Source organism: Gymnodraco acuticeps, unplaced genomic scaffold (assembly GCF_902827175.1).
Source record: "Gymnodraco acuticeps unplaced genomic scaffold, fGymAcu1.1, whole genome shotgun sequence".
In the NCBI taxonomy this organism is placed as follows: Eukaryota; Metazoa; Chordata; class Actinopteri; order Perciformes; family Bathydraconidae; genus Gymnodraco; species Gymnodraco acuticeps.
Window position 1 is genome coordinate 276,305 of NW_022990678.1, and position 72,089 is coordinate 348,393.

The 72,089-nt window shown below is 41.0% G+C and overlaps 2 protein-coding genes and 1 long non-coding RNA gene across 4 annotated transcripts; 1 reads left to right on the top strand and 2 right to left on the bottom strand.

Moving 5' to 3' along the window:
* Positions 1-2,112: 2,112 nt before the first annotated feature.
* LOC117555269 lies at positions 2,113-15,829 on the bottom strand. Its single transcript, XM_034230118.1, has 8 exons — positions 15,361-15,829; positions 9,068-9,710; positions 6,345-6,767; positions 6,140-6,192; positions 3,992-4,124; positions 2,630-2,739; positions 2,383-2,499; positions 2,113-2,311 (listed from the first exon to the last, which is right to left on the bottom strand). Exons 2-8 carry the CDS (start codon positions 9,305-9,307, stop codon positions 2,113-2,115), a joined length of 1,275 nt encoding a protein of 424 aa, XP_034086009.1. The 5' UTR covers positions 9,308-9,710; positions 15,361-15,829.
* Positions 15,830-19,912: 4,083 nt separating this feature from the next.
* Positions 19,913-44,195, bottom strand: gle1 (GLE1 RNA export mediator). Of its 2 annotated transcripts, none has more exons than XM_034230138.1 (15): positions 44,103-44,195; positions 41,607-41,834; positions 39,782-39,940; positions 37,553-37,701; positions 36,836-36,896; positions 35,068-35,325; positions 30,290-30,512; positions 29,557-29,669; positions 27,323-27,535; positions 26,478-26,668; positions 25,615-25,744; positions 25,423-25,527; positions 22,860-22,942; positions 21,548-21,611; positions 19,913-20,682 (listed from the first exon to the last, which is right to left on the bottom strand). In XM_034230138.1, exons 1-15 carry the CDS (start codon positions 44,109-44,111, stop codon positions 20,614-20,616), a joined length of 2,055 nt encoding a protein of 684 aa, XP_034086029.1. In that variant the 5' UTR covers positions 44,112-44,195; the 3' UTR covers positions 19,913-20,613. The 2 variants fall into 2 exon arrangements, with proteins under 2 accessions (XP_034086029.1, XP_034086028.1); XM_034230137.1 differs by lacking the exon at positions 44,103-44,195 and adding an exon at positions 42,691-42,881.
* A 1,042-nt stretch (positions 44,196-45,237) lies between these two features.
* LOC117555286 lies at positions 45,238-46,070 on the top strand. The gene is made up of 3 exons (XR_004570382.1): positions 45,238-45,316; positions 45,628-45,809; positions 45,934-46,070. It is a non-coding gene; the product is annotated as an uncharacterized LOC117555286 (long non-coding RNA).
* The last annotated feature ends 26,019 nt before the right edge of the window (positions 46,071-72,089 follow it).

Sequence of the window (72,089 nt, forward strand, 5' to 3'; positions counted from 1 at the left end):
AAGGTGATCGGGACATCCCTAGTTGAGTATCATCCGCATAACAATGAAAGTTTACAGAATGATTCCTTATAATATTGCCTAACGGAAGCATATATAATGTGAACAAAATAGGTCCGAGCACTGAGCCCTGTGGCACTCCATGGCTAACTTTGGTTTGCGTGGAAGATTCATCGTTGACACGTACAAACTGAGAGCGTTCAGATAGATAGGACCTAAACCAGCCTAAAGCAGTTCCCTTTATGCCGACTAAGTACTCTAATCTTTGCAATAGGATATCATGGTCGATAGTATCAAATGCAGCACTGAGATCGAGCAAAACAAGAATAGAGACAAGTCCCTTGTCTGAGGCTATTAGAATGTAATTTGTGACTTTAACCAGAGCTGTCTCTGTGCTATGATGTGTTCTAAAGCCAGACTGAAAATCTTCAAATAAATCATTGTTTTTTAAGTAATCACACAGCTGTTTTGCGACTGCTTTCTCAAGATTTTTTGAGAGGAACGGAAGATTAGAAATAGGTCTATAGTTGGCTAAAACCTCTGGATCGAGGTTGTGCTTTTTAAGAAGCGGTTTTATCACTGCTACTTTGAATGATTGTGGAACATAGCCTGATAAAGACATATTCATAATATTGTGCTAATTAATGGAAAAACTTCCTTCAACAGCTTAGTTGGAATTGGGTCTAACATGCACGTTGATGGTTTAAAAGAGAGAATCATTGAATTTAATTGTTCAAGGTTAATGGCTGAAAAGCATTCTAGTTTAATATCTTTCTTGATTCTTTGTACAGTATGAAAAATAGAGTCTTTGTGTCGCGAGTGAGCCCTCTATGTAATGGCCCACTTGCTGGCACCCAGTTATTTTGATCCCCCAATTAACCCAAACACACGAGGAGCAGGCAGATATCAGGTAACACAATTATCTTTATTATAAATTAAGTTAATAGTAAGGGACCATATCAGCCAAGCTTCTCACATGGAAATGTATCACAAGGCCAAGTAATGCAGTGCCTATAGACCACCCCATCATTCAGGCTGTTACCCCACCCCCTGCTGGCCGGAGGGACTATCAATGGTACAACTAACAGTAAAATATCACAAAGCATGCAAATAACGCAATAACGTCTATTTAAAGAAAGCACTACACACATCACACAATGAACATGCTCTCCCACTCACTGGCCGCTAAGGAGTAAAATGGAACAGTCACTGGCACTGGAGGGCAAATGACAACGAGTGGCACTATTTGCACCCCATACTCTCCTTGTTCATTTAACCAGTGACAGCCTGCCAAGACATGGCCCGAATTAAAATAGTTATGGGTCCGCTCTCGGTCAGGAACACCTCAGACCGAGAGGAGTTAAAAGTTATTTCTCTCACCCTTCCTTTAGCGCAGCGTGTTTCAATACGGAGCGACCCCGGAATCTGGTCGGAAGACAGCAGTTGGAGACTTGGCGTGCGTCTCCCAATAGTTCGGAGCGCGTCCGACTCAGATGCGCACTGGCCCTGATAGGAACAAGCGCACGGTGCGAAAGACAGGAACTTGAGGACGTTGCAATGATCAGGAACTTGAGTGTGTTGCAATAACAGGAACTTGAGTGCGTTGCAATAGACAGGAACTTGGGAGCGTTGCAATTCTGCCTTCAACCGACCCATCGATCAGCGGCTGGCAGCCGTACAGCAAATCGCAGTGCAGCAGAACTTCCACAGTGGACCTTCGCCTCACGGTCGCTTCCTCGTCGATCCGTCCAGAGCCTTGCTTCCCGTTCCCTCTTCACCTCGTAGCTTCACCTTCTCCGTTCTCCCGGTAAATGTCCCGGCTCCTCGCTTTAACCAACCACCGGCCAATCCACGTAGCTTACTGGAAGGCTGGGGAGGCAGCAGCCAATCACGCTGCCCTCATCCAGCTGATTCACACCAGCTGCGACAACACACATACTCCGCCCACCTGACAGGCTAACCCTTTTATGAATGGAAACACACATTTGTCCACACTTCTGCTTAAAATAGATATACACACAGTAAATATAATGCATCATCATTTGACATACAAAAATCCCATTCCTACTGGCGACATTTCCCCCCCCCGATGCTGGTGGTCGTCCCGACTACCCCTTAGACCTGGTACCTTTGTGGAGGCACCCCAAAATGTTTACGCTGCGACCTTCTCACAGGGCCTTGTCCTTCCCCTGGCACAAGCCCACCCTCCAATTGAGGCTCAAGGTCCAACTGAGCTGGGACCTGCTCTAGTTCCCCAAACTGCTCTGGCTCAGGCACTAGGCCTGGTATGACTGGGGTAGGCTGAGAGTCCCACCTAGCTACAGGGGCAAAAGGCAACAAGAATACAGGCTGTTTAGGCTGGGAATCAATTTCCTGAGGACACACCTGAGACTCGGTCCATAATCCTGCTGGGCAGGGACGCAGGTTGTTGCGGTGCATCGTCCGTATCGGTCCTTCCTTCCCCTCGGGCCGGATACTATACACTGGATGGCCAGGCCGTACCTGTGAGACAACAACATAGGGAGAAGGCACCCAATGTGGTTCCAACTTGCCTCTGGCTCTCCGTCTAAAGTTTCTGATCAGCACCCTCCCTCCGGGCAACAAGGGGATAGCATGGGCCTTTTTATCATACCGTGCCTGGTCCCAGTTCTGCCTTTGCTTGGTATGAGCTCGTACCCGGATATACGCTTCAAGCAGTGTCTGATGGTGTGTTCTCACCCAGCCATTAATTGTTCCCTTTTTCTGTGGGGGGACAACATTACATTACATTACATTACATTGCATTTAGCTGACGCTTTTATCCAAAGCGACTTACAATAAGTACATTCGACCAGGAAGACACAACCTTGAAGAAAACAGAATCATATAAGTACATCGGGTTTCATAGAGCCAAACATTTCAAGTGCTACTCAACTGGCTTTAGATAAGCCAGTCCTTTATTAGTATATAAGTGCTTTGTTAATAATTCTATCGCTCGAAGTGGAGTCGAAAGAGATTAGTTTTCAGTTTGCGCCGGAAGATGTGCAAGCTATCTGCTGTCCTGATGACAATGGGGAGCTCATTCCACCATCTTGGAGCCAGGATAGCAAACCCACGTGTTTTTGCTGATGGGAACTTGGGTCCCCCTCGCAGCGAGGGTGCAGCGAGTCGTTTGGCTGATGCGGAGCGTAGTGCACGCGCTGGGGTGTACGGTTTAACCATGTCCTGGATGTACGAAGGGCCAGATCCATTCGCAGCATGGTAAGCAAGTACCAGTGTCTTGAAGTGGATTCTAGCAGTTACCGGAAGCCAGTGAAGGGAGCGGAGGAGCGGAGTGGTGTGGGAAAATTTAGGAAGGTTGAAGACCAGACGAGCCGCTGCATTCTGGGTGAGCTGCAGAGGTCGGATGGCACATGCAGGTAGACCAGCCAGGAGAGAGTTGCAGTAGTCTAGGCGTGCGATGACAAGAGCCTGGACCAGAACCTGCGTCGCTTTCTGTGTCAGCTGGGGACGTATCTTCCTGATGTTGTAAAGCATGTATCTGCAGCAACGGGTTGTAGTAGCGATGTTTGCAGTGAAGGACAGGTTGTTATCTAGGGTCACACCCAGATTCCTTGCAGTCTGGGTCGGGGAAACAACAGAGGTGCCGATGTTGATTGTTAGGTCAAGAGTGGGACAATCTTTTCCCGGAAGGAAAAGCAGCTCAGTCTTATCAAGGTTGAGCTTGAGGTGATGAGATGATAACACCTACACACAGATCAACAGGCAGTCTGGCGTGACGGCCAAACAGTACAAAGTAGGGAGTCAGTTTAGTGCTACAATGTACAGTGTTGTTGTAAGCTTGAACTAAAGCTGGCAGCTTTTCCCTCCACCGTACCTGCTCTTCTGCACCCAGTGTGCCCAATAATGACAGCAAAGTTCTGTTGAAACGCTCACAGGCCCCATTTCCCTGGGGATGGTATGGGGTAGTGCGGCTCTTTGTACAGCCATACAGTTCACAGAGCTGCCGCATTACCTCAGACTCAAAGGCACCTCCTCGGTCCGTCAAGAACCTTTCTGGGCACCCGGAAGGCTGGATGAGGGCGGTCCACAAATGTCTCGCCGTCGTCTGAGCTGTCTGGTCCTTGGTGGGCACTGCCACAGCATACCTGGAAAACAGATCTGTCATAACCAGGATATACTGGTGGGTGTCGGTTGGCCGTCCCAATGATAAATAGTCCAGGGCTACAACCTCCCATGGGTAACTGGATACAATGGGCTGAAGAGGGGCCCTCACCTTGGGACCAGCCTTCCCTGTCACACATTGTGGGCATACTACTGTCCAGGACTTTATGTCCTTAGCCATCCCCAGCCAGTAGAATCTGCGCTGCAGGATACTCAAGACCTTTTCGCTGTTGGCATGTCCAAATAAATATCGTTCCAGCGCAGGCTAACCGAGGCTAACCGAGGCTAACCAATGAGCACAGGCATGTGTGTATGAGAATGGCCCTGACACCATTTCAGCCCAGATTTAAACTCCTGGCAGGACAAGCTCCAGCTCAATTCTCGCACTGAATAAAAAAAAGTGAGTGAGGGACTGCAATATAAGAGGGAAAGAAAGAGAAACTTTAAAACTGTTCAATTGTTATGATGTGTAAAGACTGATATTGTTCTATAATCGTCTGAAACTGTTAAGTCATGAAGAGAAACTCATGCTGCTGCTACACTTTATTTTATTTATCTAAAATTAAGCACTTTTGAGATGCACACATTTTCAAAAGCTAATTTATTTATTTTCTCTATTTCATTTTTTTTATGTGTGCTACAATGAGGGAAATACATTACGGGCCAAAAGTTTTATTTACAAGTATTAAAAGTAAGCAGAGGACACCAAACCAACTGAGACCTGTCTGTCCGCTGCATCTACGCACTGTACAACATGCACCTACAGCTCCTAAAGCATATAATCAGCCGTTGTGTATTTTATTATGTGAAGCACTAAATGGTTTTAGAAAAATATCGAGTCTTTGTTTGTAGATATCTACTAAACTACAACAAATACAGAGAGTAATGTAGGCCTGTTATACTGAGTGATATATATTTTACACACTGCTCTGCTTTCTGCACGGACCTCACAGCTGTTCTCTCTGTAAACATCGCGTTGCGATGAGAGCAGTTAATAAAATAATATCCAGGGGATGCATGCAGAGCTGTCATTGGCTGAGATAAGTCCGGCCATGCGTCACGACTCTTTGAAACATCTCTGTTCCCGGAAATGCATCCACGAAGGAGCCGTGGAGGACCCATCAGTGTATCCTCGGTTATAGCTCCTCCAGAGAGCCTCCTCGACGCTCGATCCTCGGTGTGCATTTAGAGAAATGAGATGTCCTTCAAAATGGCGCGCTGAAATTCATTTCCGGGTCACTACCGGAGGACCGAGGAGGGGAAATTTGAGTATTGAGAAGCCTCTTCTGGCTCTTTTTCTCCCTCCCTGAGGCAAGCGTTTGCTCCTGCTGCTGTAATTCAATGCAAATCCTTCCTAGAGGCAAGCACTGTAATTCTCTCCGGTTGGCCACCAGCAGATGACAAACACCCACCTCTCCGCCTCTTCCAAGGGACGAGGGGACCGTGCGGCAGAGTCAGGGGCGGACTGGGAGGAAAAAGTGGCCCGGGGATTAATTGACAGAAAGGCCCACTTAATGCGCGGCATGAATCGGCCGGCCGGCGACGAAAGTATGTTACTTAACAAAAAACCCTATGCATTTAATAATATTTTGGACCATTATTCATATAGTAATCACATTACCTGAGCCCTTGAGTTGCCTAGAGCAAAAATAGTTACAGCATATATTTATTCATTTTCATGTTAACAGATCATTGATGCAATAACATTTGGACCCAATTTGCCTGACTTGACGCATGGAATCAAACATGGGCGTAGGAAGCATCCTCAATGTGGGTGAGACAATGTAACAGGGGGTGTGGGCAGGTGGTGGACCTCACCTCCTCTAGGGGGGTCCGGGGGCATGCTCCCCCGGGAAGATTTTTTTTGTTGTTAAATGTTGAAGTTAAATGCATCTGTGAGCCTCTCCGCTCACACAGTGTTCAAATAGGGACGGAAAGAGCAGGTTGGTTTATCACAGGCGTTTATTAGCTCCAAACAAAGTATGCACGGGTCTCCAACGTTGCCCGTGTGGGAACCTTCACAGGTCCTTTGGCGACCTTCCAGGATCCCGCCTATTGCAAAACAGCCCAGAACCAGGTTACGACATGCTTTTATTCCGGCACTGATTACCTGATTCCGATCAGCTGTCTGGCCGACGGCCGAGCCACTCCCTTCACTCCAGCAGCCGGCGCCCTAACCACACCCCGCTGCCACATACCCCCACCCCCACCCCCACCCCCACCGCCCGACTCAGGCCGGGATCCCGCCGGCCGCAAGCTGACTCTTCCCCCCCCTCCGCTGAGCGAGAGAGGAAATCAGCCACGACCATCTGGTTACCCGGCCTGTGGATCACCTTGAAGTTGAAAGGCTGTAACGGCAGATACCACTGAGTGATCCGAGCGTTGGCATCCTTCATGCGGTGGAGCCACTGGAGCGGGGCATGGTCCGACCAGAGGATGAAAGGGCGCCCCAGGAGGTAGTACCTCAGGGCGCCGACCGCCCACTGTATGGCGAGGCACTCCTTTTCCACCGTACTGTAGTTTACCTCCCTCTGGGCGAGCTTAGGGCTAATGTACAGTACGGGGCGGTCAACCCCCTCTACTTGCTGGGACAAAACGGCCCCCACCCCACTGTTCGAGGCGTCGGTCTGCAACACAAAAGGGAGAGAGAAGTCAGGAGAATACAGAAGCGGCAGAGGGCTTTTTTAACCCTCTCAAACGCCAGCTGACACCGCTCCGTCCACTGGACTGGATCTGAAGCACCCTTTCGGGTCAGGTCGGTCAGGGGACTGGTCAGCTCCGAAAAGGACGGGATGAACCGCCTGTAGTAGCCGGCCAGCCCCATGAACCTCCTGACCTCTTTTTTCGTCTTGGGCGCCAGACAGGCTGAAATGGAGTTTGTTTTCTCTACCTGTGGCCGCACCTGCCCGCCGCCCAAGTGGTACCCCAGATACCGTACCTCCCTCCATCCAACCGCACACTTCTTCGGGTTGGCTGTGAGCCCCGCCTGCCTCAGGGACTCGAGCACTGCCCCCACCTGCTGCATATGTTGCTCCCATATCTCACTGTGAATGATGACATCATCCAAGTAAGCAGCAGCATATGCAGAGTGGGGACGCAGCACCAGGTCCATGAGCCGCTGGAAGGTGGCTGGAGCTCCGAACAACCCGAAAGGAAGTGTGATGAATTGGTATAAACCATACGGAGTGGAGAAGGCCGTTTTTTCCTTAGACACTGGAGAAAGGGGAATCTGCCAATAGCCCTTGGTTAAATCCAGCGTCGTGTAAAAGCGAGCAGTGCCTAGCCGATCCAGGAGTTCGTCGACCCGGGGCATTGGATAAGCATCAAATTTGGACACCTCGTTCACCCTGCGATAGTCCACACAGAACCGGATTGACCCGTCGGACTTACGTACCAGCACGACGGGGCAACACCAGTCACTGGTGGACTCTTCTATCACTCCCATCTCTAGCATAGCCTGAAGCTCCGCCTGAACAATTTTCCTCTTGTGTTCAGGCAGCCGATAGGGCCGTGAACGAATGGCCACGCCCGGGGGCGTTTCTATGCGGTGGTGTATGAGAGAGGTGCGCCCTGGCAGCGGAGAGAACACGTCGGCAAACTGCCTTTGCAACGAAGCAACGTCTGCTCTCTGGCCCGGTGAGATATTGTCGCCACAACAGACCGGGGCTAATTTGTTGCTTTTAATGACCTCTGGTCCCAACTCATCTCTCTCAATCACCGTGGTGGCCAGAGAAACAGACGCCACTTCCCTCCATGCTTTCAGGAGGTTAAGGTGGTAAATCTGTGTTGCTCCCCCCCTGTCAGAACGCACCACCTCATAATCTACGTCCCCCACTCGTCGTGTGACCACGAAGGGTCCTTGCCACTAGGCGAGTAGTTTAGAGCAAGAGGATGGGAGTAATACAAGCACTTTATCTCCCGGTGAAAATTGTCTCAGTTTCGACCCTCTGTTGTACAGGCCTGCTGACGTTCCTGAGCCTGGAGCAAATTCTCCCGTGATATCTGCCCCAGTGAGTGGAGTTTTGCTAGCAGGTCCATAACGTACTGTATTTCGTTTTTACTGGTGCTTGGACCCTCCTCCCAGTTTTCCTTAACTAGGTCCAAAACACTCCGGGGCTTCCTACCAAATAACAGCTCAAAGGGAGAAAATCCTGTGGAGGACTGGGGCACCTCCCGCACTGCAAACAACAGAGGATCTACTGTAGCCATTTATCCCAATTACGACTATCTTCGTGAACGAACTTACGAACCATGTTCTTTAGTGTTTTGTTAAACCGTTCCACCAGGCCGTCGGTCTGCGGATGGTAAACACTAGTCCGTATTGAATGGACGCCCAGTAGTTCATACAGCTCGCGTAGTGTGCGTGACATAAACTGTGTGCCCTGGTCAGTCAGGATCTCTTTCGGGATCCCGACTCGGGAGATAATGTGAAACAGTGCCTACGCTCTTTGCAGAGATATTACGCAGCGGCACTGCTTCGGGATATCGCGTTGCATAATCCACTAGGACTAGTACAAAGCGATATCCCCGTGCACTCCGGTCTAATGGCCCGATGAGGTCCATACCAACTCTCTCAAAAGGCACCTCAATCAATGGTAACAGGCGCTCTGGGGATGGCCGGCGGGTTAACCAGCTGACATTCACGGCAAGATGCACACCACCGCTTCACATCTGCGCGAATGCTCGGCCAATAAAATCGGGCCATTATCCGGTGTAGTGATTTGTCGTACCCTAGGTGACCTGGCATGGGGTTATAATGAGCCGCCTGGTAAACCATTTCCCGACGGCTTTTTGGCACCAACAACTGGGTATTTATCTCTCCTGTCTGTGTGTCACGGCTTACACGATACAGCCTGTCCCTAACCACCGTAAAGTGTGGGTGAGTGAGTGCTGTGTTTGGGTGTAGCTGGGAGCCATCAATACTCACCACCTGGCCGAAGGCGTGCTGAAGGGTCTCGTCCCTCGACTGTTCGAGGGGGAAATCCTCCATGGGAAACACCAGCGGGTCCAGAGGGACCTCCGCTGCCCCCTCCGTGTCCGTCTCCTCCTCGACGTCGTCAGCCGCCTCCGACTCTCCACTAAACACAGCACACAACTCACATTTCCCTGCCATGTGTGAACGCACCCCCATAGCCCCCGCTAGCTTAGCAAACCCCGGCCAATTCATTCCCAAAATCAGGGGGTGCGTAAGGCGAGTGCTAACTCCAGCCCTGACCCAGCTTTTTCCCCTTATAAGACATTTCCAGCGTCACCTCCGGGTACTGGTGAATATCCCCATGCACACACCTCACCTTCACCCACGATGCTTCAATCAATGCCCCAGGCCGAACCAAGCGCTGATGGATCATCGTCTGATTACAGCCCGTGTCCATCAGAGCCTGGTGTGTACCCCCCGTCCCTTCCAAATCGGGGGAGGCAACTGGCGGTCCCGCAACCCGAACCAGCTGTCCGACCTCCATGAGAGGACACTCCCGTCGGAAGTGGCCGGGCTGCCCGCACCGCCAGCAATCCTGCCCTGACCTCTGAGGAGCCCCCCGTGGTGCCGGACGACCAGAAGCGTGGGCCGGACCCTGGGGAGAGATAAAAACAGGAGGGTAAGGTAGGGCTTGGGGGGAAAGTGTCGGGGCTGCGGGGTTGGGGCCGTGTGGTGGTGGGGAGGGAAGGGCAGCTGCTCCAGGAAACCTCCTCCTCGGGGCTGGGACGGGTCGGCCTGCTGAAACGGCTGGTGGTCGGGGCTCCTCTTTCATGCTCCGCCGGGGAAGCGAGAGGTGGTCCTCCGCGAGGACGACGGCTGCTTCCAGGTTGGCGGGGCGATTGCACTGGACCCAATTCACCGTAGAAGATGGCAGGCCGGGGATTAACTGCTCCAGCGCCACCTGCCCGACGACTTCCTCAGCGGAGCGCACCCCCGGCTGGAGCCAGCCGCTGCATCCAGGAGCCACTGCGCGTAGGAGAAGGGCCGGTCAGCGTCCTCGAAGGGGAGGGCCCGGAACCGGCGGCGATGTCCCTCTGGTGTGCTGCCAAGCCAGTCCAGGATGGCCTTCCTCAGATGCCGGTACACATGCCGAGAGGCTGCTGGCAGGCTGTGGGCGGCTAGCTGCGCACCCCCAGATAGCAGAGGCAATAGCCGCGCTGCCCACTCCTCCTCCGGCCACCTGCACGCCGCCGATTTTAATCGATTAAGTCGATTAGTTGTTGCACCCCTATCTGATAGATAGAACATAGGTAGCCTATCAAAACGGCCCGGCCCAGCCCAGCCCAGTGGGGTGTAGGACACACCCCTCCAGGGAATGGCCGGAACCCTTACAAATGTGGGCCGGTAGGATTTAGGTAAGCAAAAAAAAAAAAAAAGGGAGTGGCTGGAACACTTACAAATGTGGGCCGGTAGGATTTAGGCAAAGAAAAAAAAAAAACATTTAAAAAATGTTTTACATCCGGCCCACGCACAGCACCGGCCCACCGGGAAAACTCCCGGTATTCCCAATGGCCGGTCAACATTTAAATCTTCCGGACAAAATTTGAAAAGTGCCGGTCAAAGGTCTTCTTTGTTATTTATTGAGCTTCAAAACAAATGAATAACGACTCTATATAATAATATAAGAATAAAACACGGAGGACGGAGCCTCTCTTTTCCTCCCCCTCTTCTGAGAGCCCAGCAGCTGATCAGAGCACGCTCCCCTCTCCTGCAGGGGGGCGTGGTCAGCTGCAGCTCATTTGCATTAAAAGCTATGTCACAGAATCAGCCCTTGCAAAAACAGGGCTGGAAAAGAGCAAATAGAGCGAAATGAGGCATGGCTAAAATGCATGATCTGTTTGGAACGGAGGGGTAGGGTGGAGGGGGCGGTTTGGGAATGGGCCAATGTAACAAACTGTCGTCTGGTGCGCACCAGAGAAGCGGACTATTAGGTGTGAATACAAGACTAAAGTGAACAATCTAAACACTCAGAGAGTCCTTTAGCTCACCTGAGTCTCTCAGTCTGAGAGGAGAGGACCCTCCTCCAGCTTGTTGTGGAACAAACAGCTCCTTATGTCCGTTAGTGCAGCTAGCTAACCAGATGCTAACAACACGGTCCCTGCTGGCACCGGTCCCTCTCTCTCCCTCTCTCTCGATCACACTAAGGCCCATTCCCAAACCGCCCCCTACCCCTCCGTTTGCGCATTCACGCGGAGAGTCCGCCATATTGAGGGCTGTTCCAAACCAACGAGTGTGGAGCGGTGTGGAGGGGGAGTGGGCTATCGAGCGGTGCTGACTTGAGACCGGTCTCTACCTGACCGGTCTCAACACTGTGTGTGTCCGTCAGACTCAATGAAAGATGTTTGGAGTTTTATTTGAGTTATTAATTAAAAAATGTTGTCAAAGAGATGCTGATTTGAAACCGTTGTTACATACAGTTACGGCATTTCCTGTTTCTGCTGTAGAGAGGGGAGGCTGTCCCAAAGCTTGCTGCTGTATTTACTCCCTCCATCTGACAGGAGGGACCCTCGTTGAGCTGCGAGTGTGGCTACAGACGGAGTTCACTCCGTCACGGAGGGGTAGGGTCGAGGGAGTGGTTTGGGATTGGGCCTAAATGCGCTATTGCCACACACACACACAGGGGCGGATTGGCCATCGGGAATACCGGGAGTTTCCCCGGTGGGCCGGTGCTGTGCATGGGCCGGAGGGCCGGTGCTGTGCATGGGCCGGAGGGCCAAAACAATAAATACATTTTTTTTTAAATATTTAAAAAAAAAAATAAAAATGTTTGCCTAAATCCTACCGGCCCATATTTGTGAGTATACCGGCCACTCCCTTTTTTTTTTTGCTTAACTAAATCCTACCGGCCCACATTTGTAAGTGCCCACATTTGTAAGCGTTCCGGGCCGGCCACTCCCCATCAGGCCCGTAGCAGCTGTCACTGCGCAGTGAAAGATCAGGAGTGAGTTACTGATGGATAAACAAGCTCCAAAGCGTAAAGGAGGTGCACAAAAACTTAGGGATAAAAAAATGAAAGCACTTGAGGAAGGTTCAGCAAAATAAAAATAAATTACAGACTTTTCGTTTGGTCCTGCAGCTGGTTGTAGTTGTAGTACAACCACCACCGGAGAAGCTGATGTAACGTTAGCCGACACAGCGGCCATTCCCAGTGGCAGTGAGTCCAGCAATGAAACTGACACAGTACAGCGGCATCTAGAGCCCAGTACCAGCAGTGATATGATGGTAAGTTAATGTTATGATTGATGCTGAAAGTGAAAATCCTCATTTGGCTAATGCTAGCTTGCTTTTTAATGTAGCAGATGAGGTAATATTAGCTAGCTAGCCTATTTCTAGCTAGCTAGGCTATTGCCTACAGTACATTGTGTGTTCACAGGGACAGCTAATGCATTAGCTAGCTAGCCTATTGCCTACAGTACATTGTGTGTTCACAGGGACAGGGTAAAATTAACAACATTCACTGACCAAATTCTGGTGAAATATGCAAGCTGCTGGTAGATTTGCTTCACTCATTGACAACGGTAATCTATTTGAACATTATAGCCACTTGACTTGGGCTGGTGAATCAATGAGACTACGATGATTGCTTATACTGTCTTTTGTTTGATTAGCTTAGACGTTAGGTTACCTTATTAATACTACAAATAATAAAGGGTCCATTATTTGTCAACCTGCAACTAAAGTTACTGTCTGGTGGAAATTAGCCTGTTACTGTCTTTAAGACTTTACTTGGTTTACATACATAATAATAACATGGTGGTAACATAATAACGTAACATACTAATCAATACTAATCATTTATGTAGGCTGAAGATGATCCTGCTGCTGACACTGACAGAGTTAGTCAAGGCCAGGATGTCAGTGCCACCCCAGTTGATTATTTCACCAGGCCGATGTCAGGCACATTAGACCTATTCTTCCGTTTTCACCCCCAGCAGAAGGCAGACAAGGCTGTAGTGCAGAGGGCTTTTTTTTGCAAAGACGGCACAAACAGGAAATAGCTATCATACAGTGAAGCCAGAGAAGTACTCTTCTGCTCCCTTTGTATGGCTTTTGCTAATCCTAGAGATAGCAACTCCTTCATCACTGGCATGACCAACTTCACACACATACATCAGAGAGTCGAGGAGCATGATCAGAGCCATGCTCACAGAGGTTGCGCTGAGGCATATTTCCTCAGATTCTCAAAAAACACAATTCAGGACCTTCTCATGGGACCTCAGATGTCACGTCACAGAGAGGAAGTCCGCAGGAAGCGTCAAGTGTTGGAGCGCATCATAGATGTGTTGAAGCTCATTGGTCAAAGTGGTTTGAGCTACAGGGGCACGCAGGCGGAGGCATTATATACACAAGATGATGACACCATTGATCATGGTAACTTTTTAGAGATGATTGTTTTGCTGGGAAAATATGATGTGTGTCTCAAGGAACACCTCACTCTCTGTACAGAGAGGGGTTCAGGTGGAGTGGCTGCACCCGTAGGATAGAAAAGGGGAAAGTGACGTCTGACTCAGAGGTCGCACGGCTGTGGAGAAGAACGTTCATTCAGAACCCACATTCTGTTACTGAGTTTAGGCTAGTTAGCTAGCAGGTTTATTGTTCTGGGTGCAGTCACTTTTGCCTCCACTTGCTGTTCAAATAAATGTTGAAAGAAAAAGTTAATCTGTTTACAGTTCTGTTTCATATTGGTGTTGAGAGATGTATCCATAGCTTTAGTCCCTAATTTTGCTCTCCAAATGCACCAGATTGATGCATTTAACTTCAACATTTTAAAACAAATCTTCCCGGGAGAGCTTGCGCCCGGACCCCCCTAGAGGAGGTGAGGTCCACCACCTGCCCACACCCCCTGTCAAATTGTCTCACCCACATTGAGGATGCTTCCTACCCCCATGTTTTATTCCATGCGTCAAGTCAGGCAAATTGGGTCCAAATGTTATTGCATCAATGATCTGTTAACATTAAAATCACTAAATATATGCTGTAACTATTTTGCTTAGGCAACTCAAGGGCTCAGGTAATGTGATGACTATATGAATAATGGTCCAAAATAACATAAAATGCATAGGGTTTTTTGTTAAGTAACATACTTTCGTCGCCGGCCGGCCGATACATGCCGCGCATTAAGTGGGCCTGTCTGTCAATTAATCCCCGGGCCACTTTTTCCCCCCAGTCCGCCCCTGCACACACAGAGCCGAGCTTGAATGACACAAGCACAACATTTTTTTTATAAAAATGTATAAATTAATAATGTTGTGTACAAACATTTCAAATGTAAATATAAAATGAAAAATAAGTTTATTTTTTAAATGATTTCTCACAAAAACCTTTCTAAATTATAGTAAACTATTAAAAAATGTTTAGTCAGTTTTTCTGCCTAAAATAGTTGAAATTGAACATGAACTATATCAAACACCACATGCATGGCAATTAACCCATTTTTGCCCGCTATTTAAATTGACTTTGGTTAGTTAAAGGGGAAAGGAAACACCAATTACAGCTATAATATTCCGGGAGTTTATTCATTTTACAATGGATATTGATCGTAATATTTATTGTATATGATATTACTCGCCAAAAGAAAATTAATTATCCGCCGGCCGGTGGGGAATTCCGGGACCAGGCCGCCGCCATTAGGGGAGTCCCAAATGGTGACGTCACTGGGTGGGTCTTCGCTCCGGGTATCCATACCGGAAGTCAACACAACGTAGCAGATATGGCAGCGATGGAGGAATTTTGCAATGAGATCGACGTTTTGATCGATGAATTTGACTATTCGTCGGGAGATGACATTGATGTGGAGGCATCTACAGTTACCAGGCATCCCATGGTCTATGCTTATGAACCGATTCGGTCGAATACTAAAGTGGCATACGATCCGGAATCCGCCGAAAGTACCGACGGTTCTGAACTCGCCGAGTGGGATACCACCAGTTCCAGTACCGACTCGGTCTCAGTGGTCAGTTGACATATATTTTGTATTATTTTCCAACACCTCATACATCTTGGCAATACCATCCATTGAACACCTAGTCCAGCAATACTAGCCTTTTTAGGGCTGTTTTCGACAGATGAGCGTGTGTATGTATGCCAGTTTAATTAGTTGAGCTATAGAACACCCCCAATTCTCCATTGTACGTCATAATAATAGCTACCATTTAGTTTGGACGCGATTGCATTAATTAATAAGGTCACACTGTGTCAGTAAATACATGTGTGAGCTAGTAATCTGGTAGTGCTGCAATATTTACCACTCTCTCGGCAGCTGAAGCAACTCGTTTGGTGGCTCGAACGTCACGTTTGTTGACACTGTCATTGTCTTGCGCGGCCGACGTGCTGGGACGGTCGGTGTTCCCGACTGCATACGTTGAGAAATCGAATATTGTGGGAACAGATCCTGGCTTCAAATCCGATGTTTTGTATTAAACCAAGCATCCAGACTCATCAAACCTCATTTTGTGGACATAATCGTCATTTTTAAAGTGTTCGCTGCACACACGTGCGTACTGATTCAGCGGCGGATCGGACCATTTCATGGAAATAACCCATGCTTTGAGCAGCTTCTCATCCGTTAGTGGCAGCCTATGGAAATGTACTTCTTCCTTCTTCGTATAAAATCCATTTGTGCAGCCTGGGGCAATACAATAAACTCCTGACGACGACCGTTTTCTTTTAATGTAAACTACTGGTGCATTGCCCGCCATGTTGTTTGTTATTGAGCTTTGGCCCAGGAAGCCGTACCCACTCAGTGACGTCACTGGGAAAGTCCCGGCGCAATGGAAGCGCCCATGGTCATTAGGCACGTATTTCAAAAAATAAATTCGCGTATCTCGATCGTTTACATTGGAAATAGACTAGATAAATACATTTCCTAATGGGAATATTGTCGCATGGAAAGCAGTTTGAAAAGTGTTTCCATTTCCCTTTAATAAAAATATTGATATTATATATATATATATATATATATATATATATATAGCATATAATTGATGCAGTCTTTCTGAACACTTTTAATACTGCAAATGAAGAATATTTAAAATGTTCTGCACAGAGTGCCCTAACTTACAGCAGTTGAAAAGATTTGTGAAAGGATACATTCTTCATGGGCTTCAATGGCTCTCTAGTAAAGGGTGTTTTATGGTTGCTTGTATTATCCTCAGATAGTGGTTTGTTTAAATAACTAGTGACATTTTAATAAATATTGCAAAAAAGGCATATACAGTGGGGCAAAAAAGTATTTAGTCAGCCACCAATTGTGCAAGTTCTCCCACTTAAAAAGATGAGGCCTGTAATTTTCATCCTAGGTATACTTCAACTATGAGAGACAAAATGAGAAAAAAAAAGAAATCCAGAAAATCACATTGTCTGATTTTTAAAGAATTTATTTGCAAATTATGGTGGAAAATAAGTATTTGGTCAATAACAAAAGTTAATCTCAATACTTTGTTATATACCCTTTGTTGGCAAGGACAGAGGTCAAACGTTTTCTGTAAGTCTTCACAAGGTTTTCACACACTGTTGCTGGTATTTTGGCCCATTCCTCCATGCAGATCTCCTCTAGAGCAGTGATGTTTTGGGGCTGTCGCTGGGCAACACGGATTTTCAACTCCCTCCAAAGATTTTCTATGGGGTTGAGATCTGGAGACTGGCTAGGCCACTCCAGGACCTTGAAATGCTTCTTACGAAGCCACTCCTTTGTTGCCCGGGCGGTGTGTTTGGGATCATTGTTATGCTGAAAGACCCAGCCACGTTTCATCTTCAATGCCCTTGCTGATGGAAGGAGGTTGTCACTCAAAATCTCACGATACATGGCCCCATTCATTCTTTCCTTTACATGGATCAGTCGTCCTGGTCCCTTTGCAGAAAAACAGCCCCAAAGCATGATGTTTCCACCCCCATGTTTCACAGTAGGTATGGTGTCCTTTGGATGCAACTCAGCATTCTTTCTCCTCCAAACACGTCTAGTTTAGTTTTTACCAACAAGTTCTATTTTGGTTTCATCTGACCATATGACATTCTCCCAATCCTCTTCTGGATCATCTAAATACTCTCTAGCAAACTTCAGACGGGCCTGGACATGTACTGGCTTAAGCAGGGGGACACGTCTGGCACTGCAGGATTTGAGTCCCTGGCGGCGTAGTGTGTTACTGATGGTAGCCTTTGTTACTTTGGTCCCAGATCTCTGCAGGTCATTAACTAGGTCCCCCCGTGTGGTTCTGGGATTTTTGCTCACCGTTCTTGTGATCATTTTGACCCCACAGGGTGAGATCTTGCGTGGAGCCCCAGATCGAGGGAGATTATCAGTGGTCTTGTATGTCTTCCATTTTCTAATAATTGCTCCCACAGTTGATTTCTTCACACGAAGCTGCTTACCTATTGCAGATTCAGTCTTCCCAGCCTGGTGCAGGTCTACAATTTTGTTTCTGGTGTCCTTTGACAGCTCTTTGGTCTTGGCCATAGTGGAGTTTGGAGTGTGACTGTTTGAGGTTGTGGACAGGTGTCTTTTATACTGATAACGAGTTCAAACAGGTGCCATTAATACAGTTAACGAGTGGAGGACAGAGGAGGCTCTTAAAGAAGAAGTTACAGGTCTGTGAGAGCCAGAAATCTTGTTTGTTTGTAGGTGACCAAATACTTATTTTACCAAGGAATTTACCAATGAATTCATTAAAAAAATCCTACAATGTGATTTCCTGGATTCTTTCCCCCCATTCTGTCTCTCATAGTTGAAGTGTACCTAGGATGAAAATTACAGGCCTCATCTTTTTAAGTGGGAGAACTTGCACAATTGGTGGCTGACTAAATACTTTTTTGCCCCACTGTATAACCTGGCCGGCTTAGCCAGTGTGTTCTTCAAGCACCACAAGATTCATAGTTTATAAAGTACAATTCTGGGCCATTTATTGTGTCATTTCTCCAAACACATACAGTACAAATGCCTGTTTATGAAGCCTTAAAATGGTGCAGGAAAAGGACTTTACATTGTATTATACTTAAAGACAGGACTATTCAGTTAAGAGAAGAGAAAAAGGAAAGAAAACTGTTATAATGGGTGATGTAACATTAATGACAGACATAAATGAGGTCCTTGGCACTCAGACTCTAGAGGGGTCATTTTGTGATCATGGGGCATCACCCTTACAGCATCAGGACAATATCATATGGAGTCAGACACTGGAAGTGTGCTGGAGGCGTTGACTGGGACTGATGGAAGGATGAGGCTGATGAGACTGAAGAATCTGTGAGGAACGAACTAGCGGCAGAGGAATAATTATATATTAAAAGACAGCAGCATCATAAGAGGGCAACCATGTGACAGAGTGTCAGTGTGCTGAAGGATAGACCAGCTATCCAGGCCAGACTCTAAAGACTTTCCAAGGTGTAAAATGCTGCTGCCGGAGTACTGACTTGAAGTATTGCTGATATCAAGTCTACCATCCTCTTAAAATACTCTGTCCAACAATATAATGGCGCATTTCCACTGCAACGGGGTAGCCCCGTTTAAGCGTCCCTAAGCGTCCTCGCTGGCCGTCCGAGGCCGTGGCGCATTTCCATTACAGTTTAGGACCTGGGGTAGCAACGCAGTGTAGGCGGGGCGATCGGCTTTGTTTTTGTTCACATTTCGAGTTGTTCCGTCGAGCTCCCGCTGGATGTTATCATCCCCAATGAGATGAAGGAACGTCGTCACCTCCTCGGTCGACCACGGTGTGCTTTTCTCATTAGACGTAGCCATTTTTGTAGCTCCTCCGTTTACAAAATGCTGTTTATAAAAATGCTGCAAGCTTGCTTCTAAATATATATGCGACGCTAGGGATGAATTTGCGCGCGATCTTGTGACGATTGTGTCTCACCAATCAGCAGTCGAGAGTGTTGACGTCACTAGTTCAGCCCTGGCCCGATAGAACCACGATTTTATGGGGCCGGAAAAAGTACCCGCTAGCCGGTACTAGGCTATATGGAAAGGCCACCAAAAACTGGCCTGGCCGCTTGAGGACGGTTAAGGACGCTTAAACGGGGCTACCCGCTGCAGTGGAAATGCGCCATAAGTCTCATGAAGAAAGTTTTTTTTTTTAACGCTTATTCAAAATAGCAGAGAAACATGCATTCTTGTTCTCAGGAGGGGACATTGACAGAGGATTATTGGAAAAGTACACAGTAAGTACTTCATAGTACTTGTGGGGGTAGTTTCACTAGTACTGAGTCCAACAGGATCAATCTCACGAAGCACTAATAGCAACAAAAAAGAATTCCCTCATCAAACTTAGCAGAAGTGGCTTGATTTTGTTCTCAGCAGGGGACTTTGACAGAGGATTTCTCCAAAAATACAGAGTAAAAGTACTTCAATGTATTGTTAGTAGTAGGCTTACTAATACAAAGTCAAACAGTATCAATTTCATTAAGAAGTAATGGTAAAATTATTTTTTTATCATTCACCAAAGATAGCAGAAAAACATGCATTATGGAGGGGACTATGACAGAGGATTACTCACAAAGTACACAGTAGAAGTACTTCATTTTATTTCTGGTAGAAGTCAAACTAGAACCGAGTCCAACAGTGTCAGTTTCCTTAAGAACTTGTGGTAACAAATATTTGTATCACTCGTCAAATATAGCAGGAATAATGAAGAGCAGCTGATTTGAAAAAACAAACTCGAGAGTTGACCGCAGTGCAGAATCGCTGTATAGTTTAAATCTCCTAACAATGTTGTCCATTTTAGACAGAGGCTTATTACAGCCAACTTGGGGCCCCAAGCGACATTGTGAGATTATTTTGACCAAAATATGGACAGGATAACAACAAGCTTCAGTGAACTGCTGATGCGGTTTTATTTCAGACATTTGGTTTACAGTAACAATCAATCTGGTAAATCACTTTTGTCATAATCTGAATATTATTCCATCATTTTCAGATTTCTGTATTAAAATGAACACCAAATAATTTGGTTATGCGCCTCAGCAGTTTTGCAGTATAATCTTTGTTCCACATAGTGGATTCATAAAAAACATAAATAGCAGAAAAAACATTCAAAACTGTTTTGATTTGAACAGCAACTATTAAAATTAAAACAAGCAGTAGCGACTACATTTTGTGAGTACAACTGATATAAACCTCTTCAAATAATTGACTTCTGTCTTGTTGCATACACACAAATGCTTGAGTATATTCTAAAGGTGTAAGGAGAAGGAAAACAACATTTAAACACATTGGTGTTAAAGTGCTTCCTTTTTAGCCCTTAGCTTTTCAAAGCTGTTGAATTAGTGTAGTTGAGCCACCACTGAGCCACAGTGGAACACCTGAAACAAGTTCATAAATCCACAAAAGCTGTGTTACTCTCACTAATGTGAACAACAATCTTCCTCCAGCAGCAACTTTGCTTTTCCACCCAATTACTCACTAAGTCGGCTTTAAGTTCCAAACCTCAAACCACATTTCCCTCTCTGCTTCATTCAGTCCTAAATAACGTCATGCAGAAACATCCAAAATGGTGGCTCCTCCTTCTCCATCAGGAGCTCCAAAAAGCTGAGTTCAGCTGGCCTTTTGGAGGCCGGATCTGTCGGCTCTGCAGTGACGTCTGCATGAGGAAGGAGAAAATATTAGTTCTCAAAAGAAACAAACCCAAGATTAGGATCACACAAACTAATCAACATTCTTATTAAATGTTTATTACACAACCTTATTGAAAACTAAATTCCAATTGGTCAATGTGGACATTTAGCGGTCTGCTTTTTTTCCAATAGCAGACTGCTGCTAAGGACGCTCTGATCAAGGGACTACGTGCAGTCATATCAATCCGCCGAAAGATGTCGGGTCAATTCAACTTTAACCATGGCCAAAATAACCCTTGTTTTTGACAGACTTCGGACTTCACTTTTAAATCATTATTGGGGTCAAATCTATGATTTATTTAATAAGCAGCATTGAAATAAGCAGGATAATGTGCAATGACTGGCTCCATGCAGATTATCTCTTACATATTTGATTGCAAATATTTTTTAATTGTTCAGTGCAAATATTTAAGTATTATTTATTATATAGTATTATTTAATTATATTCGACTATGTTCTTTATGGCTATTCTATTTTTCCTTTCCATTTATTTTAATCACTATTTAGATTTGTTTCTGTGTGTGAAGTACGGAGGTGGCTACAACTGCATTTCCATGTGTAATCCTGCAAAATAAAACTGAACCTTCAAAACAATCAATAACAGAAAAGACCATGTTGTAATCTATTAATAGGTTCTCCAGACTGCATTTTTACTTTTTAGTCTTCACCTGCATGTCATGATTTTGGAAAATGTTTTAGTTTGTTATATTGTTCTTTTCCCTCAACTTTGTAAGCAAATCCTGAGCAGGCAATGTATTAAACCATTTTGAACCCTGGAAAGGCGATTTAAAAGACGTACAACATTGCTAACATTAGCGGTGGGTAGCGTACCTCTAGAAAGTGTTTGAGTCTGATGACAGAGCCCATCTGTCCACTGCTGGTCACCGCTTCAATTCTGGAGACAACGAAGACACACAATCAGCACATCAGTCTATAGGAAGTTAAAATTAGGGCTGTGCATCTTCACTGGTCTCACGATTCGATTACGATTATCCTGTCAACGATTCGATTCAATTCGATATCCCGATTCATACCAATGCGTTGCATCCTCAATTTTCTATATTACTGCACATGGCTTATTTTTCATCAATGCATACATGCAGTAAATACATATGAACCCTTTTTATTATTTAGAAAGTGCTTCAGAAATCAACATAAATGTCTTGACATTAATTTATAAACCAAAATAAATGAATTGTATAGGTCTAGCATCCCTATATCTGTGTGAAGTTGTTCCATCCTCAAAAACAAAAAAATAATGCTTCTGCAGTCTAGCTGCAGCTTCTAGCAACAGTCTTCTGTTAAAGAAAGGACACTGAATGTCCTGAATGTGGCATCACACACAGGACTTGAGTCTGAACACAGCAGACAACAGGAGTATTTACACCAGCATATAACAACTAAAATACTGCATGTGGGTGCACACTTACATTCTCTGTCTTACTGTTACATAAATCCCATGAATGTATGAGATTAAGTTAGCTTCATTATATCTCAATCAGTGATTAAGTGAATAATAAAGTTTCTATCAGGTCACTATCAGCCTGTCACTCATTATTTTCAGGGAGGGGGCGGGTTTGGAGGAACAGAGAGGAGACGGTGATCGCGGAAGCTTTTTTCCTCCTGCCTTCACAAACTTTACACACGTATATATCGTCTGAAAATTGCTAGAGGACATTCATACTCTGCAATCCAAGACTTAATTAAATCCACCAAAAACCTGACATGATTGTAACGCGATTATTTTTGAAAAACATGAATCCCTGTGCCGCAGCGACACGGAGTGATTCAGAGCGGGTCCTTTTGCTGTTGGTTCTGGACTGGTGTTCTTGTGTTGGTGGATAAAGCAGACTGCTCCGTGTTTAGTGTTGCTGTGTCGCTGCCACGTCTGTTCCCTGATCTCTGCGTCACCGACCGATTTTATATTAAAGTGACAGAAAAAAAAACTTTATAGTAAAGCCGCGGCCGGAAAATCAGGAAGCAACGTTACTACGCTATAATCGATTATCTTCCGCCACTGCATCGATACCGAATCGTCCGCATCGCAATGCATCGTAGAAACGATTATTTTCAACACCCCTAGTTAAAATGGTAACATATTTAACCTGACAATGAAAAACAGTTTAAAATCTTTAAAGTTTACCTTGGGAAGTACTCCTCTTTAAGTAGCAGGATGAGTTTCCAGAACTGGCTTTGATACTGCCTCATCAGAGCGTGACCACAAACCTGAAGGAGACACAAACAAAGAAGATTCACACTAAAGTTAAGATGTTTAACCAAAGTTATGAAATTAAACATATTACTTGAGCAGCTCTGAAAAATACTGACAATGGTAAAACATTTCAGAGAATCGTTGCTTTGTATCGTTAAACCAAAATCTGACCATCTCTTTCTTTCCAAGATCCTTAGAGCTACAAAACAGTAATTTCCTAAATAACAATAGTTTATCAGAGGATTTTCAATCTGGCTTGAATGCATCCTAGCACAGAGATTGCTTTTGTAAAAGTCAATGACCTTCTCATTGCATCAGAAAAACTACTTGTCTCCATTCTGTCTTGTCGGATCTCAGCGCTGCATTTGATACCATTGACCACAATATTCTATTACAGAGACTACAACATGTAATTGCCATAAAGCTTACGGCACTGAGCTGGTGTAAATCCTACTTATCTGAACAGTTTTGTACCCGTTAACAATGAATCCTTCATGTAAACCAACATTTAGCCATGGAGTGCCACAGGGCTCTGTACATGGACCTATTCCTTTCACCCAAAAGTGCTCCTGTTAGGTAATATAAGGAATCACTTTCATTGTTGTGTGGATTAAGCTCAATCGCATTGACTGGTCAAGTCTGTTAAAACCAATGGATTAAATAAATTCAAGATCACGGATTGAAGTTATAGTCAGGGGTGCACATAACTTTTTTGCCCTGGTTCTCAAAGGAGCACCTGGAGATGTTGCTTGGTGCTCATCCTTAAAATGAAATAAACCGTAACTTTTGAGGGGGTCTTGACTTTATTTGCCAGACACACGGCACTGAACACACATGCAGAGGTGAACACAGAACACAGAACGCAGAGGTGAACACAAGACAACATTAGCACGACCAGTAATCCTACAAGCTGTCATCACTCCCTCCTGACTGTTCTCCTCACTGTCTTCCTCTCTGTCAGACATGGTAGCTGATGATGTAGGCCTACTTCTTTCTCTCTGGTTGAGTCTGCGATTAGCTGCTTGCATCCACAAGTCAACAGCTGGGTTTGGGTCGAAAGTCTCTGTTGTCATCTTAGACAAGTGGATGTAATCGAATAAGTATGTGAACATAACCAATAACCTACCATAGCCAATAACAAATGAATGTAACTTATTTTATTTGTGTTGTTCATTCATATCTTATTTTACCGTAACATTTATTTATGCATTTTTTTTAATCTCTCCAATTTTAAAGGATATTTTTGGTTACTGTCCTATGTGTACATTGGAATGATTTCAAACCTGTTTATCCCAATAATTATAAAGGAGTTCCTTGGAAATATGTGTTTACATAAATTGTGACCAAACCGTTTGAACTTAGACTAAGAGTCCTTACCTCACTGAGCTGTAGTATCAGCCTCTCAGTCTGACTGGAGAGGACTCTCCCTCCACATTATTGTAGAAACATCTTCTTCTTATATCCGAGAGCAGCTAGCACCAGATTCTAATAGCAACAGCGCCGGTACCGGGCGGTGCGCCCTTCTCTCTCGCACGCTCACTCGCATTTTGGCTGTGAGCTGCAGGCACCAGATAAGCCAACATCCCCCATTTTCATCACTTACAGCGCCCATCGTACAGGGCAAATGAAACATGTAACCGGGGTGAAAAGGGTGTTACATTGACTTAATTATGAATGTTGTGACATCAAGGCCGAAAATTAGGATGAGCCCCAACGGTCAAAAATGTTTTTTTCCCTCCCAGAACTGCCAGCGCAGCGACTCCCAGAGCTGGCGCCCTAGGCGAACATCTCGCCAGTGCTATGGGCTGGCCCTGAGTTCATATGCAACTCGCAAATATCTTTCTCTCTCTCTCTTCTCTCTCCTCTCTCCTCTCTTTTCTCTTCTCCCTCTCTCCCTCTCTCAATGTTGGTACGCAAATGCGCCTTTTTTTCAAATGACCCGGTGCTCTTTTTTTGGCGGAGGTGCGCATGCGCACCAGTTATGTGCAGCCCTGGTTATAGTTATATTATCTTTAAGTGAGGAAAGAGCTCACATTTGAATAATTTTTTATTTGCACATACCGACCAGATTGCACAAATACAAAACTGGTCAAACAATGGTAAAAATATCTTTAAACTGCATTGTTAATAGTAGTATATTAAACTCGTAATAAACCTTAAGACAAACTGTAACTACGGTTTAGTAAAACACACTTTTAAAAACGATGACGCTGTACTTTTGAAGAATAATTAATTGTATCGCTTTATAGCCAGGATTTCTTCTATCTGGCTCCCAAAGCCCACCTTTTTCGCTTATACCTTGGCGAATGATAAAAAGAAAATAAATAAGACAAAAAGAAAAAAGCACTTAAGAGTTTTACTTATGCACCTGCACAATGATATTGCTTGTTTTAAGTAAATATGTCATATTCTAATCATTATTGGAACTATAATTATGCTGAATAATCTCTATTGGGACCTTTATGTATGTAACAAATACAAAAAAAATACTCACCTCAAGAAAGTCGAACAGAAGCGTGGCCGTGATGTCAGCCAGAGGCTCCATGTTGAGCATCTGAGCCAACCAACGCCAGCCGTGGTTCAGACCGTGAGGAGCAGACTGAAAAGCAGCAAGGCAAAAGTTAATAAAAAATGTTTAAGATGCAGGAGCTTTACAACGTTTTTTTAAATTGGGCTTTAGTTTTACCCCCTGCTTGGAGCCGTAGGGCCACCTCAGCTGGATAAGGGCGGCGTAGAGACGGATCATCCCGGACATCCTCTTCAGAAAACTGTCCTGACCTTCCACCCCGGAGTCGTCCACACGGTAACCAATAATCCTGATGGACGATTGTTGTTGTGATTAATTGAACACCATAATGTTCTCTTCAAAAGGTCTGCATCAGCTACCGTATCATTTAGAATTTTTACCAGTAAACAAAGCTCCTAATGTTCTGGAACTCTTATCTCACTGATTCTATGTCGTTGTATGTCTCTGTGTGAGCCCTAAGGTCCTAAATCTCAGGCTTCTTTTACATTTCCTAAAAGTCCAGCCAAAATGAAATACGCCCCCTAACACAGGTAATGTTTAGAGATGCAAACTCAGTAGACATTTCTTTATAGATTTTCTTTATCTTATAATTCGCAACACCCCCTCCTATTGATTATAATTGTTGTGTCATTATTGTTTTATACATTGATAGCTTTTATTATTTTACTGTATTATATTTTCTCTATTTCTTTACTTGATATTTTATTAAATAATTGTACTGTTTTTATTCATTAGTCTCATGCCTTTTTAAACTTTCGGATTATATTTTGTATTGTATCCTCTTGCTTATTGTACCTCCTTGTCTTCTGTAGAATCAAATGCATCATGTGCAGATGCTGCATGTGTGCTAATAGGTTTTGCCCTTTGACTTGAATTGAATGTTTTATTTCCTGTTTACCTCATGTTAAACCACTTAGAGCTGCCTCCTCTGTATTTAAACTGCTATACAAAGAAAGCTTTAATGATTACTATTACAATAATAACAACAACAAGGTGGATCAAAACATGTCTTTCTTCCTGACCTCTGGTAATCCTCCACAGTTGTGCCTTCTTTCATCGGGGGGTAGTGTGGGACGGCGTACGGACATTTCTTGTGCAGGTGGGCGAGGATGAGATCCCCCACCCTAGGGTGCAGCTCCCAGACGCCGGCGGCAACCATGGCGATGGGGAAGGCGGCTTCGTGGTGAGACGCCACCTCCTCCTCTCCTTGTTTCTGCGGCGGAGAAGGAAAAAACAAAATCACAATCTCAGAAGGGGTCATTCAGCGTGTTTATTTGTACACGTTGAAAAGTCTGAGTAAATAGCAAAAAATAAGAGTCCAAGGTGAGGCACGTTTTCTAATAACCAGTTTTTTCTAAAAAAAGGCCCAAAATATTTCCTTTCCAGTAATATCACAATATTCATCCAATAAGCTTGAAACACAGAAGGTTTCACTTATGACAAGAGTTGGGGATACATTCTCTTAATTATACGGGCCCTATTACTAAAATCTCCACGTTCCTCTCCAGCACGAAATGAACCTGAAATGAGCACAATAGGGCCCATTTAACCAAGTGTTGCTAGACTAGATTATAATGCAATCTGATGCATTTTCTCCTTTTTAAATTACATTTAAAATGTACGTAAAAACTGTTGAGAAAAAAACTGAGAATTTCATGATATATTTATTTTTTTATGTGATGATGAATTTAACACTTTTAAAGGTATGAAGACATTTTGATGACATTGAAGTTGTTCAGAACAAACTACATAATGGTAGTTTGTGTATGAAAATGTGTTGCTTTTTTAAATGTACATCATTTGTTGCATAACACATCTTCTCTCCTCCTTCTGGGATAATAGAATAATACATATCTAACAGACTCACCACAAACTTCTCTGCCAATTTGTAACTGACAAAGTCCAGGCCCTGGGGATGCTGGGAGGTGGAGATGGTCCGCCCCCCAGACACCAACCCCCGTCCCGACAGCAGCTTGTCGATCTTGTCAAAGATTTCTCGGAGCTGCGACCCAGAGTTGCTGGAGATCTGACTGACGGGGATGGAGGCCGCCTTCTGGAGCTCCAGCTTCAGCTTCTTTGTCTTTGAGAAGAGACGTAAAACTAATGTTTAAAGAGTTTTGTTCACAAGTTAAACATAACATTAAAAAAACACATCTAAACATATATTGGCTGGTTATTGAAGGCAAGGCCAGTTTAAAATTATAGCACATTACAACACTAAGATATAGTGCAACAGTAACACTTTATAAAGTGAGATTATAAATGCATTTAAAAACAGTCATTAAGGTAATGAAAGAAAAAATAAAACAAATACAATAGAATAAGACCAGAATAAAAGTCACAGTGCAGTGTAAGATATTAATTGTTATTTTATATATTATCCCACCTTTATTTAAACCAAAATACTTTTTAGGTTGCGCCCATAATCCATCTGTTAGAGTTTTTAAGACTGAAGTACAGGAAGTCGGTATCAAATATCGGATTCATTCACTTTGATATACAGTACTGATTGTATATAAATTAGTGCGGTCAACGGGTTACAAAAATGAACGCAAAATGATCACATTTCCAAGTTTGACCAACAACATTTTCCAGTATTTTCAGCTTGGATGTTTACAATGAAAAGAACCGTAGTAATATTGCATAGAAGGCGGTGGAACTGGCACACACTCCATGTATTGCACTGACTGGAGACCACTGGACATCAGTAAGAGCCATCACTACCTCGCTGTAACAGCACACCTAATCCATGACAAATGGTAACTGCACTTGTGTGGTTAAAATGGAGGAAAGGCATTTTGCTGAAGAGTGGGAGATAGCGGAAAGGTTCCCCACTGTAGGAACAGACAGTGATGGCAGTATGATAACGGCAGAGATAATATGCCCTGTGTAGCAACCATTATATGAGGGGAATCACAGCGGCTCTCTGAGACAGCAGGTCTGTCTATGCTTTAGCTAAGTGTCGGAAAATTGTCGTACTTAATGCAAATAATTCAGAAATCAAATTATAATAAAGTAAAAAACCCTCCGATTCATCCCACCAGTTTGACATGCATTTCTTAATTACAACACAACAGGAATTTGTTTTATCTTCCCCCAAAATACAAGTATTTTAATCTTGTGATCAATCCTTGATTATCATTGTGATTAAAGCATGTGCGTTGGTGTTGGGATCAGGGGGTCACAGGTTCAAACCCCACTGCAGTCAGCATGTCGTTGTGTCCCTGAGACACTTCACCCCAAATTGCTCCTGTGGGTATTGCCCACAGTATTGAGTATGTAAGTCGCTTTGGATAAAAGCGTCTAACAAGTAACATGTGATGTAATGTAATGTAATAACATTGAGTTCCTATATAAAGACTCAATTGTATAAAGGCAACGTTCAAGTACAGCTGAATCCACACACAAGAAAAACAAGTATATATATGGTACAAACAGTGAAGCTGAATTTTTTTCACGCTGTTGTTTTAAATTGGCTGCTCTTTTCTTCTTTCATTTGTAAAGCTACGAGCTGCATTTTGAGTACATAGGTGCAATTAAAAACTCTGCAAAAGTGTTAATGTTTTGTTTTATTCTTAAAACCCCAGAAATATCAAGATAAAGATCGATGCTCACAAGCCATCAACAAAGCTCTGGCATAAAGTCGGCCAACAGCAATATGACTGCTGAGTCAATCTGGGTTCTTCCACCAAATATTCATGTATTGTTTAAAACATTAGTATTTGTATTAGTAACTTGTTTTCTTCGCAATATTTGAGCTCTAAAACCAATATATATTTTTGGATTTTTGACCAGTTTTCATTTTTTGTAACAAATGAATTCTCTGAATTAAAAACTTGGGAGAAATGTTGTCAATTAATAGTATAAACCTAATAAAAACAAGATAAACTGATAATATTGCAAATACAGCACATCTTTTTCTAGAGCTGTGTGTGTGTGTGTGTGTGTGTGTGTGTGTGTGTGTGTGTGTGTGTGTGTGTGTGTGTGTGTGTGTGTGTGTGTGTGTGTATATGCTCTTTTCTTTTTTAATCTTTGAGCTGCATTTTGTCAATGAAAGGTGAAGTATAAATGAAAGATGATGTTATCGAAGCCTAAAGTCACCTGGGCGTCCTTGGGGCAGTTGAGCTGCTGCAGGGCCTCCTGGCAGCGAGCCGCAGCCTCCTGCAGCTCCCTGAACCACTTCAGGGTGCTCTCCTCAGCGCTGTTCTGCAGACCTGCACCACAACCACCATCTTCATTACAATCATTCACTCTGATCTTTACACTGGCATTTACCATTACATAAGTAGAGTCATCAAAAGGGGGTCCCCCAATAGCCACGCCAACGTCATTCGGCCAAAAAGATCTATTTCTAAATCTATCAATAAAATCTATCTATTAGTCCCATGAAAAAAAAGTGAAATCCATTTGGTTGCTTTGCCATACATTTTACATTTATATTCAATCTAATATTTAATATTCCATTCCTCACATACTTATGTATATATCATATCCTGCTTTATATTTTGTTCCTGTACATTTGTAATTCAGCATGTATATTTTCTACTTTTTCTTTGAATGCCATTTTATTTCTATTGAGATGTTTACATCTTGGAATGTTTATTTTTAGTCTTTTCATTTTGCCATGTCTTTTTACGCTGCTGCAACGCAAACATTTCCCAAATTGGGATCAATAGAATGCTTCTCATCTTATTACCAGTGCGCTTATTTCTGATTTGTCCGTACGCTGTGTGTTATTTATTTGTTCGTAAAACTTTCTGTCCAATACTCCGGAAACTCCTGTATGCGTATTCCACGAGAATTGCGTCGCTCTATAGAGACAAACCCGACTCACCTTTCCTCTTCGCCTTCTCTTTGGCTGTCTCCACCGCCTTCTTCTGCGCTTCCTGCTGCACCTGCAGCTCCACCTGCTTCCTGCCCTGCTCTTCTTCGTCCTGCTCCTTCTTCTTCTTCTCTTGAGCCTTGGCCACCTCCTCCTGCATCAGCCGGATCAGCGCCCTCATCTCGTGCAGCGCTCGCTCCGACATGGTCATATCCTCCACGCTGGGAAACTCTCCCTGGAGACACACAGGAGAGAAGATATTCAGAGTGCATTCAGAGATTCTCAAAGCTGAGTAGGGTTTCATGTTGAACTGGGAAACCTTATAGAAGCTATACAAAAAATAACAATATATAAGATATTCAGAAAACACATTATCATGGAACTTCCAGATATTTTGCGGATCGTTTCATACAGTTTCCCAAGCGCCACGTTCAATACATTTGGAGAAGTTGAGATTTTCGATGCAGCTTTGCATCTGAGTAATGCTTGACTGGATACAAAGAGAGTTTAAAGGGGACCTATCATGCAAAATGCACCTTTGGACGTCTTTTATACATGAATATGTGTCCCCGGTGTTCCAGGGAACTCACCAAGTGTCAGAAAACACAACCCTCTCTATTTTCCTCCTTCGCCAAATCTCTAAAAAAGTGGCAGAAACGGATCTGAAAAAAACGGATCTAGATTACAACACTTTCCTACGTCACAAAGAGACGTGCTCCGCTTATTGGTCAACTCTCCACCTATCAGGGGAATGAGCCACGGCCACGTGCATTGCCAAACCTCTCATTCGCATATAGGCTATCGGCAGGCTAAATCAACTCCAGTCACATCTGTGTTTTTGTCTGCTCTTGGATGTCTAAGCGAGTTAAACTTTGTGCTGTTGTTGGCTGCAAGACTCGAGATGGGGGACTGCATGCAATGCCATCAGTGGAAAAATAAAATAATCTGTGGCTAGACTTCATTTTCAAGGGACATGTGCCAGAAGACCACGGCAGATTTCTGTTGGTGTGACTGTGTTCCAAACATTTTACGACGGACATGTTTATGAACTTCTCTCAAGTCCAACACGGATATGCCTCCAAATTAATGCTAAACCCGGGATCAATACCAACCATCCGGAGACCAGGCCAGTGAGGACACATCCAATTTTGAAGCTGTAAGTTTTTATTTAGCGATGTTTTTCCTGATAAAGCTATCTCTAGCTTGTAGTATGTTGCATGTAGCATGTAGCTTCGCCGTATCAATGTCGCCTCAAACCCAAATAGTAATCGGTTAGGTGTTTATATGTTTTGTAATTTATATTGTACGCTCCGCAGTCTTTGCTTTGTCTTTTATTTTAATTATCAGGCATTTGCTAACATGTTCAGACATACTGCCGTAATGGCGATCTGTGTGAAGGCTGTAAAGCCACGCCCTAGCCGATAACACAAGTATGTATTCTCCTATTTATTAGTATTTTGTATCCTCTAAAATCATATTGAGTAAGTTATAATAACAAACGTAATCTTCTGTAGGTAAGTGCCGTTTTTTGCAGCGTTATATGTAAAAGCTTTTGTGATTGTAGTCTGTAAGAACGATCAGATATCATCGATCTGTAAGCTACGCTACGCTACGCTAATGAGACATGCCGTTTTTTGCAGCGTTATATGTAAAAGATTTTGTGTGTTTACTTGTTTGCGCACATGAATATAAATGGGGGTGTGTTAGGATACAACACTGTGTGTATGTATGCGAGGGGACACACACCACGAGTAAAACGGAGCTAAAGCCCCGTTGGTCTGTTGTTGTTGAGAGGCCTTACCTAGCAACAGGCTAATTAGTGGCTAGCACTCATTACAGTCAGTCTACTGAGCTCAGCCCCTCTCCAACACATCATCTGTATTGAGTCAGAAACACAGCATGCACGTTACGGTTCAAAACTAACTCAGATTGGAAAAGGCTAAGCAAAGAGCTTTGCTAAATAGAGAGTTTTAAGCCCCATCTTTTGGGATTTCAGACTATATTTATCCAAATAGTATTTTCTCATCCTGAATACTAAATTGAGATGATTTTGTTCTAACTATGTTTTCTTCTTCACAGGCCAGCACCTCACATACTTACTAATTAGTGACAATTTGTACATCCTTTGCTATTATTTACATTTTTTTTGTATCATGGCGGAAATGAAAGACTGTACCTGGCAGCCCTGCACTACAATGAAAACGCTGAGCGTGCACAAGCCAACATCCACTGGAAACCCTCTGTATACACTGCAGTTCCCAAAGGCCAGGAAGGGAGAATGCAGAGCAAAACCAGTAAAGACTGACTCCACATTCCGTAAGTGTTTAAAATATTTATTATACAACTATTTACAAATATAAAATAAAAAAATTAGAAAGAACTTTCAGTTTTGTACATGCATATACTAATCTAAACCACATTTTTTGTAACATTGCACAGGCTACGTGGCCAACTTGATGGACCTCATCTTCGACCAAGTCTTTGTGGACCCTGCACCATTATGAGCGACCTGACAGGGACGAGGTCATCGCCGGGTATGCTACACGGTTCAATTTGGCTGCTGTCTGAACCCAACATCGACATTTTGCGGATCAGGAAACTCCCTGCGAATCCTGAGGACAACGCAGGCCGGAATCACCACTCTGATCCTGCGTCCAAGGAAGCCCCAGCACCAGCTCACAAAGCTTCTGTAGGCTAGATACCTGTGACGCCTGAAATCATTAAAAAAAATATTTAGTGTCATTTATACAAAATACAAGTACATTTAGTTTTTTTTTATGGGTTCAAAGAACCGTTGATTTTGACAATAAAGTTCAGAGTTGATATCAAATGTGTCGTGATTATTCATGTTTGGATGGGTAAAGAATATTCTGATTTCAAAAGCATAAGGTTGTGTGTGGACTTTTGTTGTCGTACACATGGGTGTGTTATGCCATTGCTGTGTAGTATATAATAGTACATGTACAATGACAGAATGAAAGATTGCATAAAGCCATATACACCAGTATTTATTTCCATGAACAATATTGGCATTCGTTTTACAATTTCAGTCAAAACAAGCAAACCACTCACTGCTCTATTTGCCTCAACTGTAGTCCACCATGTTCAGCTCTGTAAATATTCAATGCATTCTGCAGGGAGAACACATTCAGGCACACAGGCTCCAATCCAGGATGGTCCACCATACAGTTAACAGAGTCTTCAAGTTCCTGCATCCGTCTTGACACCTAGTGTGATAAACATATTGAATGACATGTGAAAAATGTATTCTCTAAACAGGACAACTTAGTGAAGCTATCAAAAATGTTACCTGTGGTATCTCCATGCTCCATGTATCTCCGTTCAGAAGGCATCGTGGCGCAATTTGCACATGTCCACCTGTAGAAAGAAGTCAATAACTGAGCTTTTAAAAACACATGAAACTACACACATTGCTGACAACTGAGGTGTTGTTGGAGTTATACTTTGTATCACCCTAAGTTATTGAACTTTCCAACGGTTGTTGGAAGAAAAGGACTGTAAACTATTAAACGCAATGAGGCCATTGTATATATGCTGAAAATATGAATGTCTCCCTTTATAAATATATATATGTATTGCTGTTTTTGCGTTACAAACTCTAAGTTATAAACTGTACACATAGCATTCTTGCTAATTAGCCAAAATATGAACGGAATAAGTAGCAATCATCGTAACAGAGTAAAATAAATAGGGACAACAGCTTGTCAACTAACCATTCAGAAACGTCCTGCTGCAACCGAGATCTTTCCACCTCCACCAAAACCTCTGCTGCTTCAGGGTCAGTCTCTGGATCAAATTGATAATACGCTTGAACACATGCATTGCTCTGAGATGACATGTTTATTCCACACTCGTAATCACAGCAAGCATGTTAACGTGACTCTCACCGGCGCATGCCCCGCTCTTCTGCAGGGGGGCGTGGTCAGCTGCTGCTCAGAATTTTCAAAGACAGGCTTGGAAAAGAGCGAAAATGAGCGAAACGAGGCATGGCTAAAAAATGATCTGTTTGGTATTTTGAAAAATAAAATGTATAAATATACCTTGTATGGTCATACACTATATCATTTAAATATAGCATGATAGTCCTCCTTTAAGATATTTGACACATTTCTATGTTTTATGGTCAAATAAATATATATTTGAATATAATAGCCGTTTGTTGGGGTTGTCTTGTGCTGCCAGAAAAAGTGTGTTTTTTTTCCCTTTCCTGTTTTTGTGCATGTAAATGGTCTGCAAAATCTAAAATCCATGTGTTCCCTCCAGAGGGAGTTTCTCTCCCACACACTTCCCCCCCCCCCCCCCCCTGCCAGAAATGCCTCCATTGTACTCCGTTGTTTACTGCTTAAGAAAAAATATATAACGAAAAATAAAGAGCTTTTTGAACATTAAAGCATGTTAACATGTCACAGTAGAGACACAACATACAAATAAGAACCTGAAAAGCAGCATAACATGTCCTCTTTGAAAACATATACACAAAAAATAAGAAGTTACAAGTGAGTAGAATAGTTGAGGGAAGAAAACTGTGAAGGATGTTTTTGAGAATTTTGCTAATATTTTACTTTTATTTTCTCTTATGAATAAGTAGTTTCCAATCTTTCTGATGTTATTAAATGACTTAGACTTAAGATGCTTTAACTCATGATTATTGAAATGATAGATGAAATATATGTAGTTGTAATAAACAACTTCTCCTTTAACAGAACAGTTATTAATCTTTCCTCCTTCTCAGTGTATGAAAGGACCCAATAATCCAGAGTGAAACTGACCTCTGCTGTCTTGCGCACCACCTCCGACAGCTGGGAGCACAGCTGGTTCCCGCGGGTGGAGAAGCAGCTGAGGCTGGCGGGGGGGAGGTCGCTCCTGGTCTGGGTGGAGGGCTCCAGCAGCTGGTTGAGCTGCAGGATCTCCTCCTGGATGGTGTTGAGGTTCCGCAGTCGCTCCCTGCCGTCGCTCTGCCGCAGCCGCTCATGCTCCGCCTCCCGCAGGCGCTGCTGCTCCGCCTCCCTCAGGCGCAGGTTGAGGATCTGAAGCAGAGGACAGAAGATGTGTTTGAACAAAACTGCTCACAGAGGTTGGGAGAATATTAACAATCTGAATGTGTCTAATGGCGCATTTCCACTATAGGGCCTCGCTCGGTATGGCTAGGCCTTGTTAGGACTGGCTCAATGTTATGCTGCGTTTCCATTACAGTTTAGAAGCTGGGGCAGTATCTATAGTAACGCAGTGTAGGCGGAGCCGTGACGTCATCTTCAATGAGAACCACAGAAAAATAACACAGCCGTTAGCTCTTAGCACTCAGAGCTCACAGCTCCTCATATCTGTTCAGAAACTAGACAAAAGTTAAACATGTACAAACCACAGACTGCCTGTGTCATGGCGAATACAGTCGCTGCTTTATTTATGTCTGTATAGGCCGTTGTTGTGAGTGTGGACGGTCGGAGCATATACAACGTTAGCTTAACCAATCTCCATTCAGAAAACACGCATTTTAAAAGGGTTTTTCGCCTGCCGTCTGTCTGCAGACTTGTCAAAGCATTAATTCATGGTTTTTACTAACCGGTATCAGTATGTTGTTACTTCGGCATCATTTTGAAACGTGTATTACAATTAAATCACGGTCAAATATGTTCATCTTGTTGTAGTTGTAGCCCCCTTGCCAGCGATTCTCTATCTAGTTTAGCATACTCAGCCTAGTTGTTGGCCTGGAAAGAACTTCGATTTTATGGGGCCAGAAAAACTGTGAAATAGTACCCGCTAGCCGGAACTACGCCAAGTGGAAACGCAACAAAAACGGGCCCCGCACGGCTCGGCACGCTTAAAGCGAGCTCCGCGCTATAGTGGAAATGCGCCATTAGTTTATTGGCTCTTGCAGTAAACATGGAACTGTTGCTTAGCATTCTGGAGAAACACACTTCAAATTCACTTTAAAGAGGCCCTATTATGCTTTTGGGCGTTTTCCCGTTCCTGTAGTGTGTTATAAGCTATAAAGGTTTTTGTGCATGTAAAGAGTCTACAAAGACTTAAATCCCAAAGTTCCCTTTAGAGGGAGTTTCTCTCCGACACACTTATTATTAATACTGTTGAAAACATGCAAAACTGGAGGAAAACATCAGGTATTTATGTGGCTCAAATCTGCAATAAAAAAAAGATAATGATATTTTTGTGTTTATTCAAAAAGTATTTCATTAATTGTTTACGCTGCTTATGTGCATATCTTTGTATTTAACTTGATTGTGCTTCTAGTAGTTTGAGATAAATTCATTTTCTTATCATACTACATTGAGTCTTTTGGCACGAGAAAACTTTGTTATCCCAAGAAATAAAATATCATGACATACATAGACAAAACATCAGTTCCATTTACCCAATTTCTCTTGTAGTACAAGGAAAACTCCCTTTTAGCCAAAAATGATGAATACATTTTGGACAGGAAGGGCTGATTTTCTGTTATAAGATGTTTGAAAAAAGCCCCTTAACGCCATGGTGATTCCAGACCTTTATAACAACATGCCTTCCTGTAGCTGATGATCATACCTTCAATCTGTGTCGCTGCTCTTCCTTCAGCTTCTCTTGACGCCCGATGCTCTCTTTAGTTCTGCAGGAAGTGGAAACCCAGACCGGTTAAAATCGCATTGAATAAAACGTTCAACAAATGTTTGGCGAGCTGAATACACATTTTCATTTTATTCTATTATGTGTTAAACATAATTTAGGGCAGGGGTGTCCAAACTATGGTCCAGGGGCCAACTGTGACCTATGTTCCGTTTTGCGGCCCAAAGCAAATTATTAAAGTATAATGGAATATGGCCCACACATGAAACTTGTGCTCGTCTTACATTGTACTTCTAAAATATATACATGCAACCATATATTACACAGTATTCATTGTTGTTTCAGTGTTAATACGGCCCATTTTCAAATAAATTCAGTCAATTAAAGTGGAAGACATTTTCTAACTAATCTTGGTTGACTTATTTGCATAACAAGTTTGCGATACAAATGCTGAAGAAATTAAGAGACCACTCAAGTGTTTTCTTGAATCTCAATCTCTACATGTATGGCAGCCATTCCATTCCAGTGTCGTTTGAATTCCAACACAGAACAATGTTGTCAGTAGTTTATAGAAGAAAATAAAAAACGTACATTTTTACTCAAACACATACCTATAAATAGTTACAGAGAAACTGATCATTTTGCAGTGGTCTCTTTTCCAGAGCCGTATATCCTTTCTATTTCCACTTAGACTCTTACTCTCTGTTCAGCATGTCCCTCATGCTCTGGAACTCCTGCCTCTGCTTCAGCTCCATGAACTCCTCGAAGCGCTTCAGCTGCTCACTGGCCACCTCCGCCACCTCCGCCACCAGCTTCTCCTGCATCTCCTGCCGCAGCCTCAGCGCCATCTGAGGGTCAAGACATCCATCAGGTGAGATCACAGAGCTTCCTGTCTATGTGTCACGGTTATTTCGCCTTATAGTTAACAGATTACTTATATACAGTTGCAAGAAAAAGTATGTGAACCCTTTGGATCCTCCACACATAGCGTTGTGTGTTCCTTCCAAACAACTCAACTTTGGTTTCATCTGTCCACAGAATATGTTGCCAGTAGTGCTGTGGAACATCCAGGTGCTCTTTTGCAAACTTCAAACGTGAAGCAATGTTTTTTCTGGACAGCAGTGGCTTCCTCCGTGGTGTCCTCCCATGAACTCCATTCTTGTTCAGTGTTTTACGTATCGTAGATTCGTCAACAGAGATGTTAGCATGTGCCAGAGATTTCTTTAAGTCTCTAGCTGACACTCTAGGACTCTTCTTCACCTCATTGAGCATTCTGCGCTGTGCTCTTGCAGTCATCTTTACAGGACGGCCACTCCTAGGGAGAGTAGCAACAGTGCTGAACTTTCTCCATTTAGAGACAATTTGTCTTACCGTGGACTGATGAACATCAAGGCTTTTAGAGATACTTTTGTAACCCTTTCCAGCTTTATGCAAGTCAACAATTCTTAATCGTAGGTCTTCTGAGAGCTCTTTTGTGCGAGGCATGGTTCACATCTGGCAATGCCTCTTAAGAATAGCACATTCAAAACTGGTGTGTATTTTTTATAGGGCAGGGCAGCTTTAACCAACACCTCCAATCTCGTCTCATTGATTGGACTCCAGGTTGGCTGACTCCTGACTCCAATTAGCTCTTGAAGAAGTCTTTAGCCTAGGGGTCCACCCTGCACTGTGAATGTTTACATGGTGTGTTCAATAAAACATATAATTGTTTGTGTGGTATTAGTTTAAGCAGACTGTGTTTGTCTATTGTTGTGACTTAGATGAAGATCAGAACACATTTTATGACCAACTTATGCAGAAATCCAGGTAATTCCAAAGGGTTCACGTACTTTTTCTTGCAACTGTATTGGTTTGGTGCGTAGCAAGAATTAAGTCCTTAACTAATGAGCCTACAAATTGGTTTATTAAAAAAAAAAAAAAAAAAAAAAAACATACATTTTAGTTAAAAAGGAAAATAAACGATAAACAAACATTCAATCTTGATAAACTAATGAGTATATCAAGCCAAAAAAAGGGAAAAAAACTCAATTACAATAAAATGACAAAGAAAAAAGGTCATGTTGAAAAATTCAAAAACTTTCCAAGTAGTAAACTAATTGTTAAGACAAGTCTCTTTTTATAAAACATTTGTTATTTTTTGTCTTTAACCCTCTGATACCCACAATCCCTTGGATGTGCTGATTTAATGTGTTTGAAAGGTATGTTTTTGCCATAATAAAACCATTTATCATACTGTAAATTACAGGATGAAGCTTAAAATAGTGTTATACCATCAAAAATCACTTTGTTCTTCATCTCTCACTCAAAAGTGCTCCACCTCATTTTGAAAAGTCAGCTTTTTAAAAACCAACATGGCTCGGTTCAACATTTTGTTTCAAAATTTCATCAATGTCATGCTCCTCGTCGCAACTGGAAAGCAACGAATGCTGTTTGCATCAGTCCCATATACAAAGATGTGTGAAACTTTGACTTAGCTGCTAAAGAGGCTGAAATCTCAATCAATGTGTAAATCATGTGGAGTCTAAATGTTTTCCAATATCGGTCAAACTTGTGGAAACTCGAATATATATTGTATTCATTCTTTAAAATGATAGTATTGAAGAATTTCAACCTGTTGATTACAACTGTCATTTTAAATAACTAGTCATTTTTATTAATAATAACCATGTTAGTGATGTTTCCATAGAGTGTTTTAGCAGTGATCATTGATAAACAAGGCTACAGTGAGTAGAATGAGACAAAAATTCCTAAAACTTATTTTGGGTTTAATGGGATAAACCACTAATCGTTCATCATAAACATTATTATTTTGGATCAAATTAGTTGTGGTGTGAACTTTGGGATTTCATTTGACATGCACAAAAACATGTATAACACACTACAAGTGAAGGGAAACCCCCCAAAAAGCATGATATCATGATGTCTGACCTTTGCTTTATCTTGCTGTTCTGCTGCAAATCGGATAATTTGGCCTGCCGTCTCCATGGCTTTAGGCGACAGAAGGGAAATGGAAGGTAGAGATGCGGGACAGGAAAACTCACTGACATCTTCCTCCGGATCGTCATCCCTAGCCTCATCACTGACAGCCTGCAGCACATAAAGGAGAAACGTTTTCTAAAAAGATTCAAAAAGAACGGACAGGAGGGAGGAGTTACGAGATCAAACCAAGTCACAGAAATGTATATAAACTTTGTGCAGCTAAGTTAAAAGTAATAAGGGAAATTGACAACAAAAAAATCCAAGTCTTGAAAACCTCAAACTGATAAACGTTATTACTTTCTAAAAGCAATAGTACATAGAATAATAATGAATTAAATCAAATAATAAATAATAGTACAAAAGAGAAATGTGCAGTAGATTTGATCATAATATATATACTGAATATTTAAGTGGTTATAAGCGTAATTCATAGCGTAGACATTTAAATTCGAATCCAGCATTGTGCACAGCGCTTTTTCACATATATATTCAATCTGTTTAAAATGTATTTCTTTTAGAAAGTGCTTAGACTACATTAAAATGATTAGTATTATACATTTATAGACTTAGATGTCAGTGATGGCTGCATGACCTGACCGTTGACAAGTCTGAAAAGTCCAAATGTACTCCAAAAAGTGAAACGTAATCATTTCTAACCTCACCAAACATTTTTTTTTATCTTAACAAATATACTGCTTCAACCTATATTTTTTTGCATTTAGCCTTTCATAAACAACATGTTCACCGTGCTTCAAAAAACAGTTTACTTTCCTGCTTGCTGCTAACAAAGAGAAGCACACTGAGCAGACAGTAGCCAATCGTAAAGCACCATAAATACATTTCAACCGTATATGTATTAATGTGGACGAGTTTTCGCTCTCTGCTGTTGTATTCACAATAATATTCTGTATAAACTGTAAAGCCCCTAGGGATGCATACCGGTATCCGGTGTTACCGAAATACCGGTTACTGGTGGCTACGGTATACCGTACCGAAATCAGATCCGGTTTCGATACTTTAAAAAAAAAAAAAATTAAAATGTAAAAGTGAGTCCGTGGCCCGTGATGGCGGGTGTTATAAATTAGATTGCATAATCGTTTTTCTTCATATTTTATGTATTTTTCATTGTTTGTTCAATACTAGAAAGGTAAAAGTCCTACAAAAAGGACTGATGGGATTTGTTTTCTCTCACCAGTGAAGGCAAATGTTGATTTTAAAGATGAGATTTGTTGTGATGTCGTGACCATTATTCTATTATGTATTTGTTCTCTAGTCGAATCTCAGGTTTAACATTAATTATAACGGTGCTATAACGGTCTGTTTGCATTGACAAGTTGTGCTATTCACGCGGCACACCTGATGGCGGGTGTTATAAAAGATATTCCATAATCGGTTTTCTTCATATTTTTATGTATTTTTCATTGTTTGTTCAGCACTAAAAGGTCCAAGAAGTCCCACAATTGAATTTAATATTCATTTGACATGTTAACTATATCGTAAAGCGCTTCATGGGAGTAATTGTGGGATGATACATTTTCAAAGTATCACGATATGTATCGGTTGAGTATCGGTATCGTTCAGTGGTATCGGTAACGTAAAAAAGTCAACGATATGCATCCCTAAAAGCCCCCTGAGACAAATGTACATTTGTGATATTGGGCTATAGAATACACTGACATACACTGCATGTCCTTTAATCTACTCCCAAACAGATTGGTGCCAAAGAGTCCTAAAACCAGGTTGGGTCAGCGTGTTTTCAGAATGCCAGACTCGCCTGCTCGCGCTCCGTCTTCAGAGACGGGGTGCGCCTGGCGTTGAGGTCGGGGATGGACCCAGTGGAGGAAAGGGAGGTGAAAATATCCTCAGAGAGGCCGGGGCTGGAGTCTCCGGAGCTGGAGCCCAGGAAGGATGCCTTCTGCAGGGGCAAGGCGCAGAGACGCTCCAGGATGACCCCCGAGTGAGGGGACAGGCTGAGGGGCTCTTTGCATCCTGACAAAATGGGCTGAAAGACACACACATAAGAGACATTACAACTCTGGTGTACGTCATTCACAAAGCCTGCTTTAAGGTTAAAATGTACAAATATTAGCTGTACATTGTTTTTAAACTTTGTTTGAAATTGAAAAACGTGGCTTAGTCTGGCCATACAATAGTCAAATAACTTAATTTACTTTTTAAATTGTCCATAAGTTGCAAGTTTGTTGGAATAATATCTAAAAATGGCAATGACCAATCACTTATTTTAAATGTAAATCTTTAAAAAAATATGATGGGTTTGAAAGTTGTCGTCACATTATAAACACAATGTTTGTGTAAAAGTCCATATTGAAATTCAAAGTAAGTTAGTAGGAACTAACATGCTATAAACCGTTACAAAGTACAACAACACAACATGGAATGCGGAAGAGTGGGTGTATATCATCATATGTATATTCCGGTTTATAATATATATCGATACTGTCAACTTAATTATTTGAATTACCTTAGGGATTCTATTAAATGTAATATTTCTCGTTATTTGTTTATTTTGTCATATTCTTAGTATGCTAGCGTTTGTCTCTTTATTTGAGTAGGTTATGGTATCCTATTTGTTAGGTGTATTATTTTAACTCAAATCAAGAGAAAGTGCTTCCACCTGCTTTATATTCGTCTTAATGGTGGTTTTACTTTGGTAATGCAATGCCCTCACTACATATTGTTTTTGTTGGTATATATGGTTAAAGGATCACTTAAATTAGATAAATAAATACATTTGTTAAGCTATGAAACTAACTCACTACAACTTGGTCCGGCTAACACTAACTAGCCTTTAGCCAGCCAGATAATGTCTATTTTATCTTAGTATTACTTCAACTCACCTCGCCCCTTTCCGACCAGTACGGGTCAAAAGTGATATTTCCCTTTGGTGAATTTTTTAACGCCTGCAATGTTTCCCATCGTAGATTTTCAGAAGGCATCACGACAGTAAAACAGACACCACCACAAACTAATGCTAGCGTCAAGCTAACTTTTGAATCACCGGATGAGGTTACATATATTACCGCCCGACAAGAAACAGACTGCCTACTGCCAAGCTTTTTGTTCCCGGCTAGGCCATGCCCTCATTTTATTTTTAAAAGAATAACATTTGACAAATAATGTGTTTTTGGAATACAGCCCCTCATCTGCTAACTCCTGCCCTGCTCCCTCCACCATATCACACACGGTAACTATTGTCTATCCTGATATTTTGTTCCTTCAAGTACAAAATTAGTACTTTATTCTGGGGGTAATGTGTGTTAAAACAGGTTTAATAAGGTAATACAATAATGTTTTTGTTGATGATTACAGGCTAATTTATTTCTAAATCACCTCAGAAATGTCCTATAATTTCTCATATTTTTTGTTCAATACTTGTGTTTTGCTTATTCATTTCTCAGCCATGTCAATCTGGAAATTACAAAACTTATGTTCAGAGTGTGTTTCTCAAATATGTGCAGGGCTGCTTTGGCAAGGTGACGATGTGTGTGGACGTTGTAACCGAGAAGGCCATCAAGATAACCAAAGATGACCCCTTTTTCTTTGAGCGAGCACTGAAAGGGAGAGTACGAACTCTTATTATAAAGCTGGAATATGCTGGTTTAGATATTTGCAATGAGATCCGACAACCTTGAATTTAAGATGGCAGCAAATGAGAGTAATCATGTTTTTGATGTCTTCCACAGATTCAAATTCTCCAAAAGCTGCAGACTTTGGATGCAGACACATGTAGTCTGGTCAAATGGTATGGCTCATTCTATCTGCCTAGTCTTACATCAAGTATGTGTGTAGGAGCAAATTAACACAGTGGCTCTGTGGGTATAAAGGTAGGAACCAATGTTTGTGGTTAGAGGTTCCGCCGGAAAGTCATACCGTTTTTGACTAACTGTAGAGGCTAAGCCAACGTTTTAGCCTCTGAGGATCCACTATCTTGGCGTAATTGACGCACACAAAGTTTGCCAGGTGAATAAAAGTCTGATACAAAGTTTCCAGTTAAATATAGTCCATTTATTTCCTTTTACTGGTGTCCATTTAACTTGCTTAGTTTCTCATTCACCATACATAATATTACGGTTTACACAATACCGTGTGTGTGTGTGTGTGTGTGTGTGTGTGTGTGTGTGTGTGTGTGTGTGTGTGTGTGTGTGTGTGTGTGTGTGTGTGTGTGTGTGTGTGTGTGTGTGTGTGTGTGTATGTTCTCTCCGTGTGTGGCCTTCCAGCTGAACCTCTAACCACAAACATTGGTTCCTACCTTCATCATGAGAGGATCATCGGTGCCTCACTCCCATCACTCCTGGAGCTCTACAACACCCGCAGAGCACTCAGAGCCTCTTCACCCTCCTGCCTCCAGGGAGGAGGTTCCGCAGCCTGAGGTTGAGCACCACCCGACTAAAGGACAGTTTTTTACACCAGGCTGTCAGCAGGCTGAAATCTCTCCCCTCTCCCCCCTGCCCCCACTGGACTATAACTCCCTCAGACACTCAAATCCAGCACCAGACACTTTTTACGCTGCGATGGACAATATTGCAATAATGCACATTCTGGACAATTTGCACTAATATTTATTTTTGCACTAATGTACATTAGTGTACATATTCTCAGAATATTGAAGTGACTTATTTTGTATTGATTGTTGTGTTTTTATGTAGGTCTTAATGTGTGCACATGTACAAATGTGTTCTTGACTGTGTATATACATACATTTTGCACACTGTAAGGGGCTGAGAGGCAGGGTAGTGGGTGGCTCCACCCTCTTCCAATTAGCAGTATTGGGAGCAGGGGTGGAGACCTCACACCTGGTGCTAATCACTTCCTCAAGGGAGACAAAGCACCCAGAGTTGCTCAGTTGTGTGTGGCACATGGAGGGAGCAGGAGGCTCCCAGTGTAAGGAAACGTTTTTGTAAGCTGGTAAGTCAGTTAGCGCCCGGCTACGTTAGCCTTTGTATAGTTAAAGGTATTTTTGAGTTTAACAGCAATAAAGCCTCTTTTTTGGATTTGAGCTCTGCCTCTGTCGTGATTGCTGCACTACCACTTTTCTCTTTATCTGCCCAGTCCTGTTACACTGGTGGAGAATGCGGGCATAAGGACTCTAGTGGTGGTGTTGTAGTCAGATGTTTTCAAGATGGAGGATGTACTAAGGGAGTTGGTGCGCATTTCTACTGAGCAGCAGACTCTGCAACGGCAGATGATACAGGAGCAGCAGAAACAGAATGCGCTTCTCCATGTGGAGGTCCAAAAATACCTTTAACTATACAAAGGCTAACGTAGCCAGGCGCTAACCGACTTACCAGCTTACAAACTGTTTCCTCACGCTGGGAGCCTCCTGCTCCCTTCATGTGCCACACACAACTGAGCAACTCTGGGTGCTTTGTCTCCCTTGAGGGAGTGATTAGCACCAGGTGTGAGGTCTCCACACCTGCTCCCAATACTGCTAATTGGAAGCGGGTGAAGCCACCTATTGGGAATGTAGGTGCCTCCCACTAACCTGCCTCTCAGTCCCTACAACACATATTTTAATATTTTGTATTCTATATACATTGTTTTTATATTCGGGATTGTGGGAAACAGTATTTTGATCTCTGTCTGTACACACAAACTGGAAGGTTGACATTAAAGTTGACTTTAACTTTGACTATACCCACAGTGTTAATCGGCTCCTACAATGTGGAATTATTACTTTATTCAGAGGTATCCTTAAAATACTTAACTGCAATAGGAAAAGTTAAATATGTTAATTGTTGTGATCCTAATGAATCTCAATATTTGTGTTTCTTCAGCTGAACAGCCTGCTCCATGTCAAGGCCCTGGAAATCATGCATGCAGACTTAAAGCCTGAAACATCATGGTCGTGAACAGCTGTCAGCAGCCGCTGCAAGTCAAGCTCATTGACTTCGGCCTGGCTCGCCACGTTTCTGAGGCTGTTCCAGGAACCGCTGTGCAGAGTCTGTGGAATAGCTAGGTACGGGAACTGGAGATAATAAAACATGTGGCATGGAAACTGTGGCTTTGTTGCAAACGTCAGAAGTCTGTTTCTTTACCGGAAAAGAAACAAAAGTGAACAAGAAGTTCTCCTCTTCTCTCAGGGTACCAGAGGTCATCCTGGGAATGGACTTCAGCGAACAAATAGACATGGGGTCTCTGGGTGCTGTGGCTGCATGAATTGCTGCAGGCTTTGCTTCTCTTCCCCCCCCCCCCCTGCAGAACACGAGTATGATGCGCTGAAACACAATATGGATGTTGGTGGGTCAGCCTCCAGATTACCTGTTGAACTGCAGACAAAAAAACAGCCTTGTTTTCAACAGTGAGGGGAAGCTAGATCAGCAGACCTGGAGACATAAGGTAGCTGCCTGTCTGTCTGTCTGTGTGTCCGTCTGTCTGTGTGTCCGTCTGTCTGTGTGTCAGGATCAGTTATTTGACTCTAACACTGTCTCTCTGTAAACTCCTTGGGAGATTGCCACACAGACTGGGCTTAATTTCAGAGGAAACCCCTTTTCTACCTCAGCTCTGTGGATTCCCTGGTGGATGTAGGTTGTCTTTTTTATTTTATTTCTGTAATATAATGTTATTACAAGGATTTATTTGATGTACTTATTGATTGCACTGCCGTGATTCAATACGATTATAAAGACATGTTTTAGCTTACATTTCTTCCAGGTGATATCTTATAGAAACATGGCCAAGAGAGAGGAGCTGCTGAACGTTGTGGACCTCTTAAAAAATATGCTGCTGGCAGACTAATAAGGGTGGATCCCCTTAAAGGTCCCCTATTATACTGCTTTTCATCAATATATTATAGGTCTCAGATATATACAAAACATGTCTCTGAAGTGTTTGGCTGAAATACCAAACCATGCATTGTAGCGTCCCATAATTCCCTCTGTTTCTGAATCTCTTTACACAGAGGGGACACATGTTTATTTATAAAAGACATGAAAATGTGGATTTTGCATAATAGGTGACCTTTAAAGTGCTGGAGCATCCATTATTCTCTGAGGAGCAGCACACTGAAGTCAGCAAACACACCGACACTGAAAACCTGATAATGGACATGAGAGAGGCTGAGCCGAGCGTCACACCGTAGCTTTCCTCACAGAACAAGAGCGTCCAAAGTGTTGCTTTCAATGCCATGACTCCTTTCGAGGAAACAGTCTTTGCTCATCCAGGCGGCTTGTCTGTGAAACTTGAGGAGGGCGGGGCAGCTCAAACGAGGTTGGTCACATGTCAAATGTCTTCATAGTCTCATGTGTTTGTATTTTTTTGATTACACTACTACACTACTGATTCTTTGTGGTGTCAGTCGAAGCATCAGAAAAGCTCTCTTCTCCTGTTTCCACCAACATGTCATGTTCATTTATTGAAGTGTTTTTAAGTTATCTTTGTTTCTTGTCAGTACAAATATTGAGTAACTTAAAAAATGCCTTTGTGATGTGTGGTGAAACTATAGAAGAGAAATACTGCTGTTCTAATTGTTTTTGTATTATTTAAAAGTTTATTTTTTTTGTGAAAAATCAAATCTGATGATGAAAATGTGATATGGTCAAAAGCTTCAATACAGCTACTAAATAACCTTTAGTCTATAATGTATCATCACATGATTAATGCGGGTTTAGGTTCCAGTTGGATGGTTAGGTTTTTCTTTTTATCGAAGTGGTTAACCAATCACAACAGAGATGGCCAGCTAACCAATCAGAGCAGACTGAGCTCTGGTTTCAGACGGAGGGTGAAAAGAGGTGCTGCAGCACAGGCAGTATGAGAAAAATTGAGACCTTTTTGAACATTAAAGCATGGAGACATGTCACAGTAGACTAGAGGCACAATTAACATACAGATAGGAACCTGAATATGAGCAAAATAGGGTTTCGTTAAATGTAGTCAATTCCTTATTTAATGTCAACAAGATGAATGTAACAAACACTTTTCAGCTTGCAGGGTTTTTAGACATATCTTTATTTTGAGAATTCAAAAAGACAGGAAATCAGGTTGAATTTAAGTTTTTCCACAATCCTGCTGACAAATCAACAAACAACCGTACGACATAACCTCCTTGGCATGGTAAAAATATCAATATGAAAAAAAGAAAACAACTAATAATGTAATATGTTTAGCAAATTAATGACACAAAAAACACTTATAATATTAGCTAATATATTATTGATTTTTAACAGTGGTTGCATTTGGTCCTACTACTCTGTCTCACCATTCAATATCTTTCAAACCTTTTTCGAGCTAGCATAGTATATGGAAGCAAACAAGAGACAGAAGTATTTGAATTGTATTAGACACCGAATTTATAGCATTGAAAATAATTACTTTGAAAATCATGTATCTAAATGTTTTTGCTCCAAATTTACCTATGTGAAATAAAAATGTAAAAATTCAAGTGAAAAAAATTCGAATGTTGAAATTCAGATCCCAAAAATTCGACGTCAAAAAATTCGATGTATAAAATTCGATGTCCAAAATTGCGATGCAGCATCATCCGGGCTACGCAGACAGGATAAGCAATCGAGCCCTAATGCAACTCCGACTTCTGGCCTATCAGAGCACGGCTTTGTCAGTCATGTGATCACAACAACCCGGGAGAAAAATGACGGAGAACAGCGGGGCTCGCCGCTCGGGTAAGTAGTCAGTTTGTGCTCTTTATTTTACAAGCAGTGAGGGCTCGACAGCATTTGTATCTTACATTAGCTAGCTAAATGAGTGAAGTAGCCTTGTGCCTTGCTGTTAGCAAGCTCCGTTACCATTAATTGAAGTGAATCACAACGTGTGTGTGTGTGTGTGTGTGTGTGTGTGTGTGTGTGTGTGTGTGTGTGTGTGTGTGTGTGTGTGTGTGTGTGTGTGTGTGTGTGTGTGTGTGTGTGTGTGTGTGTGTGTGTGTGTGTGTGTGTGTGTGTGTGTGTGTGTGTCACGGTTTGCAAAGTAACGTAACGATCACTTCGGTTAGATAAGTCAAGTAGACCATGCTACACTATACGAAATACTCTCTTACAAAAGCCCTGCATTTTAACATGTTAATGTTACTTTAGTAAAAACTATGCTAGTATAATTAGGAAAGTGTTGTTAAAGTAGACACAAGTTATACTATTATATTATATCATTTGATTTATTGTTATTACCGATGCACGAGTTGACTTAACTGTTGTAGTTGGAGCTCATTTTGAACAATGAGCTAACTAATTATTACTTTCATAATGGTGTAATGTGCCAACTATTTTCTACATTAATAGATGGTCTGGTTTGTTCAAACTCTCAAAATAGTAGGACCAGAGCCCTAGAGACTCTAGGGCTGAGTAGGACATGCTGTTATAATTAGTCCGAAGTGACACCTTTACAATGTTAAAGCTGTACAGATAAATGTAGTGACGTAAAAACTAAAGTATTCAAGATAGTGTAGTGAAAAAGAGATGTTTTTTTATTTTTAAATGTTACCAAAACAAAATCTCTTGTTTTGGACTGACAGTAATAATTCAAGAAATAGTAGATAAATAAATACACACACATCAATTTGTTATGGATGGAACACAACAAATGGTGCTCTTACCTGTGATGCCTCCTCCAAACATTATAACCAGACTGTATCATTCAAACTATAAGTAACAGTTCTAGCTACTTGACTTCAGACAAACAATTCAAAAGACAAAATCAACACAATTTATTGAAAGACCAATCTTTATTTCTCTCCTTTTGTTTGTGTTATTAAACCCTGTCAATCTAAAAAACTGAGCAACTCAACAGTTAACTTTATATTTCTTATTGTCCAAAGCATCTATTACACTATTTGTTCCCCTCTCATATTCACAGGATGGATGATTAGAGACTTTGGGGGAAACCTCAGCTTTATGAACGTCCTGTCTGTTGCTTTGGCCAGAGAGGGCTGAGGGTCTTTCCCTCCTCGCAGGGAAAGACCCTGCAGGCCTGAGGGAGGAGGACCAGACCTGATGGAGGAGGATCTGCACCAGCTGCACCTACAGAACTTAGCCCATGCTGGGCATAGCTGTTACCACCTGCACAGGCCTAGCCTGTCAATTAACAGATTAACATTTAGTGTAACTTATGTATATTATTTCGTTTTTATTTAAAAAAAAATGGTGATGGTTCATGCTTGATAACTTTTAGTTCACATTTCAATAAATTGTATTTGCACTCCTTTTGTCCGTTATTCTTGCTGAAAATGTTAGATTACACATTCACATCTGAATGAAGATTGGCACCATTTATTTATGACGTTGCAAACTCTGCGGTACAAGGCACAAGTGATGTGAAGCTCAAAGTGAGGCAAATGCATTTGATCAGCTGACTTTTTTTTTTGGCCAAACTTTATAGGCCTGACAATAATCACACTGTCTCTGAGGTGCAACGTAAAACACAAAACACAAATGAAGTTCCTGTTAGACTACAAAACTATTCAGTGTGCAGGTCTTTGTGTTACAATACAAGTGTCTCTTAGTCAATGTCCTGTACTGCTCTTAAATCTCATAACATCAGCTTTTCCTTTCCCTCTTGGATGTTCTTCTGGACCCTCAGAGAAAGAGAACATGGTGAAGCAGTCCTGTCTCTCAGGCATGTCCTTTCCTAACAGAAATATCAAAAAACATATTATTGCAGAGCAAGTGTGTTATTTAAGAAAGAGGTGTGTTTGTTTGTTCATAAATATAATGATTTTTTTATTTTAATGTGTTTTTTAAATCCAACAGTGTACTACAAAGATAATCAGATTATGAATAAACCATTCTAAATTCATCAACATTGAAATAAATGTATTATTAAAATAATATTTAACTGTTATCAAAACTTAGTGCAACTGTAGAAGCTTGCTCTGTCCGGTTGTCTCACTGAAAGACAAAGGGTCGCAGCTCTCACTATGTTCAATAATATTTGCCTTAAATACATTGAAATGTGAAAGTTGAACAAAAAAGTGATGCTGCTTGGTTAAATGTAACGTTTTGCTAAGAAAGTCCACTCAACATCACTGATGTGTAGGTGATCTAGTATTCAGTCATGTTTAATGTATATCAGTGTATTAGAGTCATTACTTTATGCATTCTTTGTAAAGCATGAAAAAGGTGTACCTTGGAATCCGTGCTGAAGTTCTCTGCTGCTAGGACTCCAGATCTGTCTCTCCTCCTCTGGTCCAGGTCTGTCTCTCCTCCTCTGGTCCAGGTCTGTCTCTCCTCCTCTGGTCCAGGTCTGTCTCTCCTCCTCTGGTCCAGCCTGTCTGGATCACCTTAAGGACACTTTGAACAAACAGATGTAAAGTTACATGCATGGGTTACAGACTTCTTTACATGCAAACTACTTTTTATCTTCTTTTAAAAACAGGTCATAATCTTATTGTTATACTTAAGAAATTGCTGGATATCACAGTCCTTATACTGTATCAGTTTGATTGAGTATTATTGTGTAGGTCCTTTTTATTTTACTGTTACTTTGGATGAGGTTTTCATGAGTCAGTCAAATTAATGTGTTTTCAAATGCCATATTCATATGCATCACACACGTAAGGGTAAGACACAAACCTATTTAACAAATGCAATGAAATGGATAAGCTTAATTTCCACTGAAGTCACAGATAACGTCATATATAATATTTAAACAAATCATTTCCTTGTCACTAAAGCATTGACTACGCTATTCATCGTCCTTAAATGCAGGCATTAAGTTACATGTTCCGTTGTACAGCCACGATAAGGCTGTTTCTCAAGTGTGATGATAATACAATTAAAAGAGGCATTGGTAATAATATTAAAAACAACAATGTTTGGGTCGGATAGGCGGTTAGCTGCAATAAATAACTCCAGTTCAACAAACCATATTACAATATCTAAGGGAGCGTTATTATCTTGAAATGTGACGTTCATATTTTAAAGATACACACATTTCATTGTGAGGTTGATTTAATATGTATATTAAAGGCTTAGTGTAATTACACTAAGCCTCTCTTCAACAATACGTTGAAGTTAGCTAGTCTATTGTATGCTATAGTAGAGCATAGCGAATTTAAATGAACCTTAACAATGCATTCAGTAACCTAAATAGCAAACTAACTATCTAACGTACAAGGATGACCTTATTTTAGCAACCTCGCACAGAAGCCTTTTGGTATACAGTAGCATCCCACTTAATGTTTTACACTCTTGGATGCTACGCATAGCATCGTTAGCACAGATGGAGCTACGATTGCTCAAATGCTAACCCAACTCTAAACATTCATTAACGTTAGCTTAATAAAAACACCAGTAACATAACATAAAGTACGCAGGGTTGACTTACCGAAGAAACTGCATTCATGGACGGTCTGTTTCAACCGCAGATAAATCCTATATTTGCAGGACGAATAGTCCACCAGGAACCAACACAACAAACACTGCCGAGTTCAAGTAGTGTTCTCCTCATGCGCTGAGCCGCTGTAGCATCACGGAGCTAACCGTGAGACAGAGGAGCTAGGAGCAGCAGCCCCGTTGTCATGAAGGGGGAATCTAACTATATACAGAATATGTTTTTGTAGATCCAGGCTAGAAACATGTTCATTTTCTTATGTTAAGTTGGACATTTTAACATAGGGTCTACGGGAATTGCTCCCATCTGCATCCATCGCCTATAGTTTGCAGCATTGGGCTTCACCGCACTGTCCCGGGGTTTGCCGCTTGGCTCTGATAGGCCAGAAGTCGGTTTGATTGCATTAGGGCTCGATTGCTTATCCTGTCTGAGTAGCCCGGATGAGGCTGCATCGCAATTTTTGACGTCGAATTTTACACACCGAATTTTTTGACATCGAATTTTAAACACCAAAATATTTGACGTCGAATTTTTTTTCACTTGAATTTTTGGGATCTGAATTTGAACATTCGAATTTTTTTAACTTGAATTTTACATTTTTATTTCACATAGATAAATTCGGACCAAAAAAAATTCAGATTCATGATTTTCAAAGTAATTATTTTCAATGTTATAAATTCGGTGTCTAATACAATTCGAATACTTCTGTCTCTTGTTTGCTTCCATAATAGTAAATAATAATTTATCTTAGATCGAAATCGTTCATTTGAAAACAGATAATTATTTGCAATATTTGAGGGTCATTCCAGAATTGGAGGACAATTTAGACACCAACATTTTTGAAAAATGAACCTTTTATTTTATAATTTTTTTTATGTATTTAGGAAAAACAGATAATAAACCATCAAAAGAAGTGATTTGCCCGAGCTAAGGCATCAAATGTATATTTTCCAAGGAAGAATTACCCCTGTTACTCTAATTATAGTAACACGGTTGAAAGTAACAGGAGTAGTTATACTAATGCCACTTTCGTCTCATTAGTATGCATACAAAGTGACAGGTGGTGTGACAGGTCACACCTCTCCCTACTTATGTTAATGAGCTAAGCCCCGCCCCTTCCGGCGGGTGTTCCGCACCCACTTCCGGTGCAAGCCCCACCCCCTTCCGGCGGATGTCCCGCCCCACTTCCGGTTTACAAAATTAAATTAAAAATGAGAAAAATAAAATGCTGCTGCTTCAATCACATTAGTATGCATAGGATCTATGTCCCGCCTCCTAACCACTTCCTGTGCCCCCTAATCCTGTATACAGTATTGACTGTAACTTACAAATACTTGCAAATAACATGAAATAAATCAAAGTAAAGCATCTAAAAAACCATATATTTAAAAAAAGTAATGTCAGCCTCTGTCAACCTCTCTCTCTCACATCTTATTTTTTTGTGAACAGTCTGGACATGCCTGAGACAAGTCAGGACAAGTGGGGGAGAAACCATAAAAGCCTGACATCCTCTACACACACACACACACACACACACACACACACACACACACACACACACACACACACACACACACACACACACACACACACACACACACGCACACACACACACACACACACACACACACACACACACACACACACACACACACACACACACACACAACCAGATGTGGGGGGTTGAGATAGCCTGGGTGTAAATGCCTATGTTAATTAAGACACTCTCTGTGAGAGAAATGAAGTTAGTTTTAAAAAAAGAAATAAACTCAAATTAAATAAAAACAGCCATTAATTTTCACTCACCAAGACATCTAAAAACGTTATTGTCCTCTCTAGATTTGATTCAGGGTTTGTTTTAAATGGTGTGTGCTGGCTAAGGATGTTTCTTTTCAAGTTTTTGTGAAACTGCTAAAGAAGTATCTGTTTTGCAAAGAGGTTATTTTCAAAAGATCTTATTTAGGTTTTAATAGTGATACCTAAGGATATTCTCTTTTAGTTGTATGGATTTGTGAACTAATGTGTAATTACTTTTATTAACTATAACTGCACAGGATCATTCTAAGAAGAGTGAGAGGGCTAATGAGCCAGCACCATACCTCCTCTATGCATTTGCTTGACCTGTATCTGATCTTGAAAAACTTGACTCTTTTAAACAAAGTTATTTTTCATCTATCATTTTCAACCATGCAGCAAGAGATCAAATTTAAGAATAAGTAATAGTTTGTCACGATTTTACGGGAAATAGTCAGTGCGCGATGTCACATCTTAAAGACAGCTTGAACTGGATAAATGGTTAGTCTTTTTCAAACATACCGTACGTTCTGCATGTTAGTATATCGGGCCAATCGATTTAGACCCTACTGCCCTAGACGCATGCCCTCAATAGGGAAGTCACGCTTTGGGAAGAGGTGTTTCATTTCACAGATCCACCTTGATTGTTGTTGTGAGGGGTGAAGGAAGAGGGACGGGGGAGGAAAATTCAGAGGATGAAGAAGCAGAAAACATAACTTGTTTTGTAAAACGGACAGCACGTCAGTTTCAAGAAAGATGACACTGTGTTTATGCATGACATGCAAAATATCTTGAAGCCCTATAAAAAAAAAGTACAAGTATATTATGTTGAAAATATCGCAAAAAGTCGTAATTTGTATAATGTATTAGTTGCATGTTGTATTTTGCTAGAAATCACTATGTAGTTTTTCAAGAAATATAATGGAAAAAGGAAAGAAAGACAAAAAACAAAATATCACAGTATGTTGAAAAAATATGAAAAAGTAATGTGTTTAAAATAACATGAAGAAATCAAAGTAACGTTTCTAAAAAACATATATTTTAGAAAAGTAATGTGAGTCAGGTCAAGTTATCAAGACTGCTGTGTTTCATCGAAACAGTGTTAAAATCACAAACTTGCCTTTTAGAGAGACATAAAGAAAACAAATTCCTTACAATTAATGAATATTTTACCCCGGTTAAAAAGGTTTGCATCCATTAAAGTGTAACTAAAAGTATCTTAGTAACACAAGAAAAGAGAATAAAGCATTGATGTCAACAAAACTGGATTGTTCCATTGAAATAGCGTTAAAATCAAAAAGTGCCTTTAAAGAAAATTGTATTCAGATAAAGTATTTTATTTTCAGAAATGTTTAAGGTTTTGCATACATAAAAAGTGTATCTTACAGTTCCTTTGTGAGAGAATTACACACAAATCTTCAGAGTGTCACTAAAAAGTTTTACACAGGGACTGACATTCTGTATGGGGGTTTCACACGGACACAAAGTACTTCATTATCTACTTTTTCAGCTTTTATACCCAAAAGTGTATCCTTCAGTAACTTTCTCAGAGAATTTAAGCATAAATCTGCCAAATGTTTAAAAAAACAGCCTTGTTTCACTGAAATAGCCTCAAAATCACAAACTGCCATTATGAGTCAGATGCTTTACGGAATCTAATAAAACAGAGTACTTTCATGGTAGTGGTCAGCTTTTAAAAAAAGAAAAGTGTATCCTTCAGTAAAGTATAATGGAAAAAGGAGAGAAAGACAAAAAACAAAATATCACAGTATGTTGAAAAAATATGAAAAGTAATGTGTTCAAATAACATGAAAGAAATCAAAGTAACGCTTCTAAAAAACATATATTTTAGAAAATTAATGTTAGTCATGTCAAGTTAGCAAGACTGCTGTGTTTCATCGAAACAGTGTAAAAATCACAAACTTGCCTTTTAGAGAGACATAAAGAAAACAAATTCCTTACAAATTAATGAATATTTTACCCGGTTAAAAAGGTTTGCATCCATTAAATTGTAACTAAAAGTATCTTAGTAACACAAGAAAAGAGAATAAAGCATTGATGTCAACAAAACTGGATCGCTCCATTGAAATAGCGTTAAAATCAAAAAGTGCCTTTAAAGAAAATTGTATTCAGATAAAGTATTTTATTTTCAGAAATGTTTAAGGTTTTGCATACATAAAAAGTGTATCTTACAGTTCCTTTTTGTGAGAGAATTACACACAAATCTGCAGAGTGTCACTAAAAAGTTTTACACAGGGACTGACATTCTGTATGGGGGTTTCACACCTGAGCTGCTGCGGGGGGAGGGCGTTGAAAAGGGGGTGAGTATGTTTGGCTCTCGGGGGATGGTGTGTTAAGAGTCACGGTCTTAAAGAAAATCTGGTCAGAAAAAGTACTTAACTTTCTACCAGTTGTAAGTTGTCATACATATAAAAAAAGTAAGAGACTTACTGTTTCCTTTGTGAGAGAATTACACATAAATCTGCAGAGTGTCTGTAAAAAGTCTCAAAATCACAAACTGCCATTAAGAGTCAGATTCTTAACAAAATCTACTAATACAAAGTACTTAATTATCTACTTTTCAGCTTTCATACACAAAAGTGTATCCTTCAGTAACTTTCTCAGAGAATTTAAGCATAAATCTGCCAAATGTTTCAAAAAACAGCCTTGTTTCACTGAAATAGCCTCAAAATCACAAACTGCCATTAAGAGTCAGATGCTTTACGGAATCTAATAAAACAGAGTACTTTCATGGTAGTGGTCAGCTTTTAAAAAAGAAAAGTGTATCCTCCAGTAAAGTATAATGGAAAAAGGAGAGAAAGACAAAAAACAAAATATCACAGTATGTTGAAAAAATATGAAAAGTAATGTGTTCAAATAACATGAAAGAAATCAAAGTAACGCTTCTAAAAAACATATATTTTAGAAAATTAATGTTAGTCATGTCAAGTTAGCAAGACTGCTGTGTTTCATCGAAACAGTGTTAAAATCACAAACTTGCCTTTTAGAGAGACATAAAGAAAACGAATTCCTTACAAATTAATGAATATTTTACCCGGTTAAAAGGTTTGCATCCATTAAAGTGTAACTAAAAGTATCTTAGTAACACAAGAAAAGAGAATAAAGCATTGATGTCAACAAAACTGGATTGCTCCCAATCAGTATAACTATTTGATTTTTGTGTGTGAAAAAATAAAAAAATGTTTTTTTACATTTAAAAACTGTTGTCTTCATTATAGCAAGGGGGGCGTGTCTGATACATGTATATTACAGTCCTTCTTTTTTGTGTTTTTCAGTGTTTTTCTGTGTGTCTGTACACACAAAACACAAATCATTTAAAACAAACCCTGAATCAAATTTAGAGAGGACCATTAAGAGTCAGAATCTTAACCAAATCTACTAGTACAAAGTACTTCATCATCTACTTTTCAGCTTTTATACACAAAAGTGTATCTTTCAGTAACTTTATCAGAGAATTTAAAGCATAAATCTGTCAAATGTTCAAAACAGCCTTGCTTTACTGAAATAGCCTCAAAATCACAAATGCCATTAAGAGTCAAATTCTTGACGAAATCTAATAAAACAGAGTACTTTCATGGTAGGGGTCAGCTTTTTAAAAAGAAAAGTGTATCTTTCGGTACCCTTTTTTGAGAGAATTAAGCATAAATCTGTCAAATGTTCAAAACAGCCTTGTTTCACTGAAATAGCCTCAAAATCACAAAATGCCTGCACACTGGAATGTGCTATAACAGATATTGCCCTCTTGGGCACTCTGGAACAAGGTAGCGCTCCATGGAACGAGCAAACCCCCCATCCCTCAGCATACAAGCTCTTGGATTTAAAAACAGAGGGAGGGCACTGTAAAGACAAAGGATCAAACGTGGAGGGCAAAGAAAATCTAAAAATCAACTATTACTATATATGAAAGCAAAAAATAAAACACATTTTCATTTTTGTAATGTGTTTTTTATGAAAATGTGTTTTATTTTTTGTTTTCATATATAGTAATAGTATTGTAAACGAAACATTTATAATAAATATGTTGGTGTCTTCGACAGGCAGCCTGCAGTCCGTCACCCCGACCCTCAGTATGTGCACTAAAGAATGGGCAAAGATTACGGCTTTTTTCGGTTTTCTAACCTCCATTATGCGTCTAAAAAGAGTTGGTTTTACTGTGGCACCATTTTTGCACGTATTGGATGTGCTGTGGTGCTGGTCAGTCAGAGTGGAATAGGCCTGCGTCATGGGTTCACACCAACGCCATAAAGGAGTCTTTGTCATTGATGAGCGAGGTCATCTCTCTCCTCCACTGGCCAATAAACTTTCACATTCTCCACTTTTTTATGATTTTGTTTAGCTCACGGACCCCAAAACAAAAGTGCAAAGAATTGAATTATTCACAGGGAAATGAATAAAGGATTAATTTGCATTGATTTTGCTCCACCACAAAATGGAGTCATTTTCTTGACCATAAGGACTTGAGAGCAAACCAACAAATTGAACAAAAAGATCAATGGTATCTTTTAATATGGCTATCAAGAAAGAAATCTCCAAATTGACGCTTTGTGTTTAAATAGTTTGAGAGATTTTCCACTTGGTCTGTTGGATTAGACTGACTGGGACTTTTGTGTGAAATTACGCTTTTTGGTCACAAATTGAGAAAACATCAGTCTAAATTTGAATAATTTGGCCTGTAAAGTTTTGGAGAGGTTCTTTATAAATCAAAAACTGATAGAGGAGTCGGTATGTTAATGTGGCGACAAATGTTCCCCTTTCTGCTCTGTGTTGGTCTGCAGCATTCTCCACAGCCTGTGAAAAAGTCTTGTTCTCCTTTTACTCGTGTTTGGTTTGCCTGGAACGGATTAGACACAAGCTCAGTTTACACCAAAAGAGGGGAAAAACCTGATTTTATACCCCATTGTCAGTGGGCATGTTGGTTATTTGCAACCTAAGTGACAAATTGAATGAAGGACAATTGTGTATATAGCACAAGAAGCCCTTTTAACATGTTATAACATTTCCAGTGTTAAGAGTTATTTTTGCTTAATAGGGTAGAAAAACACAGAAGCTGGTTTTAGCGGAATAAAAAACAGAACATAAAGGATGGACTGATAATAGAGGTTTACATATATTTTGATTCATGCAAGTCAGTTAGCTAGCATTTGTTTTTATTAATACGTACTTGGCTCCATTATATCCTGTGCAACACATAAGCATGTTCACCTTATGTAATAAATTGTAAAACAATGCATGTCATGTGTAAGAAACAGCTGTGAGCGAAAACGACAGGACAGGATAATTCAAGGTTAGCAGGAAAATATGAAACGTTTTGCACTCAAACATGATTTATTTGATACTAAGTCGATTTTTAGATTTTCTTTGCCCTCCACGTTTGATCCTTTGTCTTTACAGTGCCCTCCCTCTGTTTTTAAATCCAAGAGCTTGTATGCTGAGGGATGGGGGGTTTGCTCGTTCCATGGAGCGCTTATTTTTTTTTCACACACAAAAATCAAATAGTTATACTGATTGGGAGCAATCCAGTTTTGTTGACATCAATGCTTTATTCTCTTTTCTTGTGTTACTAAGATACTTTTAGTTACACTTTAATGGATGCAAACCTTTTTAACCGGGTAAAATATTCATTAATTTGTAAGGAATTCGTTTTCTTTATGTCTCTCTAAAAGGCAAGTTTGTGATTTTAACACTGTTTCGATGAAACACAGCAGTCTTGCTAACTTGACATGACTAACATTAATTTTCTAAAATATATGTTTTTTAGAAGTGTTACTTTGATTTCTTTCATGTTATTTGAACACATTACTTTTCATATTTTTTCAACATACTGTGATATTTTGTTTTTTGTCTTTCTCTCCTTTTTCCATTATACTTTACTGGAGGATACACTTTTCTTTTTTAAAAGCTGACCACTACCATGAAAGTACTCTGTTTTATTAGATTCCGTAAAGCATCTGACTCTTAATGGCAGTTTGTGATTTTGAGGCTATTTCAGTGAAACAAGGCTGTTTTTTGAAACATTTGGCAGATTTATGCTTAAATTCTCTGAGAAAGTTACTGAAGGATACACTTTTGTGTATGAAAGCTGAAAAGTAGATAATTAAGTACTTTGTATTAGTGGATTTGGTAAGAATCTGACTCTTAATGGCAGTTTGTGATTTTGAGACTTTTTACAGACACTCTGCAGATTTATGTGTAATTCTCTCACAAAGGAAACAGTAAGTCTCTTACTTTTTTTAATATGTATGACAACTTCCAACTGGTAGAAAGTTAAGTACTTTTTCTGACCAGATTTTCTTTAAGACTGTGACTCTTAACACACCATCCCCCGAGAGCCAAACATACTCACCCCCTTTTCAACGCCCTCCCCCCGCAGCAGCTCAGGTGTGAAACCCCCATACAGAATGTCAGTCCCTGTGTAAAACTTTTTAGTGACACTCTGCAGATTTGTGTGTAATTCTCTCACAAAAAGGAACTGTAAGATACACTTTTTATGTATGCAAAACCTTAAACATTTCTGAAAATAAAATACTTTATCTGAATACAATTTTCTTTAAAGGCACTTTTTGATTTTAACGCTATTTCAATGGAACAATCCAGTTTTGTTGACATCAATGCTTTATTCTCTTTTCTTGTGTTACTAAGATACTTTTAGTTACAATTTAATGGATGCAAACCTTTTTAACCGGGTAAAATATTCATTAATTTGTAAGGAATTTGTTTTCTTTATGTCTCTCTAAAAGGCAAGTTTGTGATTTTAACACTGTTTCGATGAAACACAGCAGTCTTGATACCTTGACCTGACTCACATTACTTTTCTAAAATATATGTTTTTTAGAAACGTTACTTTGATTTCTTCATGTTATTTTAAACACATTACTTTTTCATATTTTTTCAACATACTGTGATATTTTGTTTTTTGTCTTTCTTTCCTTTTTCCATTATATTTTTTGAAAAACTACATAGTGATTTCTAGCAAAATACAACATGCAACTAATACATTATACAAATTACGACTTTTTGCGATATTTTCAACACAATATACTTGTACCTTTTTTTTTTTTACAGGGCTTCAAGATATTTTGCATGTCATGCATAAACACGGTGTCATCTTTCTTGAAACTGACGTGCTGTCCTGTTTTACAAAACAAGTTATGTTTTCTGCTTCTTCATCCTCTGAATTTTCCTCCCCCCGTCCCTCTTCCTTCACCCCTCACACAACAATCAAGGTGGATCTGTGAAATGAAACACCTCTTCCCAAAGCGTGACTTCCCTATTGAGGGCATGCGTCTAGGGCAGTAGGGTCTAAATCGATTGGCCAGATATACTAACATGCAGAACGTACGGTATGTTTGAAAAAAGACTAACCATTTATCCAGTTCAAGCTGTCTTTAAGATGTGCCATCTCTGACTATTTCCCGTAAAATCGTGACAAACTATTACTTATTCTTAAATTTGATCTCTTGCTGCATGGTTGAAAATGATAGATGAAAAATAACTTTTTTTAAAAGAGTCAAGTTTTTCAAGATCAGATACAGGTCAAGCAAATGCATAGAGGAGGTATGGTGCTGGCTCATTAGCCCTCTCACTCTTCTTAGAATGATCCTGTGCAGTTATAGTTAATAAAAGTAATTACACATTAGTTCACAAATCCATACAACTAAAAGAGAATATCCTTAGGTATCACTATTAAAACCTAAATAAGATCTTTTGAAAATAACCTCTTTGCAAAACAGATACTTCTTTAGCAGTTTCACAAAAACTTGAAAAGAAACATCCTTAGCCAGCACACACCATTTAAAACAAACCCTGAATCAAATCTAGAGAGGACAATAACGTTTTTAGATGTCTTGGTGAGTGAAAATTAATGGCTGTTTTTATTTAATTTGAGTTTATTTCTTTTTTTAAAACTAACTTCATTTCTCTCACAGAGTGTCTTAATTAACATAGGCATTTACACCCTGGCTATCTCAACCCCCCACATCTGGTTGTGTGTGTGTGTGTGTGTGTGTGTGTGGTGTGTGTGTGTGTGTGTGTGTGTGGTGTGTGTGTGTGTGTGTGTGTGTGTGTGTGTGTGTGTGTGTGTGTGTGTGTGTGTGTGTGTGTGTGTGTGTATGTTTTCTTGATGCACTCCTTCTTCCAATCCAGTGGCGGGGTGGAGCTCTCTGGAAGACACCAGAGTTAACACAGCCCAATCTGTCGAGGTCAGCGTCGCTTTAGCACTCTGGGGTCCGTACATTTCCCCCTTCTTTAGGTTGTAGAAATGCAATTCATTCGCTATATAGTTGAATGCATAACCCCAAACATCGCCATTTTCCAGAGTCCATTCTCCCTGAAGTTCATCGGTTGGAGGCGTTTGGAGACGGCATACAAACCGCAATCTTTTCTTGATTGGAGCACCCAACGGATGGCTGTAGGTTGTCACCGGTGTCTCGCAGATTAACCCCATATCAAGACGTCTCTTTGTCATTTCTCTCGACTTGAAAAATATTGAAGAGTGACAAAGACGACTGGCTTTTATTTATCCAACCCCCATAACGGGAGAGGGGGTGAGGGGCGGGGGAAGTGTGTGTGTGTGTGTGTGTGTGTGTGTGTGTGTGTGTGTGTGTGTGTGTGTGTGTGTGTGTGTGTGTGTGTGTGTGTGTGTGTGTGTGTGGCCTAGCATTACTATACTTGTGGGGACCTAAATCTGTTTACATAGTCACGTGTGGGAACTCGCCTCCCTTATGGGGACAAATTGGAGGTCCCCATAAGGGGAATCATTAATTTTAGGGTGAAGACTTGGTTAGGGTTAGGTTAAGGGTTAAGGTAATGGTAAGGTTAAGGTTAAGGGTAAGGGTTAGGGTTAGGCATGTGTTGGTTATGGTTAAGGTTAGGATAAGTCTCCAGGAAATGCATGTAAGTCAATGTAATGTCCCCTGAAGTGATGTATACATGGTATGTCTGTGTGTATGTGTGTGTGTGTGTGTGTGTGTGTGTGTGTGTGTGTGTGTGGTGTGTGTGTGTGTGTGTGTGTGTGTGTGTGTGTGTGTGTGTGTGTGTGTGTGTGTGTGTGTACCTACAGTGAGAATAAATGCCAGTTTGCAAGGTGACTGTGTGACAGTTTTAGCCTGAGGGCAGTATTTTCCTGACGCAAAGTCTGCCTGCTGCTAAAGTAGAGGGTTGATGTGTGTAGTTATTGCTGGGAACACACACACACAAACACACACACACTCACAAAACAAACAAATATATCCCATAAAAAAAACCTTTCTGTGACTTATGCGATGAATATGTATCAACTTGGGTTATCCGCTGAGGTCAGGTTAAAAAAAGGAAATACATATTATTTAATTGTATTTGTTGCAAATATTCCGGCTATTATTATTATGATTATTATTATTATATAGAAGCAGAGTGACACACACACAAACAGTACGTGACCTTCTGAGTAACTTTCCTAATCCTGCACACACACACTAACATATATACACACACATACACACACACAAATAATGGCTGCGTTGTGGCCCACTTTGCAGTTTAACACTGACGTCATCTCTTGCCGGGACACATGACAGTAGATCCCACAGTGACTCACACACATGCACAGAGAAAACATGTTGCACACACACTTCAACACATACATATAATATGCTAATCTGTTTGCTCACCCTGAGGTTTCGCCCATGTTCCCCTTTAAACTGTGGATTTTCTCTGGAAGTGTTTCCTTGTACGATGTGAGGGTCTAAGGACAGAGGGTCTAAGGATAGAGGGTGTCGTTTTTCTCATACTGATATTCTGAACAATCTGTGTTGTTGTATTTGCTGTAAAGTGTCTCTACTGTAGGCTATTTTTATTTTATGTACAGCACTTTGGCTCGACCAAAATTCGTTTATAAATGTGCTATATAAATAAAACTTGATTTGATTTGATTTAACACATATGACATATCATACTCATGCACACAAAGAACATGGCCAATTTGTGCACAGATTTAATGACAGATGTGTGTCAGGTGTGTGTGTGTGTATGTATGTGTGTGTGTGTGTGTGTGTGTGTGTGTGTGTGTGTGTGTGTGTGTGTGTGTGTGTGTGTGTGTGTGTGTGTGTGTGTGTGTGTCTCCAAGGGTGGCAGCAGAAAGGGTGATCCTCACTCTCCCTTCAAAGTTGTCTGGACCTCACCTTGTGGCATTCACAGGAATGTGTGTGACAACTTGACTCCAAAGCAGAAACACTAAAGACTTGTTGGACTGTTTGGATAAGTTATTTTATTTTATTTTATATTCATTTCTATATGTTTTAAAATGTATGATCTTTGGCTCTGCTGGGTTTCCTCTCTTCAGTCGTTAGAGTATTTCCATATTTAACTGTCCATTGAAATGAAACACAAGGTTTTTGATCAGATTATGTCGGTTTGCTCACTCGCTCAATGGCTCGTTAAAACAGAGGACTTCACATGTTGTTATCTGCTGAAACTTGCTATGTATCCAAATGTGAATTTTAAAGGTTTAAAGATATTGATTAGTGGCATTGCGCAGAAATGTATTAATGTGACGCTGTATTTATAAAAACACAAACAATCAGAGAAATAATGATGTGACTCTTTATTGTATTTGAAATGATAACATTATACAAGAAGTTGCTGTTGTGGGATACATGTGAATTACAGTGCAATACTTTTCAGAGGTTGACCTACCAACAGTGTATGAGATCAGCATGTTCAAAAGAATTACAGACTTTTATAATTTCCATTTGTTGTTTTCAAAATACAATCTTGATCAAATATTTTGCAATTTCTGTTGAATTGATCAAAGTGTTCTATTATTACAATTGTGTTTCAAATGTATATTAAAAAAGGATCATAACAACAGTTTCAAAAGCAAGAATTTGTAAACTAACATTTATAACTCAGACACTACTTTCTGATATTAAAGTTATAAAATCACAATTATTTGTTTGTTTATAATAGTTGAACAATTAATGTAAACCAACCGCTAGTAAATGTATCACCTGCAAATTAAGAGTCAATCAACATTTGTTTTAACTAGGGCTGTCAAACGATTACAATTTTTAATCAGATTAATCACAGCTTGAAAATTAATTAATCAGATTAATCACAGCTTAAACATTTATTAATCATGATTAATCACCATTCGAACTATGTCCAAAATATGCCATTTATTTATGCATATTGTTGTGGGAATGGAAAGATAAATGAAAGAAGGCGGATATATCCATTTAACATACAGTATCTATGTTTATTATAACATTTTTCTGCGTGTCAAAATGAAAGACAACCCACACCTATCAATCATCAAACCGTGGGGTCTTAATTCATTACGTGTTGATTTCTATCAACGGGGGAGTACTTCAGGAAAGTCGACGGGGGGGGGGGCGGCTAGTGGAGTACTTCGTGACCACAGAGTGTGAACGTTGTGATCAGCTGTTTTAGCGCAGTTCTCCAGTGAAGGGGGGGGGGGGGTCTCCCTCCGTAGCTGGTTGGCGTAGTTTTGGCACAATTCCGTTGTACAGACCGACGTTAACAGCAGCCCTGTCTGTGCACACGGAGACCGACTCTGTCGTCCGGTGATCCAACCGCCTTCTGGAAAAGCTTCACAAGTACGTCGGTACGCAAATGCGCTTTGTGACACAAGTGACGGTACGCATTTCAGAGAGATTACGCACATAACCTGCGTACCAGTTATGTGCACCCCTGTACTACAGCAAAAGTATTCTCCGTCGGGACTTCCTGCAACAACACCACGCCGTTATCAAAGATGTTCTATTGAGAAGACGATCACTACGTGACAAAAGTTTTCAAAACCGTGGCTACTGAAATCAATCTTACTAACTGCTGTCTGTGCAATTTACTCCGCGCGAGTTGGCAGACTTTATTTTGCTTCCTTTAACATCATTTTTCATGGTGGGGCTAAGCCATTCTTTCACACACACATACGGGTTTTGGGCCGAGGGCGACACCGTACTTCCGGTATCAACCATTTCACACGAGGTGCATACAGAATATCATAGTCGATTGCCTTAATCAATATAGTCAACTCTAAAATACCACATATATGCATTGGCATGATAATATTATTGTGACAAGTGGGGTATTAATAATAATAAATCCTTACATTTATTATTGCGCTTTTTCAATGACTCAAAGCGCTTTACATATACACACATTACACATATATCATACATGCAATGGTCAGATACTGTGGACAATACCCACAGGAGCAAGTTCAGGTGAAGTGTCTGGCCCAAGGACACACCGGTTTTACAGACGCAGCAGCGGCAGGTTTCACCGCTTGATCTGATGATCATTGCACAGCGCACTGCGCCACACCGTCCATCTTCACGCCTCGAGGTCATCGAGGCGCTTTTACAACTACACATTGGTATTATACATGTACTGTGGACAATACCCACAGGAGCAAATCCGGGTGAAGTGTCTTGCCCAAGGACACAACGGCCTGACGCAGTGGCGGCAGCAGCGGGTTTTGAACTGGAGTTCCCCAGCTCCCCCTTGATCTGATGATCGGATGCACAGACCACTGCGCCACCCGTCCCCTATTCACCTGGTGTTTCCAGAAGATAGACGTAGATGCAGCCAAAATCGACCGAAGGCCACTTTTGAGGGTCGTAATTCCATACATTGTACATCCAACAACCCACACAGCTCTAGTTTACGCTGGTAACGACCTAGAGCACACCCCTCAAGTCCAGAGATGTAATCCGAAGAGATGCAGCGATTTCTTCGGTCGTTAATTCAGAAAAAAAACCTAGTGCGCTCTGCCTGGCTACATAAGCTAGCTGTTTATATTAGCATTGCCAGGATTTTTGCACCTCCAGAAAAATGGCGTCTTTATAAAAAAATATATGGCGCGCGTTGCATTGTGGGTAGCTGTGACGTCACTGTGTGTGAAATAATTTCTTGGTATGGGTGTAGCCTACCCCAGCCATACCCTGGCGCTGCCACTGGTGGCACGTATGGGGCGGGCCATTCTGCACATGCGTTAAATGCGTTAAATATTTTAACGCAATTAATTCAAAAAATGTATTACCGCCGTTAATGCGATAATTTTGACAGCACTAGTTTTAACATCATGTTAGTCTGTCGAATGACATTACTTCTAAGGTTACACACATGTTAGACATCTCTATAATATCTTAAGACCGGTAACGCCATTGATCCATTTTTTGTATTTCGGATCACAGATGTTAATAGCGCTTGCTGGTCTAGTACAGGGATATTTACCACCGCGAATAAGCACACCGTAAATCTTGTCGTTGACCGTCACTCCTCCACCGGAGTCCCCCTAAAGAGAGCGATGTTCAAATTGTTTTTCACAGAATTTTTACTGGAATAATTATTTATTATAAACTGGTAAATCGGGCAAACTCACCTCACTTGCATCCACGTTAGGTTTTTGGTAACAGATCAATTGTTCATTTTTATTGTAAAATGGAATGGTAGTGTCACAGATTTCCCCACACTGGACAACTTCGGTGTTTCCACAATGGAGAGTTGTTTTCGCAGGGCCTCCTAGATGACAATATCAAAAGGTTTATATGTAAATATTTGTCAACAATGTTACCAACTTTTCTGTACACCTAACATCTGGAACAAACTACCGCTCTCGGCTGAATGTCAACAATTTAAATGAACCGAACACAATAGTCAATACATTTTACAGGGAAAAGAAAAAAGTCAAGAATCAAACTTCACTTCCGAAACCCCAACAATATGGCGGACTTGATGCACCCAACCTCAACCAATACTTCCTATACGATGAATATACACATCACTGAAGAAATAACACAAATTCAGCCTGGATCGACATCGAACAAAAACAGAGGAACTCTGTGTTAGACATTGACAGTATATAAAATAAACAGATTCATATCACCTTTTTTACCAGTTTTCGGGTCTACCCCTGTAGCTCCAATACCTGCAATCTGGACTGTATCAGTTCTGAAATACAAAACAAGACTCAACATTTGTAATGGATGACAGGGGAATTTCTCAGTTTTTAGTAATTAAGAGTGGAATTTTCCAAATGATTAAAGATCATAACTCACATTTTGGGAGCTTTGCTACAGTCAGTAAGTGGTGCAAAGGGAAATCCATGCTCAGCATCAGTTAGCTCCAGAAGCATGATGTCATGAGGCCCATCCGGGTCACTATACCTGATAGGTTGATCTTTGATTGTCACAGGGTTTCCTTGAGCTGGACCTGGATGAAAACCTAAAATTGCTGTCACAGTCCTACAAATAAATAAAAGAGTGACATTACTTACTAAGTGTAAATGCATCATACTGTGATATTACATGTTATTAAACATAAACACAAGCAAGTTATCTTCATTTCATCAAAAGCTATATGTCTTTTTAAAATAAATTGTTATTTTATTTTTAAAGGAAACCGTTCTCACTCTCCCAGCTGCACGTTGTGACCTGCAGTCAGAATCCACTGTTTACTGATCAGAGATCCACCAGAGTCAAATGTCTTTCCCTTCGCATCAACTGTTTTCAGCCTCACATAGTACTTGTGGTCCTTTTTATCGCATGGGACACCATTGTATACTCTCTTATCCAGATCCACCACTCTGCTCACTGTCACACCTGCAAGAGAAGATCCACCACCAAGAGACTGAAAGTAAGAGCAGTGGTTGTTGTACAGAGGGTTGGGGAGGGTAACTTTAAGTATCACAATAAACTTTTGGATCACCTAACTATCAAATGCATTGCAAATAAATAAGAGAGAAAATAAGCATCAATAAGATGGCTTTTACTTATTGTACTATGTAATACAACAGAGCAATGTAGCGTTTCTTAAATTTCATTACTCACACAACAAGTTTAATCTTTAATTGTATATAATGGTAAAAGTAAGCAGCAGATGTCTAAGTGGTAGCTGATACTCACCGGCCAACAGCAAAAGAAGAAGACCTGTCATCATGGTAGTCATCATGGTAGCCATCTCTGTCGATGCCTGCCCTCCTGGTGCCCTGGTGGGGCTTTTTTAAATCTTTTCACTCTGTCCTGCTGGCCGTCCAGCCACCAATCACCTCAGGAAGGTTTATCAACACAACCCCATTGGCTAAAGAGAAGTGTCCATTTGCATATTTCTGATCACTTATCAAATGCTCCTGCCCTATGGCTGAACAATGTATCAGAAATACAACAACTGTGTCTTCAAATAGATACATATTATTTAAGTGTAAGAAAATATTAGAAAGACTTGGCTTAAAGTTGACTTATTGACAGGAAGAAAAATACTTTTGAAGCAATGAAGTGAACAAGTTACTGTGTGGCTGTGTAGTCGGTGTCTGCATTCACTCTGCAAACCTTTAAACATCCTAGAGATCAGTTTCTTCCTTCAAACAAAGGAAATAATAACTCTTTACATGTACCTTTTGGGTTTCAAAGGTACATGTAAAGTGAAGGTTGGATATCACTGATTGATGGTGTTTTTATATAACCCACTATTTATTCAATTTTCTTATTTTAAGTAGGGAGGATTATTTATTCTATGTGTTATAGGACATTAAAGAAATCACTTTGGACATTCAATAAAGACCATGAGACACTGGCTTTCTGACTTTTTATATAATGAACTAATTGACACAGAAATGATGCAAAAGCACTGGAGGAAAAAAGGCCGTCTTTAAAGTGATAGCTTTGTGCATGACTTGTAACTAGGCGGGTGAGTGTTTCTGTGTGTGTGTCTGTGTGTGTCTGTGTGTGTGTGTGTGTGTGTGTGTGTGTGTGTGTGTGTGTGTGTGTGTGTGTGTGTGTGTGTGTGTGTGTGTGTGTGTGTGTGTTGAAATGCTGTATTTGTTCTCTCTAAGGGTGGCAGCAGAAAGGGTGGTCCTCACTCTCCCTTTAAGTTGTCCGGACCTCACTTCAGGTCATTTACAGGAATGTGTGTGACAACTTGACTCCAATGCAGCAACACTAAAGACTTGTTGGACTGTTGGGTAAAGTTATTTTATTTTATATTAATTTCTATATGTTTTAAAATGTATGATCTTTCGCTCTGCTGGGTTTCCTCTCTTCAGTCATTAGAGTATTTCCATATTTAACTGTCCATTGAAATGAAAAACAAGGTTTATGATCAGATTATGTCCGTTTGCTCACTCGCTCATTGGCTCGTTAAAACATAGGACTATGTCCTATGGTGTGTTTGCACATCGTAATTTCATAAACACACTGTTAACACACTACAACTGCTCTTGTTATGTATCCAAATGTGAATTTCAATATCAATCTCTCATTGTAATCTATCACAGAGACCTTTGTGTTCATTCTCTCTCCTCTCCTCTGCCTCTCTAATTTTCTCTCCTCACGTTTTCCTTTCCTCCTCTCTCTATCTTCATCTCCTCCTATTTGAACTTGTTTTAACCTTAATTCTATATCCTTATCTGATTTCCAACCACTTTTGGTTAATGTGACTCTTGTTAACTAATCATGTCCAATCGCGACTTATCATTAAGATGTGGCTTTATTTGAGAGAAGGTGAACCCAAGTTTCCGTATTTCCCAGGAAAAAAAATATTTAAAAAAATGTGTGCAGTGGAATATATGTTTTATAATATACCTATTACTACTCACTACTCTTCACTTCAGTGGGAAGCACTGTACTATAAGTCTACATGTACACAGACTGTATTCTCTATTCAAAACTTTAACTTCCAATACAGAAAAATACCTAATTTAGGCTTCATTTTTTTGAGAAATATAACAAAATACAGTAAGCTATCAGAGAAAAAATGTGTGTTAACATAAGTACATTATTTCAGTTAGATGAGCACAAAGGTTTTAGGGATGGATTACAATGAAATTGAAAATGCCCTTTGATTCCATTACACTTGCAGCCATAGTGTGCTAACCGTTCGTTTATCAACCGTTCGTAAGGCAAATTCAGAAGATAACAACACAATGAATGTGAAGTCCTCTGTTTTAACCAGCCAATTAAATATTTTACTGAGTAGCAAATGGACTTAATCTGATAAAAAGAACATGTGTTTAATTTCAATGGACAGTTAAATATGAAAAAACTCTACAACTGAAGAGAGGAGGATTATTTATTCTGCTGTATGTTGCACATTAGAAAAATAATTTGAGACACTGGCTTTCAGACTTTTTGTATAAGAAGCTAGACTAAGTGACACAAAAATTGTTCAATAGCACTGGAGGAAAAAGCCATCTTTAAAGTGATAGCTTTGTGCATGACTTGTAACTAGGCGAGTATGTGTGTGTGTGTGTGTGTGTGTGTGTGTGTGTGTGTGTGTGTGTGTGTGTGTGTGTGTGTGTGTGTGTGTGTGTGCGTGTGTGTGTGTGTGTGTTACCCCTCCCCTCGGCCGCCATTTGGCTGTAGAGGATGTCAGACAGCTCCAGGGGGTTTTATGGTTTCTCCCACACTTGTCCTGACTTGTCTCAGGCATGTCCAGACTGTTCACAAAACTTTTCACGGAATTCTTTTAGAGCAAAGAGGGGTTAGAGAGATTGACAGAGGCTGACATTACTTTTTTTAAATATATGGTTGCTAAATTTCATGTTATTTGCAAGTATTTGTAAGTTACAGTCAATACTGTATACAGGATTAGGGGGCACAGGAAGTGGTTAGGAGGCGGGACATGGATCCTATGCATACTAATGTGATTGATTTTTAAATTATTTGTTTTATTTTATTTTGTAAAACCGGAAGTCGGGCGGGACATCCGCCAGAAGGGGGCAGGGCTTATGCCAGAAGTGGGGGCGGGACATCCACCGGAAGGGGCGGGGCTTAGCCAGAAGGGGGCTGGGTGTATGGGGTGGGACTTTCGCCGGGAGTGGGCGGGGCTTAGGAGGCGGGACTTCCGGTGGAAGGGGGCGGGGCTTAGAGGTGTGACCTGTCACTTTCTATGCATACTAATGAGACGAATGTGGCATTAGTATAACTACTAACAGGGTTGAAAATCAATGCTAATTTGAGCTTTAACCTCAGGAATTATTGCTAGATGTAATGTAATGTATGTAATGCTACTTTCAACAGTAACATGTAATGCTACTTTCAAGGCAAGGACAAACTTGGATATCTAATGCAAGAAAGATAACTTTGAAATGAATATGCTTTATTCTGATAATATGAGTAACAGGGTTGAGTGGGTCAGAGTGCCACACTCT

Bases quoted from the DNA above. Each gene is read 5' to 3' on its own strand.
- LOC117555269 (XM_034230118.1), bottom strand. From the start codon at position 9,307: ATGAATTGGCCGGGGTTTGCTAAGCTAGCGGGGGCTATGGGGGTGCGT. The intron at 6,768-9,067 runs GTGAGTATTGAT...TTTGTGTTGCAG, and splicing joins AGCACGCCTTCGGCCAGGTG to ACCGACGCCTCGAACAGTGG. The intron at 6,193-6,344 runs GTGGGGGTATGT...GTTTTGCAATAG, and splicing joins CGGTGGGGGTGGGGGTGGGG to GCGGGATCCTGGAAGGTCGC.
- gle1 (XM_034230137.1), bottom strand. From the start codon at position 42,789: ATGCCTTCTGAAAATCTACGATGGGAAACATTGCAGGCGTTAAAAAAT. The intron at 36,897-37,552 runs GTAAGAGTCTAA...CACTTCCTGCAG, and splicing joins AGGGACATGCTGAACAGAGA to AACTAAAGAGAGCATCGGGC. The intron at 30,513-35,067 runs GTCAGTTTCACT...GTGTGTCTCCAG, and splicing joins TGGTGCGCAAGACAGCAGAG to GGAGAGTTTCCCAGCGTGGA.